This window comes from Pinus tabuliformis, chromosome 9 (assembly GCF_031772625.1).
Source record: "Pinus tabuliformis cultivar Carrire ecotype Pingquan chromosome 9, CPIR1, whole genome shotgun sequence".
NCBI lineage: Eukaryota > Viridiplantae > Streptophyta > Pinopsida > Pinales > Pinaceae > Pinus > Pinus tabuliformis.
The window spans coordinates 66,938,584-67,010,672 of record NC_142307.1 but is presented as its reverse complement, the minus strand read 5'-3'; positions in this window follow the sequence as shown (position 1 = coordinate 67,010,672).

The following is a 72,089-nucleotide window of genomic DNA, read 5'->3' as shown; positions in this document are numbered from 1 at the left end:
ACACCAGAGGTGGTAAGTCATCACGTGATTGGACGGATCCTCTCCAGACTTACCTTCGAACTTGGGTATATCACTGGGCAACTTATTTGGCATTGGCGGCCAGAACGGAAGATATTGAATTGGATTGTTCGTTAGGCACGTCAAATCGGGTAAATCCAAAGTTGCGATAAACGGTAATTGCCGATTAGGATCTCTAAAACTCTGGGTCACAAGACCAGTCCCAGGAGGAGGATATCCAGGATAACTTGGAACAGGAATCGCATTCGGGATATTATATCCTCCTGGAAAACCAGGATTAACCGGACCGTACTGGGGTTGTTGAGGTTGTTGATAAGTGTACCCAGGATACGGTTGATACTAGTAAACCGGTTGTTGGACAGCAGGACCGAATTGGTACTGTCCCTGGTACTGTTGGTAGGTAAACTGAGGTTGACTTGTTACAACAGTACTTAAACCAGGCTGCCCTACAGGCATCTGGACCGTAGTTTGAATCGTAGATCCGGACAACGGTAAAGATGTCTGAGGAGTGGTTGCAGAGACAGTAGAAACCGGAGCTGTCGATACTCCAGAAGTAAGTGCAGTAGATGTCGCGGTAGTTGCAGCAGACGTTTGAGATGGAGTACTAGGTGCAATTGGCGGCTGAGTAACTACCGAAGTTACAGAAGTTTGAACATTTGACTGGACAGGTTGCGGTTGCTGGGGTGAACCAGAAACTACGGGTTGTCCAGTTTGAGGTAACAACTGTATACTTGGCTGCAACACCTGTTGACCTTGTGATGGATCCCACACTATCATTCCGGGGTATTGACCCGTAACAGGTTGAGGATACTGAGATCCATAACCGGATTGAGGATAGGATTGATAACTGAAAGGCATAGTTCCCATACCTTGAACATATGACTGACCTTGAGGTGGTTGATAACCTTGACTCGAGTATTGACCTTGAGGTTGATAACCTTGGGGTAAATACTGATACTGGGGTTGACCTTGACCTTGAGGTTGATACCCTTGAGGTTGATACCCTTGGGGTTGATACCCTTGAGGTAAATATTGATACTGAGGTTGACCCTGGGGTACATATTGAGGCTGGGGTTGACCTTGAGGCATGTATTGTACCATAGGTACATACTGACCTTGAGGCTGCCCCCCAGACACAATTTGTGTACCTTGAGGTTGCCCCCCAGGCGTTAATTGAGGCTACCCCCCAGGTGGTAACTGACCACCTTGAGGTTGAGAAACAGGAACTGAACCTGACATCATGTAAATGTCCCCTACACCCAATGGTTTATTACCATTGTTTCCAGCTAATAACCCATGATCAATGGGTTGAGGAGATGCCCCCGCAAAGGTACCAGAAAGTGACTGATACCCGGTGGGAACAGAAGGACGGCCGTGTAAGAAAGATTCAGGAGATTGAGTGAACACGGACAATTGACCAGACATATTTACAGGAGTATAAATACCTCCAGGTGGAAAAGGAGTACGAGGTGGAGAAAAACCTACCCCTGAGTTGTCTAAATAATTGGTTAACGAAAGGTACCAAGTAGTATTTCTAGGAGGACTGTAAAAGATAGATTCATGCTCCCTTAGATCAATAGTAGGTTGATCTTCAAGGATAGATACGCCTAGTTCTTCCTCTGGAGCAAGTTCTTCAATAGCTATCAAACCAGTAGGAAGATTTTCGGTGATGACTCTTTCTACCCTAGGTGAATCTGGTACACTAGAAGTTGGAGTAACAGGTTCAGATATTTCAGGTTCTTCACCTATATCACTAGTAGATGAAAAAATACCAGCAAGCTCAGAAACTTCAACTGCTTCAGGATTATAACCTGTTTCTAGACTTTGGTAATCTTGATGGACTACCAACGAAGACTCTCCTTCTTCTGGTGAACCTACTCTACTGCCGCTAGGAGGAGTTACAAGGACCTTTAAACCTTCGTAATGACTTGGGACGTCTTGAGGAGGTTCACCCCGAAGTCTGCGGGATTTCCTCAACAATTCGGCCACAGAAACAACCTCAGGAGACTTGCCCCGAAGTCTACGGGACTGTCTCGGTAATTCCACCACAGTTAAAAACTTTTAACTACTGCACACGCAAACAAAGTAAAATCTCAAAGCAAACCACCTAAAGTCTCTAAAGAACCAAACAAATTTGAAACATATGCCTAAAGAATCTAGGGCGTCAAACCAAGCACAAACAGTAGCCTTCCAGACCGAAAACGCTAGTTGGAGATGAAACCCAACATCGCTGGATTCAGTACAGAAGTGGCGGGTGGAACAGTTACCCCGGCAACCTGCTTAATGAATAGACTGGCACAAGTTCCTCCACTTTAACCGTCTCGAGTGAAGTGAACCCCCCGGAAAATCCAAGTGAGTCTAGTCGACGTCTGCTCCAGGTACAGTGGGATCTTCCCTCCACTGTCACCTCGGTAGAATCCTAAAGATAATGGTCACTAAGGTTATCAACCGCAACAAATGCACCTGGGGGAACAGTCTACACTCCGACAGCACGCAAGGGCAGAGTATCAAGCTCAATCCCCTTGCCGGTTCCTTGACAATAATCCAAGGTTTACCGACAAGTGACCCCTGGCTCCTCGACAATGGTTAATCTGAGGTTTACCATTTGTAATACGTGCGTGTCTGGCGTCGTTCCCAACGAGGGAGGATTGATCCCCTCACTGGTTCGGACACGAGCTCGTGCTTCTCTTTTAAGAGGAGCTTTCCCAGAGTACAAATGAGACAATTGGATTTATTCTATCACAAGATAAGCTACTTGTTTGGTTTTGTTGTCTTGGAGAGTTAATTACTCTCCTACTCCAAGACACTAGCCTGATCTAAATTGGTGTTTCAGAGCCCTAGTTAATAAAAGTTACTAAGTTAATTTTACTTTAAGCGTTAATTTTATGGTTTTTCTTAAAGACAAAAGGTAGTGGAGATGAAACTGGTGGTGTGTAGACTCGACTCGCAACCACTACAAAGATGCACCTAAGATGATTTACACTACTTTTCTTTTCAATGAATCTCCTAACTAAGAGAGTTGGAAAATGCAAATTTTATAGAAAACAACTTTCTTAGTAAAGACAATCAAAGAAACAATTCTCTTTATCTTTTCAAAACATACAACTCATGACCACTAATCACTCTACGAAATTTCCTTTTTCTCCCAAAAGTCTACAAATGCTACCAAAGCGAACTTTTTCCAAAAGAATTTTTGTGTTTTTTCTATGTTAATAAAGCATGTAAAATTATTTTATCAAATCGAATTTAACAAATCTAAGACAATCAAATCAAATTCACTCAAAAGCAAATTAAAAGGAATTTTACCTAAAAGCAAAAAATAATGAGGACAAAAGCCTACAAGGATGATTCCCGGATGTTTTACTTAGTCAAAACGCAACTAAGGATCAGTTCATGCAGAATCATAAACTAACCAAAAAACAAAATCGAAATCTTTTTGTTCTTTTTTCTCAAGAATGGAATTCAAGGCTTTAACAAACAAACTTTTCGAGATTCGCAAAGAGAAGACACAAAGGTAGGTCTCTCATGAGGGTGACTTCTATGACAGGCCCGACTCCTAAGAGGACTGATCAAAACCAGGGAGATCCATAGTTTGACAACCTCTAACGCCAAAGTCACTACAAGACCAGTTAAAAATCAAACCCTAAGGCAAAATCCCTATGAATTCCACCAAAACCCTCGACACTAACGGGACAAGTTCAGGTGAAGATCTTTGACAGTAAACTGATGGATCTGGGTAGTAAAAACAAATTGAAAACAAAATCTAAAGAGCAAAAAGCAAAAATTGAAATTTTCTCAAAATTGACAGGGGTACGCAGGTCATCTGTTCACACAGGCGCGGGTACGCACTGTGCACAAAGACGCAGTGCGTACAAGTACGCACTGTGTCAAACCTAGAGACTGCGTACTGCTGGCAAGGCTAAGAAAAATAAAAAACTAAATTGACTCTAAGCTAACCCATCCAAATACACAGCTAGACAAGCAAAAATCAGAAAACAAGCAATTTTTCTCAGACCAAAATATCAAATCAAAAAGAACTCAAACACATTCATGGAGTCCCCAATGGAGTCGCCATTTTGTCACGCGGAAAGAGTCGTTAGTGCGGACACAACCGACCTTCCTAGAAAGCCTAAGACTTTCTAATGACAAACAAGACAAATAAGAGCAATCCTTCCCTAAATATGCTTTTACAATATGAGAAATCAAGTGTTTAGATCCTACCTGTAATCCAACGCTGTTGCAGTAGTCCAGCTTCGTTGATCCGGATGAGCTCCTCCTTCCCTTCGAAACCTGCATTCACCAACAATCAAACGATTAAATAGCACCTGAATATCACATAAAATAAAACATATTTAACATATAGACCAAGGAGTATATGAAACAACTCATAAATAAAAAATTGTTGAGAAGAATGGACTAATTTGTATTAAAAGGTAACAAAAGGAACCATTACAACTTGAGCCTTGGTGTTGTGCAAGCTCCTCCCAGGGTCCGCAAGAGTTCTCCCTTACTCTGATCAGCTCACCCACCTCCCAATGGAAACAAGTAAAGATGGTAATCTCTTCTCACAAGCTTCTACAAGGAAGTCCTAATTCCAGCAGCATCTACCCTTAGGAATGTTCAGCTTTCAACCTCCCCTCCCTTTGGCCCAATGCCTATATTTATAGTGCTCTAGAGGAAGTTATTCAGGTCCACCATCAATGGGATAATCCCCTCTTTGGATGGGATAGCTCCCCTATTGATGGGATAAGTTCCTCTTTGGTAGGGATACATGAACCATCTGGAGGCGCTTCATACACGTCAAACATGCTTCTAGAAGACTCTAGAAATGACCACAAGTAACTTTTTTGGAGTGAAATTTGCGCCTTTTGACCTTTACAGGAGTACGCACCCACCCCTTTACATACAGAGCGTACAAGTACGCAGGTATTATGAACTTGGATTGCGTACTCGTAGGTGAGGCTAAGAGAAACTGCGTACCAGAGATAATTGACTTTAAATGACTTTTCTCTCTTTCTTGAAGTTTGACATGGAGAGCAGAGGCATGAGACTTGCTGTCAGGCGAAAAGAGTCAATAGTGCGGACACAACCAACCTCCCTAGGATCCTAAGACTCTCTAGTGACAAACAAGACAAACAAGAGCAATCCTTCTCTAAACATGCATTTATTATACGAGAAATCAAGTGTTTAGATCCTACCTGTAGTCCAACGCTGTTGTAGTAGTCCAGCCTCGTCGATCCGGATGAGCTCCTCCTTCACTTCGAAACCTGCATTCACTAACAATCAAAACGATTAAATAGCACATGATAATCTCATAAAATAAAGCATATTTAACATATAGACCAAGGAGTACATGAAACAACTCATAAATAACAAGTTATTGAGAAGAATGGACTCATTTGCATTAATAGGAAACAAAAGGAACAATTACAACCTGAGCCTTGGTGTTGTACAAGTCCCTCCCAGGGTCCATCAAGAGTTCTCCTTTACTTTGACAAAGCTCACCCACTTCCAAATGAAACAAGAAAGGATGGGAATCTCTCCTCACAAGCTTCTAAATGGGAGTCTTAATTCCAGCAGCATCTACCCTTAGAAATGTTTAGCTTTCAACCTCCCCTCCTTCTGGCCCAATGCCTGTATTTATAGTGCTCAAGAGGAAGTTAATCAGGTCCACCATCAATGGGATAATCCCCTCTTTGGATGGGATAGCTCCTCTCTTGATGGGATAAGTTCCTCTTTCATAGGGGTACATGAACCATCTGGAGGCGCTCAATACACGTCAAACAACCTTCTAGAATGCTCTAGAAATGACCACAAGTAACGTTTTAAAGATGAAACTCGCACCTTTTGACCTTTACAGGGGTACGCACCTGCCCCTTTACATACAGAGCGTACAAGTACGCAGTTTTTGTGAACATTAGGTGTGTATACGCAGGTAAGGCTGAGAGAATCTGCGTACCCAGAGATAAACACATTTACAAAGACTTTCTCTCTTTTTTGGAGTTTGACATGGAGAGCAGAGGCATAAGACTTGCCCAGGAGGATAGCATGACTGTTGATAGAGCTATACTAACTGTAAATAGCCATGGTGACATTTTTTAGTGTAACAGATTGCCCCCTAAAGTGCGAAGCCTGTAGTAGATTAGGGTTTTGTATTATCTAGGAAGGGTGAAGCGCTTTATCATTTCAAGGATATCTCGTGGAGAGCTTGGTCAGAACCTGCAATTTTCAACACAAAATACATGTATAAGATTATATCATCGCTGAGGAAGGCATTCCCATACTCAGATCAAAACTTTAACTAACAGACTAACTACTCTGATACAGGAATGATCTTGCAGTACATCATAATCATAGACTTTTGTAGACACAGTATAGACGCAGCCATCTGTTTATGATTAGTCTACTAGATAATGAATACAAAACTCCTCGCAGCCTGGATGGTGGGAACTAGATCCAGGGTCTTCATTTCTACTTCCCGAATTGGTACGATTCTAGCCATGCGAATAAATGAGTTGATGTCGAACATGGTAGAAACCACTTGATTACCAGTCAATGATGTAAACTGTTAACAAGTGTGAGAGAAACCACCAGTGATGTCAATGGTTCTCAAAGTACCCAGTACAATCCATGAAATGTGAATAAATGAGTTGATGTCGAACACGTCACGGAATCCTCTGATCGAAAGTCAATGATGTAAACTGTCGTCAAAGGCGAGAAACCTGCCATTGATGCATGCAGACTTCAAGGTACTGACGATTTCTAAGTCATCTCTCTAGATAATGTGCTGGTGTCGATAGAAAGCGACCTGTTGCAGGCAAGCCCACAACACGAAATCATTGTTCAAGTTGAAGAAATGTTGCTGTAAGGACTGACTCAGGGATGGTCAAAATGGATGACAAGTATTTTTGTAGATGAAAGTTTTGTTTGCAAACCTCTTGAACACATAACGACACAACAGATGGCTTGGTAACAAATAACTCAAAGTTAATCCCCGGAACCCGGCTGAAGACTTTCAATGTGGTTTGATCGACTGTGAGGTAAAGGATTTCCCAACCCAGGTGAATGAAAAGTGTCGTGTTCAAGAGAGGTAATAAGGTTTCTTCTGAGACAAAGGATAACAAATAGGCTCATTCTTCTCTCTTTTCCCCCACCATTTCTGGCAAGTACCTCTTTATTTTTTACAAGCTTGAGGAGGATAACATATGCTTGATTATAAGCTCATCCTTCGGATGAGTCCAACCTAGTTTTGATTCGAACCCTAGGAAGGAGTGGTTCGTTCCTGTTTGTAATTGAACATGCCCTTTACTGTAAAATTTTAACGAGCCCAGTATAGGAGAAACTCTGCGTTTTTCAATTTTAGAGAGTCTGAAAAACTTAAGAAGACTCCAGGTTGAACTTTTTCATAAATTTGTGTCCCCCAAGCCCGAAAAAGTATAAAATAATACCTGGGAGAACCGCTTGATCTTGCAACCAAGGAGTACTTTCATGATTAGTGTCTCTGACCTGAAAAGTAAAAAGCGATCAAGGACACGTCATTTTATTTCCAGTATCGAGTTTGAAACGACAAAAACCCGGCAATCTTTTCCTTTTTTTTACGGTCAGAAAAGAGCTATAAGGGGACCGTCTTTTAATTCCATTTTAACGAGTGTAAAAGAAATGCTCGGCAATCTTTTCATGTTTTAGGAGTCAGAAAAGGGCTTAAAAGATGACTCTGACGTGAAAAATGATAATTTACCCTAAAGTCCCTTTGTCCTGCACAAAAACAACACATTACTCATACCTGTTTAAGATGAGCAAAAATACATTGAAAAACATCTTTCCATGGTGAAAAATAAACAAACTTAGCATTCATTTATCCAAAAAACCTATAAAAAGACTTTTTACCATGTCATTTTTACCATTTTACTGTTGAGGTTGAGAAAAGGGCTTTTGACAAGAAAACTTCCCGTGGACATTGCGGAGAATACGACCGTCAGAATCGAACGTCGTCTCTTTCAGGTATTCCACAACATCCTCTTCTTGAATTTCATCCGTTTAGAATTTCATTTCAAGTTTTAGTTTGATTTTTTAGGGGGTTTAGGGTTTTAGGATATGTTTCTCGGGGTACGCAGGTGCCCCATGGGCGACCCGCGTACCCCGACCTTTTTTGTATATAGGAAAAAGGTCGTGGTACGCAGCCCGCCTTTAGACTAGCCACGTATCGCCGCTCTGTGTTTTGAACGCGGGGTGCGTACCCCGTGAAACACGCATTTTGAAACCCCAAACTCTAATTTCAACCAACCAAATTTTATTTTATGAATTCTAACTATTGTTTTTTGGTGTGTAGGGCATTCACCATGCTAGATTGGAGAGAAAGAGAACACGAGGATGTTGATTTGGCCGCAATTGGTCATCAACCTTCTATTGATGCGTTAAAAGCATGCGGTCTGTACAAATACTGGGCCATACCTGGCATGAGGGGCCAGGTGCCATTCCTTGAGTGGCTGGTTCAAAGGTGGAACATTCAGGATCAATGCTTCTACATCGGAGAGAACCAGCTCGAGATAGAGCCCTCCGACATATATTTTCTCTCTGGCTTACCTAATAGGTGCGAGCAGTTGACTCTGTTCGGGACTAGGCCGGGTGGCCAATCCCTTGCTAGCCTCCGGCTAGAGTGTTGCAACAATCAAAACCAGGAGAGAGGGATAGAAATCAAGTACATATCCCTGCCCGAACTTATGGTGATAGCCTTTACTGTTACCAGACTCTGCGGCGCAGCCGCCTTGCACATTGCCACCGGGTCCCAAATGCAGATGGCGATAGATTGCTACCGAGGCACCATTTTCAACTGGTGCGATGCTGTGTTGGCCAATATGAAGGGCCAACTAACCAGGGCAAAGAACGAACAACTGAAGACCTTTGGATATGGGCCTTTAGTTGTGAGCTTTGCCCTAGAGAGAGTTCCGATGCTGATCCCCCAGCAACTTACTGTTCCAGTTGGGGCTCCTCAGGAGCCTAAGTTGACGAGATGGGTTGCGGTAATGGCCCGGCATCCTGATGAGGGCGCGACAGTTGTTTGATTTCCTGATGGTTGCTTTCACTGGCTAGAGAGCCAGGTCTTTGCTATTCAGGATTTTCCTTATGCCGGAATGGATTTTTGGAATGATCCGGACATGGTTCTTCCACAGGGAGAACAATGGGATGATAGAGGTATTTCATTTTTCACAAGTTTTTTTAAATTATGTATATTTTTTTTTGTTTTTTATATATCGCCTCAAAACTGACAGCACAAATTTTCAAAATGCAGATGTAGGTCCACGGTGTCTGGCCAACCTCCGGGCTATTGAGAGGAGAGTACCAGCTGTACCAGCACCAGGCCCACAGGATGCGGCCGCAGAGACCTTAGCCGAGCTGGAACAGAATCTAGAGCGTCTGACGGCGGGTATACCAGAGACCACCATAGATGACATTCCTATTCGACTTCAGCGCTATGTGGTCGCAGTCCCAGGACCTTTTAGGAGGTTCCTGTGTAGGGTAGCGCGGGCAGTGGTCTCGTATAAGGAGCACCACCAGTGATTGGCTAGTCACTTTTGTAGACACATATGACAGTTTGGTTTTTTGTACTTATCATTTTTGCCGATCATAAGGTGTTTTTCAACCTATGATCGAAGACGATGTATATTTTTGACACACTCCTATCTATATATATATCATTATTACCGGCTTATCTTGTTTAACATATGTGATGAAATGTTTTTAAATTTAATTGCATGATTATCGCAAATGTCTGTCCAACATTCGAGAAGCAATTGCATCTGCTAATGTATTTAAAGACCTTGGAATATGCTGATATTCAATGTAATCAAATTCATGTTCCAAGAGACGCACTCTTAAAAACAACCTTAATAACACAGGATTTCTAATGGCATATACTCTATTAAGCTGTAATACAACGAGTTCAGAATCTAACCTCACTATCAAACGTCGAATTCCAAATGAAATAGATTCAGACAATAATTCAACCACTGCACTGTATTCTGCAATGTTGTTCGTTGTTTGACGGAGGCTCACCCCATGCATAGAAACTAACTCGTCAGAGGGCAAATAGATAACCCAAACTGCGGAGGAGATATTCCGTGTACTACGACAAGCACCATCGGCAAATCCAATGTACGTTTGGAGAGGCGTCGATATCTGCAATATCAAGAGTAAAACCAAGATAAGCCAGAATAACGACGAAAAAACACACTTTCTAAGCTAAGCACACTATCTAAACTAACAAACATACTAGCTAGAAAGAAAACCTAACATAACTAAAAATTTCTCCATACCCACCATTTAAGCATAATACCTCTTTAGGTAAAGTCCATTTCTGGGTTTACCCAAAGAGTCCCCATCAAAATCTACCAGCTCATAGGCCCCTTTTGCTAGCTTTCGCTTTACAATGTAGGGTCCATGCCACATAGGAATGAATTTTCCAGCACCTAGCTTATCGTTAGCTTGATCATATAATAGCACTAGGTCTCCCTCTGAAAAACTTCGAGGGGTCACATTTCTATCATACTGAGCTTTCATTCGCTTCACGTGAGTCTCGATTGCCAGTGCAGCGTCACGTCGAGTCTCATCTAATTGAGCTAAGTATAATAAACGTTTCTCCTCTTCGGAAGTAGATGGGAGTAATTCGACAGCCATTTGGAGTGATGGGATTTCGCATTCAATGGGTAACACGGCTTCCAAGCCATAGACTAGCTGGAAAGGAGTGAACCCTGTTGAAGTTTTCACTGAAGTTCGGTATGCCCATAGCGCTGAAAATAACATGTTGTGCCAATTCGACCGATGAATACCAATGATTCGTCGGATCATGATAACTAGAACTTTGTTGATAGACTCAACCAAACCGTTGGCTTGCGGATAATAAGGAGTAGAGCTATCGTGGCACAAACCAAGCTGGCTTGTAAGCTCAGTCATCATGATGTTTCGAAAATGGCTCCCATGGTCAGTGATGATCGCTTGCGGGACACCAAACCTAGTTATAATGTGATTGAATACGAAAACTGCCGCTATTTTGCCGCTTGCGTCGAATGTAGGCATCGCCTCAGCCCATTTAGTAAAATAATCAACCGTGAGGATGATATATGCATGCCCCCCGGCCGAGTGAGGGTTACAAGTAATAAAATCAATACCCCATTTGGCAAAAGACCAACAACAATTATAGGATGGAGAGGAGCAGGTGGTGCGCGCATCTTGCGATCAAACACTTGACAGTTGTGGCATTTTCGGACCGCAATGATACAATCTTTAAACATGGACGGCCAGAAATACCCAGCACGCAACACCTTCTGAGCTGTGGCATACCCAGACATATGACCGCCACACGCTCCAGAGTGACAATCATTCAAAACTCTCTCAGCCTCTTCGTGAGTTAAACAACGTCGAAAAACTAAGTCTGCCCCCCGGCGATAAAGTGTATCTCCAATAATTCTGTATTGCTGGGATTGAAACCGAATTTTTCGACGCTCCGACTTTGAAGCTTCAGGCCGAAAGGTTTGGGTTTGGAGATAGATGATGATATCCCCATACCACGGATCTACAGTACTGATAAGAAACAAAGATTCGTCCGCAATGGACTCTTCTACCACAGTCTCTGTGTCAGTACGCGGGAAATCACACATCAATTCCGCAAAAACTAAGGATTTCTTAGACTTGGACTTCTCGAACTCCAAGTCGAACTCTTGCAAGATAACGATCCATTTAGAGTACTTGCCCCCTAGCAGTTGTTTAGTCAAAATATAAATCATAGGGTTGCAATCCGAAATAACTATAGTTTTACGGAGAAGAATGTAGTGACGAAAACGCTGGACAGCTTGAACGGCTGCCAGGGCCAATTTCTCCACATGCGAATATTTTAGCTCAGTGGGGTTTAATGTCCTACTAAGATAATATATCACATGTTCCATTCCGAATTCATCTTCTTGGACTAAAACCATTCCAATAGTGGAATGCGAAGCTGCGAGGTATAAGAAGTAGTCCTGGTTGTAGTTGGGTATCCGTTCTGAGGTTGATGTGAAAAATGATTCCTCACTGACCACATTCATTTGGTCGATTGGGGTTGAACGCGAGTCGGTAAAAGATACGACGGCTTCATAAGCAATTTCATATGGACTCAAAGGCATAGCATCACCGAATGAGTTTATCTTAGATTCAGATGGGACAATCCAAGGATCGTCGTAAATAACGGTGTCTGATATAATCATATGAATTGATGCAAATGAAGGGTCTGCGTTGATTGGAGGGAAAGGAAAAGTTCCCAGTAAACCGGAATCTTTAACTAAACCTACGCCAACGTCCCTATAAGGGATTGTCATCTTACCGACATGCTGGATACTCTCTGAAGAGGTTGGGTCAGATGAAAAGTATGTCAGCTGATCAATTGTCACGATCTTGCCGTTATGTGGAAACTTTATTACTCTGAAGACCGATGAAACGACCGCTGTCATAGCATATGACCAATTTCGACCCAAAAGAAGGTTGTAGTCTAGAGGGGCATCAACCACCTCCACATCTAGACTAATGGTTTTACCTTCTACCCCTATAGGCAATTCCTGTAGAATACCAAACGGACGGAACCCACGGCCATCAAAGGCCTTAAGGATGGTCGGGGATTGGTTCAGTGAAGGGGAACCAAGCGATCTCCAACACTGAATCGACATAATACACGTAGAAGCTCCTTCATCAATTACAGTCCGATGAATAGGCCTGTTTTTGACTATCACTGGAATCTGGAAAGCCATTTGATGAGGGAGACGCGGTGTACTATTTTCTAGATTGAAGATTATCAGGTTCGGGTCCTGAACATCAACAGCTCCGATAGCCGACAAAAGTAATTTTCGTTGTGCTGGGCATGATTGCAGCACTTCTAAAGCCGACATTGCTGAGGGTGAAACAACTAAGTCCTCAACAATGTTGTAATTCTGGGCCGCTCTCGCATGTGGATTGAAAGTAGACCTTCGAAGAACACCCTTGGTGGGCGGTTTGATTACTAAGTCCGGGTTAGGTTTTTCGATCTGTAGTGGATCGGAACCAGGAGCTGAGGTTGATGGATTAGAATGCTTCCTTACCATCAACAGGATTCTTACTACCATAATCTTGTGACCGAGTCGCAATCCTCACATGAGACATCATCAAAATGGGTTCTTCACTGGCAGTCGAGGAAGAACCTATCATCTTACTCTCCTGCTTTGGAAATGGATCTTTTAACACAGCAGGAGTGGGAGAACCTTTGACTATTTTCACAACCTCGGCCCGATGAGGGCAATCTCTTGTAAAATGATCCTCTTCACAAATAAGACAAGGATATCGAGGTTTGCGCTTTTCGTCATTAGTTTCCGACTTTTCTGTTTTCTCCTTCGGAGCCTTGTCTGCTTTAGCCTTCTTCTTTCCTTTCTTCTTACCACCGTTTTTTGATTTGGCCGTAGATGACTCTACAGCATGAATATCGGCGGAAAGTTCAGGAGAAGACTCTCCTGTCGGGGAATCAGGCAAGGTGATTATAGGAGTAGTAGAATTCTTGGAAGACTTCTTCTTGCTCTTTGTGTTCACCGTACCAATCATACCATCAGCGGCATGAGATCCCGAAGGAGCAGCAACGATTTGATTCGATTTTGGAAGATCTGGGATCTTCTCGTGTAACGTACCCGACTGAGTATAAACTAAGTCAAGGTACTGCGCCTGAGCAATGACTTGCTCCTCAGTAACTACTCCGGCCTTAGCTACATCTTCAGTAATCTTCGGTAATAATGATTTAACAAACCATTCAGCTAAGATTTGGTCCGGAATAAAAACTTTCACTAACCTTCTTCGACGTCTCCACTCATGAATGTGATTGGAAATATACGTGGACGTCGATTGTTTTAGTGAAGTTAATAACTCCGTGCCTTTATCGTATCTGACCGGCAACTGAAAGTGAGTTAAGAACGAGGTAGCTAACTGGCTAAAATTGTAAAAAGAGGCCCGTGGTAACTCAATGTACCACTTGGCCGCGAGACCAATGAGTGTACGCTGGAAAAGACGTAAGCGGATCGAATCATCCGAGATAGAATTTGAAGCACACCACAGGTGGTAAGTCATCATGTGATTGGACGGATCCTCTCCAGACTTACCTTCGAACTTGGGTATATCACTGGGCAACTTATTTGGCATTGGCGGCCAGAACGGAAGATATTAAATTGGATCGTTCGTTAGGCGCGTCAAGTCTGGTAAATCCAAAGTTGCGATAAACGGTAACTGCCGATTAGGATCTCTGAAACTCTGGGTCACAAGACCAGTCCCAGGAGGAGGATATCCAGGATAACTTGGAACAGGAATCGCATTCGGGATATTATATCCTCCTGGAAAACCAGGATTAACCGGACCGTACTGGGGTTGTTGAGGTTGTTGATAAGTATACCCAGGATACGGTTGATACTGGTAAACCGGCTGCTGGACAACTTGCCCATATTGGTACTGTCCCTGGTACGGTTGATGAACAAATTGCGGTTGAGTAGTGACAACCGTACTTATACCAGGCTGACCTACAGGCATCTGAACCGTAGTTTGAATCGTAGATCCAGATAAGGGTAAAGATGTCTGAGGAGTGGTTACAGAGACAGTAGAAACATGAGCTGTCGATACTCCAGAAGTAAGTGCGGCAGATGTTGCGGTAGTTGCTGCAACCATTTGAGATGGAGTACTAGGTGCAATTGGCGGCTGAGTAACTACCGAAGTTACAGAAGTTTAAACATTTGACTGGACAGGTTGCGGTTGCTGGGGTGAACCAGAAACCACGGGTTGTCCAGTTTGAGGTACCAACTGTATACTTGGCTGCAACACCTGTTGACCCTGTGATGGATCCCACACTATCATCCCGGGGTATTGACCCGTAACAGGTTGAGGATACTGAGATCCATAACCGGATTGAGGATAGGATTGATAACTGAAAGGCATAGTTCCCATACCTTGAACATATGACTGACCTTGAGGTGGTTGATAACCTTGACTCGAGTATTGACCTTGAGGTTGATAACCTTGGGGTAAATACTGATACTGGGGTTGACCTTGACCTTGAGGTTGATACCCTTGGGGTTGATATCCTTGAGGTAAATATTGATACTGAGGTTGACCTTGGGGTACATATTGAGGCTGGGGTTGACCTTGAGGCATGTATTGCACCATAGGTACATACCGACCTTGAGGCTGCCCCCCAGACACAATTTGTGTACCTTGAGGTTGCCCCCCAGGCGTTAATTGAGGCTGCCCCCCAGGCGGTAATTGGCCACCCTGAGGTTGAGAAACGGGAATTGATCCTGACATCATATAAATGTCTCCTACACCCAACGGTTTATTACCATTGTTTCCAGCTAATAACCCATGATCAATGGGTTGAGGAAATGCCCCCGCAAAGGTACCAGAAAGTGACTGATACCCGGTGGGAACAGAAGGACCGCCGTGTAAGAAAGATTCAGGAGATTGAGTGAACACAGACGACTGACCAGACATATTTACAGGAGTATAAATACCTCCAGGTGGAAAAGGAGTACGAGGTGGAGAAAAACCTACCCCTGAGTTGTCTAAATAATTGGTTAACGAAAGGTACCAAGTAGTACTTCTAGGAGGACTGTAAAAGATAGATTCACGCTCTCTTAGATCAAGAGTAGGTTGATCTTCAAGGGTAGATACGCCTAATTCTTCCTCTGGAGCAAGTTCTTCAATAGCTATCAAACCAGTAGGAAGATTTTCGGTGATGACTCTTTCTACCCTTGGTGAATCTGGTACACTAGAAGTTGGAGTAACAAGTTCAGATATTTCAGGTTCTTCGCCTATATCACTAGTAGATGAAAAACTACCACCAAGCTCAGAAACTGTAACAGCTTCAGGATTATAACCTATTTCTAAACTTTGGTAATCTGGATGGACTACCAAGAAGACTCTCCTTCTTCAGGTGAACCTACTCTACTGCCACTAGGAGGAGTTACAAGGACCTTCAATCCTTCGTACTGACCCGGGACGTCTTCAGGAGGTCCACCCCGCGATCTACGGAGTTTCCTCAACAAATCAGTTCCGGTAACAATCTCAGGTGACTTGCCCCGAAGTCTACGGGACTGTCTCGGTAATTCCGCCACAGCTAAAAACTTTTAACTACTACACACGAAAACAAAGTAAAATCTCAAATCAAACCACCTAAAGTCGCTAAAGAACCAAACAAATTTGAATCACACGCCTAAAGAATCTAGGGCGTCAAACCAAGCACAAACAGTAGCCTTCCAGACCGAAAACGCTAGTTGGAGATGAAACCCAACATCGCTGGATTCAGTACAGAAGTGGCGGGTGGAACAGTTACCCCGGCAACCTGCTTAATGAATAGACCGGCACAAGTTCCTCCACTTTAACCGTCTCGAGTGAAGTGAACCCCCCGGAAAATCCAAGTGAGTCTAGCCGACGTCTGCTCCAGGTACAGTGGGATCTTCCCTCCACCGTCACCTCGGTAGAATCCTAAAGATAATGGTCACTAAGGTTACCAACCGCAACAAATGCACCTGGGGGAACAGTCTACACTCCGACAGCACGCAAGGGCAGAGTATCAAGCTCAATCCCCTTGCCGGCTCCTTGACAATAATCCAAGGTTTACCGACAAGTGACCCCTGGCTCCTCGACAATGGTTAATCCGAGGTTTACTGTTTGTAATACGTGCATGTCTGACATCGTTCCCAACGAGGGAGGATTGATCCCCTCACTGGTTCGGACAAGAGCTCGTGCTTCTCCTTTAAGAGGAGCTTTCCCAGAGTACAAATGAGACAATTGGATTTATTCTATCACAAGATAAGCTACTTGTTTGGTTCTGTTGTCTTGGAGAGTTAATTACTCTCCTACTCCAAGACACTAGCCTGATCTAAATTGGTGTTTCAGAGCCCTAGTAAAAGAAAAAGTTACTATGTTGATTTTACTTTAATCGTTAATTTTTATGGTTTTCTTTAAAGACAAAAGGTAGCGGAAATGAAACCAATGGTGTGTAGACTCGACTCGCAACCACTACAAAGATGCACCTAAGATGATTGACGCTACTTTTCTTTTTCAATGAAATTCTTAGCTAAGAAAGTTTAGAGAATGCAAATTTATATAAAAACAACTCTCTTGGCAACGAAAATCAAAGAAATAAAACTCTTTATCTTTCCAAGCATACAAACATGACCACTCATTACGTGCACGGAAAATTCTTTCTCTTTCAAAATACTCCAAAAGCTACTTGAAATAAAACTTTTCAAAGGAGATGTTTTTGTATTTTTTGTTTAACAAAGCATATAAATCTATTTTAACGAAAATCAATCTCAAAAATCTATAAAATCTATGAAAAATTGACTCATAAGCAAATCAAAAGGAAATTTACTCTAAAGCAAACCTAACGAGGCAAAAGCCTACAAGGATGATTCTAGGTTGTTTTATTTGACCACAATCAAGCCAAAGACCAGCTAATGCAGAATCAAAAAACCAGTCAAAACAAAACTCAAATCTTTTTGTTCTTTTTGTAAAATGGAATTCAATACTCAATCAACAAGCACTTCGAAATTTGCCAAAGAGACAACTCAAAGATAAGTTGCTCTCACAGGTAGATTTTATGATAGGTCCGACTCCTAAGAAGGCTGACAAAACCAGAGAGATCTAAGGCTTGACAACTTCTACTGCCAAAGTCACTACAGGACCTACTCAAAAATCAAACCCTAGGGCTTAAACTTCTATGAAATCCACTAAAACACTCAATGCTATCAAAACAAGTTCAGGTGAGGATCTTTGACAGGAGACTAATGGATCTGGGCAGTAAAAACTAAGAAAAAGCAAAATCTAAGAGGAAAAATGTAAAAAATGGAAATTTCTTAATTTTTAGCAGGGTATGCAGGCAACCTGTTAAGACAGGTGCGGGCCCGCTCTGTGCACACAGCAACAGTGCGTACAGGTACGCACTGTGCAATACTCAGAGGGTGCGTACTACTGGAAAAACCAAGAAAAACTAAATTTAATCTAACCTTAAACTAGCCCACCCAAATACAAAGTCACACAGGCAAAAACCAGAAAATAAATGACTTTTCTCAGATCAAAGTTGCATACAAAGGAAAAAACTTTCACATCAATGGATTCCCCAGTGGAGTCGCCATTTTGTCAGGCGGAAAGAGTCGATAGTGCGGACACAACCAACCTCCCTAGGAGCCTAAGACTCTCTAGTGACAAACAAGACAAACAAGAGCAATCCTTTTCTAAACATGCATTTATTATACGAGAAATCAAGTGTTTAGATCCTACCTGTAGTCCAACGCTGTTGTAGTAGTCCAGCCTCACCGATCCGGATGAGCTCCTCCTTCACTTCGAAACCTGCATTCACTAACAATCAAACGATTAAATAGCACATGATAATCTCATAAAATAAAGCATATTTAACATATAGACCAAGGAGTACATGAAACAACTCATAAATAACAAGTTATTGAGAAGAATGGACTCATTTGCATTAATAGGAAACAAAAGGAACAATTACAACCTGAGCCTTGGTGTTGTGCAATTCCCTCCCAGGGTCCATCAAGAGTTCTCCTTTACTTTGACAAAGCTCACCCACTTCCAAATGAAACAAGAAAGGATGGGAATCTCTCCTCACAAGCTTCTAAATGGGAGTCCTAATTCCAGCAGCATCTACCCTTAGAAATGTTTAGCTTTCAACCTCCCCTTCTTCTGGCCCAATGCCTGTATTTATAGTGCTCAAGAGGAAGTTAATCAGGTCCACCATCAATGGGATAATCCCCTCTTTGGATGGGATAGCTCCTCTCTTGATGAGATAAGTTCCTCTTTCATAGGGGTACATGAACCATCTGGAGGCGCTCAATACACGTCAAACAACCTTCTAGAATGCTCTAGAAATGACCACAAGTAACTTTTTAAAGATGAAATTCGCGCCTTTTGACCTTTACAGGGGTACGCACCTGCCCCTTTACATACAGAGCGTAAAAGTACGCAGTTTTTGTGAACATTAGGTGCGTATACACAGGTAAGGCCGAGAGAATCTGCGTACCCAGAGATAAACACATTTACAAAGACTTTCTCTCTTTTTTGGAGTTTGACATGGAGAGCAGAGGCATAAGACTTGCCCAGGAGGATAGCATGACTGTTGATAGAGCCATACTAACTGTAAATAGCCATGGTGACATTTTTTAGTGTAACACTTGCCCAGGAGGATAGTATGACAGTGGATGGAGCCATACTAACTGCAAATAGTCATGGTGACATTTTTTAGTGTAACACAACCAACGGAAGCTAATAGATTGATGAAAACAATATGAACAAGAAGAAGATAAATCAATGTCACATAACACAAGATGTATCTAAGGAAATCCAATGCTCAAAACCCCACTATTTGTATTGCATATATCAGAAATATGATTGAAGATACAAAGCTTTTTCTCACTAGAACAATCCCGCACAAGTATGCTCAACTCTCTTCCCTCACAAGCTATCTCTTAGCCAACCCTTAGCTAATTCTGTAGCTCTCCAAGCCCTTGATCGCTTGCGTAATTCCTAGGATGAATAGCTCATATTTAAAGGGAATTCATGCTTCCAAAACTACACAATCCAAACATAGGATCAATCTCTGATGCATGCATGGTATTTACACTCTAGTAAATAATACCACTGATAGTATATTGTCCTTGCACTCTAGTCTCAACTAGGTCTTTCTTAGAATCAACATGCATGAGTTTCTCATGAGGGAATATTTTATTAATGGGAGTAGCACTAGTAGATGTATTAGTGCACTAATTGGCTGTTATTCCTCTATTAGTTCCAAAAACATTTCGGAAATAATTTAACTGAACTTAATAAAATGAGTGATCTAATTTCCAACTCAATTTAAACTCATACTGGACCCCTAAAGAGAACATATACATGACTTCGGAAATACTCCCAACTCGAAATGCCTAAGATAATTAAGTTAATTAAAGTTAATTAACTATTTACAAGTTGCTATGAGAGTAGAATTCGATTTTTAATTCTCAGTTTAAATCAAGGACAAATTAAACTGGAATTTCTTGTTGCCATTTCTCAATATTTTGCTATGTTTCTTCAATCATATTTGAAATTCTTGGTTTACTATCATTCCTTGCTAGTTTTTATTTTAATTAGGGTTTATTTTTTTTACCTTTGCATATCATTTCTTTCTTATACATTGAGCTAGATCACTACTTGATTTGCATCACCTTTTTTCTATTAATTTGCTTTATTTTGATTGCATTTGAGCTATATTGATTGCAGAATCCAAAGTATTGAGATTTTGAGTGTCTTGTGTTCTTTCTTGGGGGTGTTATTTTCACTATATTTTAAGTGATTTTGTTTAGATTGTTTCCTTGGGTCCTTTTTACTATAAATTTAATGAATTTCATAGAGGTCATTGAGAGTGTTTGAATTTGTTTTCACTATAAAAGGAAAAAGACTTTACCCTCATGTAGTTATTTTTCATCTAACTGAAAAGAAAATTGTGCGTTGTCATATACCCACATTAGGGTGTTTCTAACAAGTGTCTATTCACACCATTTGAGCTTCATGCCATTTCCCTATTGAGTAACAACAACCTTGTAAAATTAATGCTTTAATAAAATTAACTAGACTTGTCTTTTCTTTTCACTGGTAGCACACCAACATTATTCTAGGCTAGGGTCTTGGAATAGGAGTTTCAACTTAACTGCTCCAAGACCTGGAAACAAACTTAGCATCTTGTAGTAGGGAGGATAAATTCATTTTTAGTGATGCAGTCTAGGAAGCCCTTCTTACACAAAGGTTAGTCACAAGGCCACACTTGAGGCTAGAGGAGTGACATAACCCTTTTCATTAGTCTTGGTGGCGTAAATTGCAGAATTTTCACGTATTATAAACAATGTTATTAAAATTTTTGTTTTAGCACTTGGGGATCACTTGGGAGGAGTACACATTGATTTGAGGAATCTCTATAGGGAGTTTTAGAATGTTTTTTCCTACCCTTGCATGTGGATTTCACTGACAACTCGCCCCACATGATGTGTTATTGTTGATGGTAACCATAGTGGCATTTATTTAGGAGATTTTACATAGGGTGACAGGGAGGGGTTGATCTGAAAATCACTCGTGAGTGATCTCAGTTAATTAATTAATGAATGAAGGTATTACAGACTCATGTGTTGGTGTGTGTCTATGTTATCTTAGGCAACAAATCAATCAGATTGCAAAATACACAAACACTGGAAAATGGAAAACAGTAAGAGAAACAAAGCAAAGACAAGAACACAAAAAATTAATAAGGAGTTCACCGTATCCTCCAGGGCTACGTCTCTGGTCCAGCTTTCAGTGGTGGTATTTTCTTATTGTGTCTTTAAAGTAGAGTTTTTACAATGTGGAGCTCAATTTGAGTCTCCTGAAACAGATAATGCTTAGTAGGGTAGTTCTTGGATTCCCCGAGCCACTAAAGTGCACAGACTCTTCCTTACCAAGTCTCGACCTCAACTGGTCTTGAATGGGGTGAGTCAAATATTGTACTCAGTTTACGGCAGATATCCTCTCAGGGATTGCTCAAATCTCTCAAGCCTTCTGTCTGCTCGATGCTACCTTACTCTACAGGTTAGCTCGACTCTCTGTTTTCCGCTTCTTGCTTATTCTCTGTTCTGCATCTCTATCTCACTGTCTCCTTCTTTCTTACAGTGCTCACTAGCTTTTGTTCTCTGTCTGTTCATGGCTTAAAGCCAAGACATCCTTGACTGTTCACTTCCTCTTCCACCTCTTCGGATTGCCTACTGCTGTTCGCTTGGAGTTCCCTGCCTCTGTGTCATTGCCACTGTGTAACATCTCATAGGGAAGTGGCCACTTGTCCTCTCATGAACTACGCCATCTCCTCCTCAAACGGTTTGGTATTTTGGTTACGTTGGGAAATTATTCATTCGCCAACTCAGCGTCAAATCGGACTTCAAAATTTTATATGCCACAGCTTAATTCTCCCTCCATATCTGCTTTCTAATTGGGCACAATCTCTGCCGTTAGATCTGGAGCCCCCAGATCCTACGATGTTCGCTCTTATCGTGTGGTTGACTTGCTCGACCGTTAGCCCACGATGAGAGGCGGTTTTCTCTCTCATCTGCTGCAGATGCATCGTGCAATGTGTGGAATTGCTCTTTCTCCTACCAAATCCGCTTACCACCCAAAGTGCCTCTGATATTCCGCTAGTTTGGAGCACAGGACCTACCTTTCACTTTAGCGCTTTCCCTACAGTTTCCTAGCTTCCCATGCGACCAAGCGCTTGGGGCTTTTCCTTCTCGAGGGGTTTTTCCCAGTGATTAGAAACAGCCTCCATTTTCCTATCTGGACTTCCCAACTACTAGTTTGCATCCTACGCGGTCTCCATGGGCCTCGGTCAGCGCGCCTTGACCGAGGTCCTCGTCGTTCCTTACTGGCTACAAATTGCCACTGTTCAGAGATCCTTCCTGATAGCTCTTTGTTCACAAGTTTTTGAAGTTTGTCCTAATTTGATACAGTTAAAGCACTTTGATAATTTTCATGGATCCAATTCAGATCACAACCTTCCCACTGAAAAATATTTTGGACCACCAAAAGTTGGTTTTCAAGCATCGACTAAGTGAGGGTACGATTGTGTCACTTGTCCAATCTCTATCCACTTTGCACTGCTCAGCTTTGAACCCTTGAGCCCAACTTTGAGGTACTCAACATCTCCCCTGTGCGTCGTTCTCACCTTCCTATCCAAAATTGTGTCTTCCTACAATTAATTAAGATATTCAGGTAACAGGTCATCAATAAAAGTTAATTGACTCTGCTCTTCGGGATCTTCAATTAGTGAAGGTTCAAAAAATCTCAAGCAATTTGCATTCACGACTGAGTGGATGTGCATGTAAGCTAGTAGATCAAGGCGAAAGCATTCTCACCAATTTTCTCAAGTATCTTAAAAGGTCCATACCTGATAGGCTTTAGCTTTTTAACTTCACCTTGCATCTTGTCCTTGCTGATATATAGCCAGACTTGGTTACCAACTTGCAAACTATGCTCCATCCAATGCTTGTCATGCCTTGCCTTGTATTTGGCCTGGCTGTTTTCCAGCTGTTCCTATACTGTCTGGTGGATCTCTTGGATCTATTCAATGAACCTAGTTTCTTTGTCCACATCACTGTGTCCCTCAACTGTGGTGTCTTTGCCAAAGACAAAATCCAAAGGAGACCTTTGTATGAAACCAAAGCAGGTCTCAAAAGGAGATCTCTGTGTAGAAAAATGTTTTTCTCTATCGTAAGCATGTTGCACATAACATAAATTTTCATCCCAAAACATAGGATGTTTGCTGCAATATCCCCTGAGCAACTGGATCACTATCCTATTGACTACTTCGGTCTGGCCATCGTTTTGTGGATAGAAACTGTGCTTTTCTTCAGTTTTATGTCCATCAGTTCCCATATACTTGACCAAAACTTTCCCACAAATCGGGTGTCTCGATCATATATAATGGAAGTGGGTAATCCAAAATGAACCCATACATGTTGAAAGAATAGTTTTGAAGTTTGTTCAACTGTAATCTGTTTATTACAAGGTATCAAAATACACATTTTGCTGAACCTATCCACAACAACATATAGATAATCATGACCTTTCCTAGATTTAGGTAGTCCTCCAACAAAATCCATGGAAACACTTTCCCAAGGGTGAGAAGGAACTGGTAATGGAGTGTACAAGCGTAGTTTTCTATTGCTGGGCTTGCTTTTAGCACACATAGTACACCCTCTTACATATCTAGAAACTGTCTCATTCATTTTGGGCCAATAACAAAATCTTTGCAGTTGTGCAACTATTTTACTTACCCCAAAGTGACATAATATTAGAGAAGTGTGTGCTTCTCGAATTATCTTTACTCTTTTAGTTTGTGGAATGCATAGCTTCCCACAATGATATAGGAGTCGGTCCTTTACATGATAATCCAATTCTTCTACTTGTTTTCCTTGACTTAAAGTTGCATATACATCTTTGAAATCTATATCTTGAGCATACTATTCAATGTAGCTCTCATGTAACACAGAATTATGCTTAAGTATAGCAGATGCATTTATAATGGGTCTAGATAACATATCTGCAACTTTATTGTGTATTCCCTTTTTATATCTAATGACTAAATGAAACTGTTGTAGAAAACCCATCCACCTATAGTGTCTTGATTTCTGCAACTTAGTTTGATAGTGTAGATATTGAAGTGGTTGATGATCAGTATGTATTGCTATCTCTTTGCCCATTAAGTAATGTTTCCACTCTTTCACACTTTGTACTAATGCATACAATTCTTTATCATATGTAGGATAGTTAACTACTGCAAAATTAAATGTCTCAAAATGATAACATATGGGTTTATCGTGCTGTGTCAACACTACTCCCATGGCATAGTCACTGGCATCCGTTTGGATCTCAAATGGTCTTTGAAGATCAAGCAGTGCTAGTACAGGTGCTGTACTAATCTTTTCTTTCAAGGTGTCGAAGGCTTTCTGTTGTTTTCCTCCCCATTGAAACACCTTTTTTAATCCTATTAAAACATGTAAGGGAGCGACAATTAAGGAAAATTTAGAAATGAACTTTCTCCAATATTGTGTTGCTCCTAAGAAGCTCCTAAATTCTGTAGCAGATTTGGGTTTAGGCCAGTTTACAACGACTACCACCTTAGATGGATCTATCTTCAATTCACCACCCCCTACTATGTGTCCCAAATAATTCAAAGATGTTTGCCAAATTCACATTTTGAGAGTTTAACAGAAAGTTTTTCTCTTTTAAAAACATCTAATGTATGCTTAACATGCTTTAAATGTTCTTCCCATGTTTTGCTAAATATCAAAGTGTCATCCAGATACACAATAAAAAAATCATCAAGAAAAGGTCTGAGTACATCATTCATTAATCTCATGAAAGTAGCAGGAGCATTGGTTAAGCCAAAAGGCATAACCAGCCACTCATACAATCCCTGCTTTGTTTTGAAAGCAGTCTTCCATGCATCTTTTTCTGCAAATATGACCTGGTGATATCCACTATGCAAGTCTAGCTTGGAAAAACAAATAGCTTCTTTTAATTGATCCAATAGATCATCTATGTGAGGAAGGGGATAACGATTTTCGATTGTTATCTTATTCAGTGCTCAATAATTAATGCACATTCTCCATGAGCCATCTTTCTTTCTCACCAAAACGATTGGTGACCCACATGGTGATGTGCTAGGTCTGATGAACCCTTTCTTGAGCAACTCCTACACCTGCTTCTTGATTTTTGCATTCTCTAAAGCAGACAACCTGTACATCTCAATGTTAGGCAATGGAACATCTTGCTGCAAAATAATATCATGCACTATTCCATTTTTTGGTGGCAGACCTTTAAGTTCTTGAAAGAAGATATCATACTCTGAAACATCCTTTTCTAAATAATCTTGCTATTCACCATTACAACCCTCAAATACATTGGTTTTTTCAGGTTTCCTTTCCTTTACAACCATCAGTAAGAATTGTTTAAATGAATTTATCATTCGTTTCATCTGCCCTGAGTTTATGAGAGTATAAATATTTTTGAGCTTATGAGCTCTTACAAAGTATTCAATTCCATCTTTAACAAGTAGATACTTGTTCTTAGCTCTATAGAAAATAGCTTTTCTGTCATACAAGTAAGGACTTCCTAAAACAATTCCACATATATCCGAAGGAATTATGTCTAACTCAACCTCATCTACAAATGTTGACCCTAAAGAAAACTTGAGTTTGCATTGCCTAGTCACTTGTAGTTGTGCTTTATCATTCAACCATCCTAATGGGTATGGTTTGTTGTGAGGTGTAGTTTCTAATCCCAACTTCTTTACAATTGCTTTAGAAATCAAATTTACTTGGGAGCCACTATCAGACAAAGTATCAATCTTTTGATGTTTGGAAATAACTCGAATATGGAAAAGCTCATGTATTTTTCTCTCATTTTCTTCATCAATAATAGATTGTGCGGAATTATTAGTGGATGCTTCAGAATTCTTACCTCTTATACCTGTGGTTGCAATAGTTGTTTCATCTCCTGAGTCTGACCCCAAATCTTTCTAAATAGCGGCAGCAATCTTCTTCTTCTTTTTGCCCTCGAACTTCTTAGGTCTCAGCTCTGGATGCAGAATCCAATAGTGCTCATCATTATTCCCATCCTTTTTACAATGAGTGCACGAAGCCTTACTTTTCTGTGCAGTGTTAGCCTTCCTTGCTTTCCATTTCTGCTTTCTTTTCTCCTTATTCTTGCTTACAGTGGGTTGGGATGATCCCCCAACTTCTGGATTTCCATTCCTCTAGATTCTAGATGAGTAGCTTGTACAAATACCTCATCTATACTAGTGGGATTAAACATGAGGATAGTGTGCCTCATGTAGCTGTGTAGACCACCAATGTACTTCAACAGAGTCTTAGGTGAGTCTAATGAGATTCCTAGAATCAATGCTCTATTTCTAAATTCTTGAGTGTATCCCTGTACACTTTTCTCTTTCATCTATCGAAGAGTTTGCCAGCACATCATGGCTTGCTGCATGTACGCCAATGGATAGAATTTCTTTTTGATTGTAGACACAAATTCACTCCAGACAGAGATAGTCTTACCATGTCTCTTCATGTCAGCTTGGGTTCTGCCTTCCCACCAAACCAAGGCAGTGCCTGCAAGACATAGGCTTGCTAGCTAAATCTTGCTCTTGTCTGAGTCGATACTCTGCACTCTGCAATAGACATCAATTTGTCTAATCTAACTGTCCAGCTTTTCTGCTTTCAACTCTCCATCATATATAGGTAAATCAAATTTAACATCTAGTTTAATCAAAGATGTCTTCTTTTTATGTTCAGGGCTATTAGGAGGTGTGAGAAATCTTTCTTCTCCTTTTGCCTTTTGAGTGGTCATAGAAGTGAGACTCGTCTTCTCCTTTGTCTTGTTTGGAGCCTGATGAATCTTCATCCTTGTGTTTTCTAAAGTCCCTATACATTTCCTCTACCATGGACTTTATGGCTAGGAAACTATCTATGAATTGAGGGTCTGGCCCCATAGAACCTTCTTTTGACATTGTCTTCTGATCATAGACTCTTCCAATCTTAGGATTAGTTTCAACCAACTCTCCTTCTCCTAATTTGAGCTTTGATCTAGTTAACATTCAACAGCTAAATCCAACACAAGCTTGTCTAACCTTAACAACCAATGGCTCTGATACCACTTGATTTTAAAATCACTCGTGAGTGATCTCAGTTAATTAATTAATGAATGAAGGTATTACAGACTCATGTGTTGGTGTGTGTCTATGTTATCTTAGGCAACAGATCGATTAGATTGCAAAATACAAAGACACTGGAAAATGGAAAACAGTAAGAGAAACATAGTAAGCAAATACAAGAACACAACAAATTAATAAGGAGTTCACCCTATCCTCTAGGACTACATCTCCGGTCCAGCTTTCAATGGTGGCCTTTTCTTATTGTGTCTTTAAAGCAGACTTTTTACAATGCGGAGCTCAATTTGAGTCTCCCGAAACAGATAATGCTTAGTAGGGTGGTTCTTGGATTCCCCAAGCCACTAGAGTGCACAAACTCTTCCTTACCAAGTCTCGACCTCAACTGGTCTTGAATGGGGTGAGTCCAATTTGGTACTCAATTCTTGGCAGATATCCTCTCAGGGATTGCTCGAATCTCTCAAGCCCTCTGTCTGCTTGATGCTACCTTACTCTATAGGTTAGTTTCTCTTTGCTTTCTGCTTCTTTCTTATTCTCTGTTCTGCCTCTCTGTCTCACTGTCTCCTTCTTTCTTACAGTGCTCGCTTGCTTTTGTTCTCTGTCTATTCATGGCTTAAAGCCAAGACGCCCTTGACTGTTCGCTTCCTCTTCCACCTCTTCGGATTTCCTGCTGCTATTCGCTTGGAGTTCCCTACCTCTACGTCATCGCCACTGTGTAACATCTCACAGGGAAGTGGCCACTTGTCCTCTCACGAACTGCGCCATCTCTTCCTCAAATGGTTCAATATTTCGGTTACATTGGGAAATGATTCATCTGCCAACTCAGTGGTCAAATCAGACTTCAAAATTTTATATGCCACAACTTAATTCTCCCTCCAGATCCGATTTCTAATCGGGTGCAATCTCCACCATTAGATCTGGAGCCCCTAGATCCTACAGTGTTTGCTCTTGTCATGTGGTTGACTTGCTCGATCGTTAGCCCGCGATGAGAGGCAGTTTTCTCTCTCATTTGCTGGACACACGTTGTGTTAAGAAATTTACTGCATAACATAAATAATTACTAAGAGGAATATATATAAGAAAATAACCAGCAACAACCATAAACACATAGACACAAATGTTTATCCTGGAAAACCCCAAATTCGGGGAAAAACCCAACCTAATAAGATCTCATTAACATTGGCCAAAACCCTGGCCAATCCGACCAAGTGAGCCTTCACTGCTCACCTCCAGGTCTTACATTACAATGAAGTCTTTGCACTCTTTTATAAGCTCCATTACATATAATACCATGGGCAAAATACTATGGGTGCACAATATCATGTGCCGCAAAACCATCACTGTTTAACCTGGTCAAATTTGACTCTATCCTGAGTCAAGTTTACCTAACAATTCCCCCCTTAAACTTGACTTGGGGTTCTTTGACTAACTCCAGCCAAACTTGCTAAGTGAGACAATCCCGCTCACTTTAGCTCTTACCCCCCTCAGAGTTTTTAACCAGGGTATTGTTAACCCAACATCCCCCGTATCACCTAGGTCTAACCTAGTATTTACCGGTGATCACTGAGGGGTACACATGCCTTCTCAGGGCTTACAGTAGTATGCCCATTTACATGCAATAATTTTGACTTCATTAATTTTTTTGTTTATTGCTGCTAGGATTCTAATCCATTCTCTCTCAATTTGATTTGCTCAGAAACTTCTATCAAACCACTCCAACTGCAAGCCTGATGAGAACCTCGTAGATTCCAGCACTCGTGGCCTCACGTAGTAGAAAACGAACAATTTTTGAAGCTGCATGAACAATTTTCTTCTGCTGACCTTCTTTAAATAGTAGAATGAATCCTGAACAATTCGTCAGCATGTTCCAATCCGGTAAATATCGCAAATGCACTGCGATCTCTGGCAGTTACGACACTATCTTCCACACATTCTCCTCAAGGTTCTTCCGTGTATGATTGTTCCACCATCCACCATTATTTTCCAGACCTAGATCTGTAAAAAGGCTGCATTGGTCTCATCAGGCACTATAAACCGCTGGCATCAAAGAATCCCTTTGAAGCCAATATCTGGCTCGGATACCAGTTGTTAAGAAATTTACTACATAACATAAATAATTACTGAGAGCAATATATATAAGAAAATAACCAGAAACAACCATAAACACATAAACACAAATTTTTATCCGGGAAAACCCCAAATTCGGGGAAAAACCCAACCTAATAAGATCTCATTAACATTGGCCAAAACCCTCGCCAATCTGACCAAGTGAGCCTTCACTGCTCACCTCCAGCTCTTACATTACAATATAATACCACGGGCAAAATACTATGGGTTCACAATACCATGTGCCCCAAAACCATTACTTTTTAACCTGGTCAACTTTAACTCTATCCTGAGTCAAGTTTACTTAACACGTCATGCAATGTGTGGAATCGCTCGTTCTCCTGCCAAATCCGCTTACCGCCCAAAGTGCCTCTGATATTCCTTTGGCTTGGAGCGTGGTACCTGCCTTTCGCTTTAGCGCTTTCCCTATGGTTTCCTGGCTTCCCATGCAACCGAGAACTCAGGGCTTTTCCTTCTCTATGGGTTTTGCCCAGCAATGTGGGATTAGTGCTTGCAAAAGAAACGACCTCCATTTTCCGATCCGGACTTCCCAACTGCTAGATTACGTCCTACGTGTTCTCCATGGGCCTTGGTTAGCACGCTTTGACCGAGGTCCTTGTTGTTCCTTGCTGGCTACAAACTGCCACTATTCAGAGGTCCTTCCTGGTAGCTCTTTTTCACAAGTTTTTAAAGTTTGTCCTGATTTGATACAGTCATATCACTTTGATAATTTTCATGGATCCAATTCGGATCAGGGGTTCATCCTCTCTGTACCTAGGGTAGATTTCAGACATAATGTAACAACTCTTGGTTGATTTTCCATGTAAATATATAAGACCAAGATCATGGGACACATATTCCAAGTTCAATGGTGGGAAAATATTATAGTGGGGAGAACTTTTGGTTAATTAATGGCTAAGGAAATTGGAAAATGCATTGGCAAAGGCAAAGAGGCAATAATTGACATTTTATTTATGAAATAAATGAAAGTAGGAGAAAATTAAGGTGAAGAGACATAATTTTTCATGCTAAGGAAATAGAGGAAAAATGAAGGAAAATGAAGAAAATAGAGACCTCAATGATAAAAAGGCTTTTGAGGATTAGTTGCTAGATTTTTTTGGTTGAACCATTTTTCCAATTTATTTTTGGAGCTCTCTTATATTTTCTCATACTCTTGCACACTTAGATCATTCTTGGAGCATGATTAGAGAGCTTTAGCATTCATTATATTTGGTGAAAGAAGGAAAATGAAAGCAGGAAAGCATAGGGGAACATGTGGATCAACAACTACTACTTTGCAGGTAACAGGTTGCATGTTTGATTTCCTTGCTGATGTATGGATGCCTGATATATGCATGTCATTATCTAGGTATGTGTTATCATTGACATGGATATTTTCCTAGATTGACAATGGTTTTAGCCTTGCCTTGCCATTTCCTAGATAACGATGGTGTTGTGGGTTTTCCCACTTGATTGTTTTCTAGTTGGTGCTCATAATTCCTTATGGCTTTGGGTTGGAACAAACACTTTAGAATCCCTGAAACAATTTGGGTGGCGTTGTTAGCCTCACTCTCACATTAAAAACAATTATAAGTCCAAAAGTATTACATTTACTAAAATCATGAAAGTTGGATTTAATTCCTAACTTTCTAGATTGGTTTTGTTCCTCAAAGTTAAGAGTTAGTTTAGGTCTAGTTGGTTGACAGATTCTCTCCAACTAGTTAGGATCCTAGATTAGTGTATGGTTAAGATATTTGCTCAAACAAAATGTCCAAGATAGACACACTATCTTGAGACAAATATCCTCTTGTATTTATATTTTTATTATACACATTATTTTATAATGATAATTTGAGAGGAATACAGTGAGGCTCTCAGGCCTTTTCCGCCATGTTTATGTCTTTGATAATTTAGTGTGTTTATTTTATTTAAATCCTTCATTTGGTATCGGAGCAAGTTTCTTTGGGTTAAATCCCTTAAGGGAGGGCCTAGGATTTGTGAGAGATTGAGGGCAGACTACGGTTGTGTGTGTTATCACTCAGGTTGTCCCAAAGCTCCTTAAGGGATAAGGCCGAGGTAACCACAAACCAATCTTTGGACTGCAGGTTCTAGCCCACCTACAATCAAAGAGGGCTCTCTCTTAATGATTTAGCTTTGTTGATGATGATTTTAGGCTAGTTATTGAGTACAAGGGGTTTTGTTTAAGTTTTGGTGTGAAGGATGATGTTTCCAAGTAGAGAGGTAAGTATAATATGATAATTTCAAACCATTGGGCATGGAGTCAAGGAGTAGGACTGCTGGTGCATTTTCTTGGTCACAACAGAGAAATATGGAGCAAGCTAGCTGCACATGAAACAATGATTCAAGCTAAAAGGATGGAATGAGGGCTAAGGAATGAGAAGCAATTAAGGATTTCTCATTCAGCTTAACAGAGAGAAGGTGAATGAGCTCTATCTAGGAGCAGTAAAGAATCCCTAGATAACTGTCAAACATGGGTGAATTAGAGGAAATATGAGCCAAAGGGAATTCATATTCATTACCAATTCAGATGAAAACATAAAGAAACAACAGAAATTGAGCATAGAGTGCAGCCAAGCAAGTTCTAATCTAATCTTTCTTTCTGCTATTTAGATGGTGATATATGTATAATATGAGCATATATCAATGAAAACAGAGTTAAGAGGCACTTATTGAGTCATGTTGCAGCACAAGAATTCCATAATTCACTCTTCAAACATTAATACACAACACACAGTCCATTCTCCAAGCTTTCAGCAGTCTTTGATTAAGGAAAACATATCAGATATATAGAGCAAGTCTCTCTTGGAGTGCATTAACCAACCAACCCTTTAAACAGTAAATTAGGGTGGCTTTATAAGCAAAATATCTACAAAACAGATCATAAAAGATTTGAGGAAATAACTGCGATTAACCTAACATCTATTTGAAATAAATGCAACAAATATCTATCTAATGCGCTGGGGGCAACCGCCTCAAAAATGAGCTGAAATCTGTCCTGGTGGCTCTGTGCTGTTCATTTAGCCATAACTGCGCATTGGTCTCTGATCCATTGCTGTTCGGTGGCTTTAAATGCTTTAACTGTGATCGGAGAGCCTTGATGGGCTTTCACCGCTTTCTTTGACTTTGTTGGAGGCCATTCAATGTTCACCTGCTTTGGGAAATAAAGATTTCCATTAAAGACATTTAACTGATACTCTTTGCCACTTCCTTGATATGCTTTGGCACTGAATGTGCGCCTTTTCTCACCGCTGATACTCTTTAAACTGTCCCATCGACCTTTTATGGCTGCTGTTCGGCCCTCTGTTGCTTTAAGAACTATTTTTCCCCTTTTCTGAATCCTGCGTGAAGAAATTCTTGTCATTTTGCGACTTTCGGGCCTGCTGGTAGCCGAGCCATGAGAGGGCTTCCATTTTGGCCTATTTTTCTTAGCGATGCGCGATTAGCGCTAAGTGCTAATCACACATCAAAAAATGCCTCGGTTTTTCATTCCAGGCATCCATTGCTGCAGATTTCGTGCCCTTGTCGGCGATGACGTCAGCGGTGGGTCCCAGTACGGCGGTGACGTGGCAAGGTGACATCAACAGGGTGACGTCAGCAGTACGGCTGGGTGACGTGGCAATACGGTAGGGGTGATGACGTGGTAGTACGATGGCAGCGACGTGGCAATGACATGGCAAGGACACGGTGGCAGGAGGCCGACGCAGGATGATGACATCATGATGACATGGTGCTGACGTAGGAGGGTGGAAGGCGGTATCCGGTTTTCCCCCGCACCACTTTTTCGTGCAGGCGGTATTGGGGGAGGGGCCTCCAAACACATTGGGAGGCTGACACGTGGCAGGGGTACAACAGGGAAACCGCCCATCCCCCGGACGTTAAACTCCGGCAGATCGGGGCGCAGGAATTACCGCCCACTGTTGATCTCGGGCGCTAGGCATCGGACGACTGGCGATAAAGGTGAGGTGATAGGAGGTTTGGGACGTGACCCGCCCGACATAATTAAATAAAAATGTGCTGAGGGGGTCAAAAAACTTGGTTAATGTGGGTCGCGGGTTAATTTTAATGTTTAACCAAAACTATTAAACATTAGACATTGGGGAAATGACTGCGGAGGTAGAATTATAAGGCTTTGAGGATAAAGGGGTGGGTATAGGTTATTAGCCTAACCAGAGGTTAGACCAATCCCAGGGTTATGACACGGATGGGTTCATAATAGCCCTAGGTGAACTATTATATCCCAGAACTGTATGTACATAGCTATAGTGCTATAGGGTGGAATATGTAATATTTTTGGGATTTTATATAGTTTTTGTATAATAGGGGATAAGGAAATGATCTAAGGAGCTAGATAGTAGAGTTAGGAGTTAATATGAATTTGTGAGGTGAAGTGTAGGGGGGAGGCTAAGTTTGTGAGCTGAAACTTAGACATAGGAAGTGAATGAACTGTGGAGACATGATTTTTACACACAAGAAATGTGGCTTCTTTTCATAGAAGAAAGTCAAAGCTTGACTTGGTGCTTTACAAAAATGAAGTGATGACAGGACTGGTTGGGTAGATCCCAAGGTCCTCAAGGGGATGTTAGTAAGTGATTTGGGGAATGAGAAGAAGGGGGAGTTAGACATGCCTTACTTGAGCTCCTCCAAATGAAAAACTACATCATAACTGTGATCTGAAAAGATATAACACTTGAAAACATAAATGGATTACACAGCTTGATTCTACAACCACAAAACTACTTACCCAGTCTACTTACCTAACATTTTTTCTTCTTTTTGCATGGGTGCACTTGGACTTGCAGACCCTGATTATCTTTTTTTATTTTTGTTGTCCTCCTATCCAAATCTACACTTATTTCTTCCAAGGGCCTAGATTAAGTAGTTGAGCTCCTTTGTTTCTCTACCTATCTACAAATCTGCCAAGATTAAACTGTTTGGACAGATTTTCATTCTCTATATTCTAAAACAAGAAATTGAAACCTAGGGAAGCCAAGATTAAGCTGTTTGGCCTTCCCTTAATAGAAAATTCTTCAAAAATGGTTAACTCATCAAAATTTGGAATATAGCAGTGGCATTTAGACTGGCACACTTTCATGGCCTCTTCTTTGGCCTCTTTTGGAAATATGGAGCATTGCAGTATCCAAAGTATGACATATTTGGCATGTAAAAATGTCAATAATGAAAGATGAACACCTGTTGCAATAGGAGGCTAACAGTGGCTCCACTTGGGGATGGCTTTTCCTTGTGAAAAGCCAAGAACAGCAGGTCAGACTGCCTTGATCTTCTTTTGTTGCTGTAAGCTGAAACTTCCCTTGTGGTGGCTTTCAAATGATTGAAACTTTGAAACCTAAACACAACATTCTCATCAACTGAATTTTTATACCATAGCAGCATCGCTTGCTTTCTTCTGCATGCTCTATCATTATATGCATCTCTGCCTGAGAACCTGCCTTTGAAATAAACACAACATAGGGGAACAAAACTGGAGAACTTTCCTTGATTCTGTCTTGAAAAGGGTGCTGATGTGAACTGAAAATCCTCCTTTCTTTTAATACAATTGTCAGAAAAAACTGCCTACTTTTTTGTTGGGATTAATGCAATGATAACAGAGATCTGAATGGCGGACTTGCTTTGGTTCTGCCTTTAAAGAACTTTGCTGCGCTGTTCCATTATTCGGCCTTATAAAATCAAAACAAAGTGCTGAAAATACAAGTATTTATGTACAAATATAATACAGTTGCGTTGTGTTCAACAACAGGGATCATGATAATGCTTTAACATCCGGCCATTAACAGGGCCTTCTTCAGCTGGGCCGCCCTCTACAGATTTGAGGAAATAAGTGTTATTGCCCTACACAGCGCTGATAACAAATGGACCTTTCCATAGAAAATCAAATTTTGCATGTTTGCCCTTGTCTTCTCTTTGTGAGTCCCACCTTAGAACTTTGTTGCCAACACAGAAATCTTCAGCCTTAGCTCTCTTATCAAACATCTTTTTGAGCTTCTCTTGCAAAATTTGAGCTCTGTTATAGACCTGTTCTCTTGTTTGCTGAAGATGAATGGTCTGGTTTATTCTTCGTTGAATATCATTTGGTTCTGCCTGAACCTCTTGTAACAGCTTCATAATGGAAATGCCCAAAGAAGATGGAAACCTGGCCTCCATGCCATACACCAGCTCATAAGGGCTCATCCCAATGGATTTCTTTGTTGAAAGTCTATTTGCCCATAGGGCATTTGTGAGCTTTCTATGCCAGTTCTTCTTGTTTTCTTCTAACACTTTTTTTATGATGTTGAGGAGGATTTTGTTAGATGATTCGGCCAAGTCATTACCTTGAGGGTAATAGGCTGTGGAGTGGCCCAAGGTTATGTGAAATTTATGGCAAAAATTGATCATCTTTTTGGATTTGAAGGCAGCGGCGTTGTCAGTAATGATCTTCTCAGGGCATCCAAATCTAGAAAGGATATTGCACTCAAGGAATTGGATAATGGTGGAGTCATTGGCTTGCCTACATGGGATGGCCTCAATCCACTTGGTGAAATAGTTGGTGGCTGTTAAAATCCACTTATGCTAGCCTGAGGAAGAGGGGTGGATTTCTCCAATGAAGTCAAGACCCCATTGTTGAAAGGGATTCTCGGTTGAGATGGGCTTAAGAGGAAAAGGTAACAGCTTTCTTTTGCCCTCAATGATTTGGCATTTATGACATGAGATAGCAAACTTATTTACATCTGCAAACAAAGAGGGCCAATAGAAACTAGCCCTTAAAATTTTATCAGCAGTGGACTTCCAATATAGATGTCCTCCACAGTCCCCTGCATGGAATTCTCATGAAATTGTTAGTTTCATTCATGTTTAAACAATTAAGCAGTATGCCTTCATGATTTTTCCAAAATAAAGCACCATCTATGACACAAAACTTTGAAGCGTTCATCTTTAAAAATCTTTTCTTGGTTCTGGACAATCCTGGGGGAGCAAACAGGTTTAACAATACAAATCATATATCAGCATACCATGGGGATTGCAAAAAGGTTTCACTGATCCGTGGAGTCGTGTTAGGCCCCTATACTACTAGTGTAACCCCTTATTGTTATTAGTACAACCCACTTATTATATTGATGTACCCATGTAGTGCCCATATTGTTACTATTGTGCCCCATAGAAGCCCACTATTATTATTATTGTGCCCTTACATTATTATTGTTGTGTAGGCTCTGATTATGTTATGACCCCTTAGACTCCTATATATAGAGAGGAGGTATTTTCATTTGTATCATCCAAGAATTGTTCATTTATGTAATGTAAAGGAGGTTGCCCCCTTGAAGAGGCTGAATTCTAAGGCGTTGATCTATCTTTTCTATCTTTTCTTGAGCTGGTTTCATAACATTTGGTATCAGAGCTTTGGATTCTAGGGTTTCGCTGCTCCAAACAGGTCATCGTGGCATTTTCGCTATAACTTTTTTTCTGTGATGTTTCAGAAGTCGCAAAAAAAAACCCATTTGAGAAGAAATCGCGCTAAACCTTGGGTCCAAATTTCAGAGCTTTTCGCATGATATTTGCGGAGATATGATCTGAGGAAGTTGGTCTTTTTGCAGACTCCTGAATTACATTCAAAACAGGTGACCTGGGGAAAATCGTCATAACTTTCTTTCTGAGCATCGGGTTGAAATTTTGTAAGAAGGTACAGAAAGAGGACGGATTGTAGTTTTCTTGTATATATTTTTTAGAGTCAAAGGTCGAAACAATAACATGTGGCATTTCATACAAGTTTGCTCTACTGAACTAGTCTATAATCAAGTCACTATGGGAGATTGTGCATAACTCTTTCTTGGAGAATCCAATTTGGATCAAACTGGTGGCATTAGAAAGAGGACACAGAGAGCTACTATAGGTTGCAATTTCAGAACTTAAAGATCCAAAAGTACAAAGTTACATTCATTTCAAGATCGAGCTCCTAAAATCAAGAAAAAACAAGATGAGGAAGTTTGATGGCAAGGATCCGGTAAATTGGATACTTCAGATGGAGCAATATTTTGATCTACATGGTGTACCACTATTACAAAAGGTATGTATTGCATCTTCATATTTAGAACCAGATCAATTTTTATGGTATAAAGGGCTTTGTTCTCGTAAAAAACTTGTTACGTGGTCAATTTTCACGGAGGAAATGATCGCTCATTATGAGGATACAAAGAGCAACACCTTCTTTAGAGCAACACCACAACAATTGGAAATAGTAAAAGGGCTTTGTTATATATTGGAAAGTAAAATTATGGCAATAAAGAAGTCTACCCCTCACAACTATAAAGATGGAAGTGTTGCTTCTCCTAGCCTTCCACAACCTACAAGGGTTACACCACAACAATTGGAAGAAAAAAGAGAAAAAGGGCTTTGTTACAATTGTGATACCAAATGCACTAAAGGTCATAAGTGTGCTGAGAAGAAATTATTTTACATATATTATGAAGACGAGGAAGAAAAGGATCAAGAAACATCAAAAGAAGAGGATATACGCCAGGACGCCACCCCAGAGAAAGAAGAAATGAATCAGACCATATCTTGTAAAGCATTGGCAAGAATTACCACTCCTCAAACTCTCAAGATAGAAGGACATATCAAGAAGAAAAAGGTGCAAGAAGTGAAAGATCACATCGAGAAAGAAGAAATGAATCCAACCATATCCTGTAATTCATTTGTCGAAATTACCACTCCTCAAACTATCAAGATAGAAGGACATATCAAGAAGAAAAATGTTCAAGAAGTGAAAGATCACATCGAGCGTCAAGAAATGAATCTGACCATATCTTGTAAAGGATTGGAAGAAATTACCACTCCCCAAACTCTAGAGATAGAAGTACATATCAAGAAGAAAAAGGTTCAAGCATTGAAATATCACATCGAGCATCAACAACAAGTTCTCCAACTTTTAAAGGATAAAGCCACTTCGGTGCAAATTCAAATGAAACAACAGGTAGATCAACATCATAGTGAAAAATGTTTTGATGTAGGTGATTGGGTATTTTTACTGCTACATCTCAAGCAAGCTATTTATGAGAAGGAAATGTTGGCAATACTACATGCACTTAAAAAATGGCGACCTTACCGAATGGGAAGACTCTTCAAGGACGAGGATGTGGAAGCATTGTTTTGTGCTATTTCTATTATCCAACCAGATTGGATAAACGAACCAAGGGATGAAAGGAAGAAGGACGAAGAAGTATGGCCACTTATTCAAAAGTTTCAAAATATCCCAATTCAAACAATATTGCCAGAAATTGAAGAGGAAGGAAAAATCATACTGGAACCTAGAGCAGTCACAGAAACAAGAACCCGACAGCTACGAAATCAATCAATTTCAGAGTATCTCATCAAGTGGAAGAATTTACCCACTGAATATTCCACATGGGAGGACAATAATTTTATATAGAAGCATCAAGAACTACTCAAGCGTTGAGGACAACGCTTTTTGAAGGAGAGGGGCATGTTAGACCCCTATACTACTAGTGTAACCCCTTATTGTTATTAGTACAACCCACTTATTATATTGATGTACCCATGTAGTGCCCATATTGTTACTATTGTGCCCCATAGAAGCCCATTATTATTATTATTGTGCCCTTACATTATTATTGTTGTGTAGGCTCTGATTATATTATGACCCCTTAGACTCCTATATATAGAGAGGAGGTATTTTCATTTGTATCATCCAAGAATTGTTCATTTATGTAATGTAAAGGAGGTTGCCCCCTCGAAGAGGCTGAATTCTAAGGCGTTGATCTATCTTTTCTATCTTTTCTTGAGTTGGTTTCATAACAAGTCGCCAGCTCCTGTTCATTGTCCAGTTGGTTAATGTCTAAAGCTTGAAAGTTTGTTTCGGACATCAGTTTGGCTAAACCTTGTCCCTTTATGAGCTTGGTTGGTTTTATTTCTATGTCATACTCAAGGATGTTAGCAATCCACTTGCCTTTTTTGCCTTCTAACCCCTCTTGGGTTAATATGTCTTTTACAACAGAATTTGGGACATAGGCAATCACATGTGAATATAAAATGTAAACTCAGAAATATTTGATTGCTTTAACAAGGGCATAGGCCTGCTTCTCCATGATTTGGTACTTCAAAGGAGCATCTCTTAAGGCTCGGCTGAAAAATGAAATTGGTCTTTCAACTCCTTGATCATCCTTTTGCAAAACGACAGTAGCTATGGTGTGTTCAGATGCAAAAGAAAAAATGATAAAATCTTTGTCAAATTGTGGACTTGTGAGGACAGGGGCTTGGGTTAAGGCAACTTTGATACTCTCAAAGGCTTGCTTGGTTTCAAGAAACCATTTTACCTTGGCATCCTTTTTTAACATGTTGTTTAACAGTCTTATTAGCTCAGCTAGATTTGGGATAAATCTCCTTAGGAAATTGATCTTTCCAAGGAATGCTTGCAACTCTTTTATGTTCCTTGGATATGGGATTTGGAGGATGGCTTGGATCCTTTCCGAATCTATTCTAATCTCGTCCTTTGATATGATATGGCCAAGAATTTTTCCTTCTTCAAGGCCAAAGAGAGACTTCTTGGGGTTCAAGGAAATGCCGTATTTCCTACATGTCATGAATATTTGCCTTAGGTGTTTGAGGTGCTCTTGATCGGATTTGGAGAAAGGAGTAAGGTCATCAAGATAGACAACTAGGAAATCATGTATTTCCTAGGCAAATGCAATATCCATTTCCCTTTGAAAGGTATCACCAGTGTTTTTAAGTCCGAAAGGCATCTTCACATACTTAAATGTTCCCCACGGTGTGGTAAAGGCTATCTTGTCTTGGTCATCTGGGTGAACCAGTATTTGATTGAAACCTAAAAAGCCATCTAGCAAAGAGATTCTAGATGACCCCACTACTCTTTGTAGAATGTGATCCATTTTGGGCAATGGGTAGTGGTCTTTTAAGGAGACTTGGTTTAAATTTCTCAGATCTACACATAGCCTAATCTCACCTGTTTTCTTTCTTGTGGGAACAAGATTGGATACCCATTCAGAAAATCTGATGGGTGCTATGATACCTGCTTCAAACATTCTTTGTACTTCCTTTTCAATCAAAGGGAGAAGCACAGGATTGATTCTCCTTAATTTTTGTTTGAAGGGCTTTTGATTTGGTTTTAAGGGAATGGTGTGTTGGATCACTGAGGTGTCATAGGACTTCAAGTCCTCATAACTCCAAGCAAATACATCTTGGAATTCTTTGAACAAATCAACATATTTGGGCTTTTGATCGGGTGGCAAGGATTGATATAGTTTGATCATTTTGGGCTTCTCTGCTGTCCCAATGTTGTGTTCTTCTATAGCAGCGTTTAGGGGCTGCATTTTTGGCTTTTTGGGAACATCATTTGCATCAAACATATCTTCTAACAGAGTGAGGCCAGCAGGGAGAAAGTTATCTTTTAGATCAACGATCTCGGCCTCTGTTTCGGCTATTTCCTCCAAATGCATCTGTTTCAGCTCTTCTATGTTTGTATTGTCAAAAACAGTTGGGTTTAACATTTGTTTGGCTGTTACGACTGTTACAGCCTGCTGATTTTCATTTGTTTGTTGTTGTTCATCCGTCATAGCATCCATGTCAATGTTAATATTTGAAAACTCATGCTCAAGAGTGAGGAAATTGTTAATCTGGGCATCATTTTCGAACACTTTCCAATCTTTAACATTATTTGGGATAGCAGGCCTATGTTTTATCTCAGCAATGAAATGGTGATTTGGCTCAAAGGGAAGCTTGCATGTACTAGCAAAAGTGGCTAGGCTGTGTGCATGAATGTTATGATTTCTTGAGATCTTGGCAAGCTTGGATTCAGTGAATGCATTGAGTATATTAGTGGCGGCAGTCCTATAAGCCCTCATTCTATTGTCATTGGTAACAAAGTTGCCTTTCATTTGTTGTATGATTAAATCAGAATCACCTAGAATGGACACTTTTGCAGCTCCTAGAGCTTTGAGCAGTTTAAGGCCTAAAAGGAGAGCCTCATACTCTGCCATGTTATTGGTGCATTTGATTCAATCTATAGGCATGGCCTTCTGCATGATTATTATGTGTATTGTGAATCCATACACCTGCCCCTGCTCCTAACTTGTTAACGGAGCCATCAAACTCTAAATACCATGTGATTTCTTGCTTGTGGTTAGTATCAAGAGTTTCAGTCATTCTTGTAGTGCGCAGATTTGAATTTTCTATTTGGGGAGGTTCTTTTTGTATGTTGGTTGCCTTGATTGTTTTGATAGTTTCATCAGTATGGGCAACTGATTCTTCATTGATGTGTGTGTCCAGTTCTAAAGCCAACGGCTTATCATCAGTGGGAGGACTTGTTTCCTCATTAAATAAAATAAAAGAATACATATCAGAATGGATTGAATAAATAGGAAAATTTTGGGGCTTGTCCTCACTAGTTAGCACATATTTCATCAGTGTTTCTCTATACAGTCTCTTTGGTTGCCCAAAGACAGATATAGTAGCATAAGAGAGGTCTAGTTGGAGAGATCCTTGGAGTTTTTCTCCCCACGATCTTGACAGTAGCATGCCATACTTTGGTGGAATGTCAGCAACCACCACATCCATGAGGATTGTCTTGTTGGGATATTGGACTAAGGAGACACACAAGTCTTTGATGAGGCCTAAACACTTGACTTGAATTGAGTCAAAGGAGAATAGATCCTTGTATGGCCTAGTGACATCAAGGTTTAGCTTCTCCATTACAACTTTGGGCATAAGATTGTGTGAGGCACCTGAGTCAAACATAGCATTGTGCAAGACTTTGTCATGTATATGTAAACTGACATAAAAGGGTAAAACAGATCCATATGTTGATTTTCCATTAACTTCTGGACCGAATAGCAGTTCAGGGGTATCATCTAGAACATTCACATCATCCTTGACCTCTGGCATTTGAAGTGATCTTTGAATTTGTTGCCTATACACATCATGTTTGGCAAGTTCCGAGAGAGGGACAGATATCTTCAATTTACCTATTTCTGCCTCTAAATCAAATGATTTTTCAGATTGGGTTTTAGTATTGTGAGAGGCAGGCTTCCCTTTTTCCATTGGAGTATCAGCAATTTGCTCTTGTTTATCAGCGTTATGGGAAGTGATTGCTTGCGGTTTCTCAGTTTTAGGAGGACTTTTTGGAACGTTGTTCGAGTTCTCTTTCGAGGAAGAAGGTGGCAGAGGCTGATCATTAGAGGAATGCATGTCTGTGCCATCCTCTATGCTGACATCCTTTGGATTAGGGATTGTTTTATTAGCAGTTTCTATGAGGGCAACCTTTTCTTTGATCTTCTTCGGCTGCTTGGTATCATTTGGTTTAACCTTTTCAGGCACATCTATGGTTCTTGTCCTTAGCTTATACTGTTTGTGGACCTCATAAATAGCTAAATCATAACCCTGTTTAAAGTCAAAAGACTCACCAGATTTAGTTTGAAATCGATTAAAGCCATGCTCATCTTGGTCTTGTTGGGTTAGGAAAATTTGTTGCTCAGCCTTCAAATCCACCAAGTTCATGTGAGTGTCCTCTGTGGGCTCACTAGATGTAGATGCTTCAGCATAATTTTCATGAAAAGGAGGCCTTACATCATGGTATGGACTAGACCTATCAGCATTTGTGTTCTGAGTTTTCTGGAAATTTGGGTTCCTTATGGTATTAGGTTGTTGTCCTTCCCATGATTGATCAGGAGCTCAGTACCAAGTGTCGTAAAATGGTCAAAAATGAAAGTTCTTAGAACTAGTTCAAAGTTAAATGAATAGAAATTTCTCGTCTTCCCGATTCCGGCGCCGCAAACGGTTCAAAAAACGGTTGCCGTATGAGGAAGTTATGGCAAAAAGAAGAATTTGTCCATAACATTAGAAATTTTAATTTTTCAAAAAAAATTAAAAAAGGAATATTCCGCCTAGCACGAAATCCGAGGCAACCACCAAACATTAAATGTAACTGCAGTTAAGTTGGCGGAATTTTGGCAGGAGCGCCAAATTTGGCGGACCCGCCATAATTGGCGGAGCTAACTGGAGTTAACTAAAGTTAGCTGGAGTTTTTCTAGGGAAAAATTGGAGAAACTTTAAATGGCCATAACTTTGGCTAGGAAAGTCGGTTTTGGATGATTTTTTTATTTTATTTTGGGTATTTTCGACCTGCTGAAGCCATTGGCACAGGTTTCACAGCCATCTGAGGTCATTTGCAGGTGTTTTTGCTTCGTGGAAGTTCCAGGAGCCACCAGGGCCAAATCAGTTTGGGAGCTGCATTGGGAATTGTGCAGCTAGTGAATGTGGAACGAAGGTCATTCCTGAAGTTTTCCAGCCTTCTGAATCCATTTCTGCAGCTCGTTTTTCCTTTTGAGGCATTCTTTTCACTGTTTAGCTTCAGGGAAGCTTTCAGGGCCACTAGGGCCATTTCAGTGTTGGAGCTGTTTGGGGGCTATATTCATCCATTTTCGGTGATTCAAAAGCCTATGTCTACTATTTTTGACCTTCTGAGTCTAATGGTAGAGGTTTCAGAACCAATTGAGGTCATCTTCACCTCAAAATTCTCCATGCAAGTTTAAAGGGCCACTAGGGCCAATTGGGGAAAGTACTGTGTAAGGTACAAAATTCACTGTTTAGTGTTTGGGAAAGAGCATGTTTGGCTAATTCCTATCTTCTGATTCTGTATTTACAGTCAGATCTGTCCTTTGAGACACCATATTCTTGTATTAGCCTTTGTAGCAATTTTAATACAAGAGGACAAGCCTAGTTGGAGAGGCTTGGTCCAGCAGATGTAGCCCAGAAGGGGTGAACTGCTTTATCATTTTGATGTCTTTATTTGCTGAAGATGAGATGCTAAACAAAACTGATATAAAGTTTTAAATAGCAAATAAATATAACTTGCATACACACATAATCACCTGTTCAGCTGCAGAAAGTTATTTGTCTTATTCCGCAAGCCAGCAAATTTCAAGTATGTGTATGTCAAAGACTTCTAAGTGTTTACTTTGTTATTTCTTTAGGCAGAGCCTGTAGAGGGCCAGGTAGCCTCTGGAACTCATCCTCTTTTTAGAGGTGACATGTCTGGTGAATGCCCCTACAATCTATCTCTGTATAAGAAATAAGAAGTTTATACATTTTTAGAGGTCATTTGGAGTGTCTAGCTCACAGTTGAAATTATTAGAAATGGATACCTTGCACCCTTAAACAAGTACAATCCATTTTCAGATCAATGATGATTTCCTCTCAACACTCTCTACTCTGTCTCCCAGCCTATGCATGCCACTGATAATAGCATCCAGCTTTTGGTCTAAGGCTGAGGGTTCTTCCTTAAAGGTGGTTCTTCTCTCAGTTCTAGCTTTGTTTCTTTTGGCAATTAGATTTGCATCTACGCTAACAACAACATTTTGCATGTCTGCAAGGGTTTGAGGGGCTCTTTCCCTTAACTGATAATCCATGTCAGTATCAAAACCATCAGAGAATTTATACATAGCAAGATCAGGTGGAGGTCTTAAGTTCTGTGGTATTGCATTATAAACATTATTAAATATTGCACAATAGTCCAATACAAACTCTTGAGGGCCTCTTTTGATGGTGTCATATTCAAATAATATGTGCAAGGGGTCTTTCTTTTTCTCCCATCTGTTGATAAATGACTGATATAAGGCTTCTGGGTCTGCTATGGAATTGGCTGTGAGTGATCTAAACCAAGTCCTGACATCACCTGTCAAACTTTGGATGAAAATCTTCATTCTCACGCTATCATCATCTATCTCGTAGTTCTCAAAATAGTCTTGCATCTTATTTGTATGTTGAAGGGCTGTGCAAGAACCAGTTCCATCAAAATATGTGATTTTAGTTTGATAATCCTGAGGCATAGCCCCAGGATTTGCAGGTAATTGCAGGGGTGCATATCTATTAGCCATGTTCACAGGGATAAGTGGAACAACATGAACAGTTGGAACAGCTGTAACAACAGTGGTGGTAGTGGTAGTATGTGCAGTGAATGAAGGTGTGGAAGGAGTGCTTTGAGAGGTGGATGATGAACAAGGGGAAGTAGGGGTTGAATGAAATAAAACTTTGACATGGGTTGGAACACAGCTTGGCTGAACTGTTTCAGGGCTAGAATCAACAAAATCTTCTCTTCGCTCTAGCTTCCTGAGGTTCCTTGGGATTAAATTCAGATTTTCAAAAGCAGCTGGGGGATTTGGGTCTGGATTTGACCTTGTATAACGTGAGTTCCTTTTGGGAGCCAGCTTCTAGCTTGTTTTTGGTATTTTCTGTGAACGTTTTTAGAATTAGCAAGGAACTGATCAAATTTTGGAATAGCTATCTACAGCTTAAAACTAGCATGAAGATTGACTGAAGCAGCTTTTATTTACCCCTGTGAATGCAAAGAAAGAACAGTTTCAAAGGCTCCCTAGTTGACATTCAGGCTTCATCTGTAGTTTTAAGGAATATACAGCAATTGGAAAATTCGTTCGTCCCCAGTGGAGCTTTCCAACTTGATTTGTGAAATTAACTGAGGATTTTCCCCAGTGGAGTCGCCATTATGTTATCACTCAGGTTGTCCCAAAGCGCCTTAAGGGATACGGGCGAGGTAACCACAAACCAATTTTTGGACTGCAAGTTCTAGCCCACCTACAATCAGAGAGGGCTCTCTCTTAATGATTTAGCTTTGTCGATGATGATTTTAGGTTAGTTATTGAGTACAAGGGGTTTTGTTTAAGTTTTGGTGTGAAGGATGATGTTTCCAAGTAGAGAGGTAAGTATAATATGATAATTTCAAACCATTGGGCATGGAGTCAAGGAGTAGGACTGCTGGTGCATTTTCTTGGTCACAATAGAGAAATATGGAGCAAGCTAGCTGCACATGAAACAATGATTCAAGCTAAAAGGATGGAATGAGGGCTAAGGAATGAGAAGCAATTAAGGATTTCTCATTCAGCTTAACAGAGAGAAGGTGAATGAGCTCTATCTGGGAACAGTAAAAAATAGCTAGACAACTGTCAAACATGGGTGAATTAGAGGAAATATGAGCCAAAGGGAATTCATATTCATTACCAATTCAGATGAAAACATAAAGAAACAACAGAAATTGAGCATAGAGTGCAGCCAAGCAAGTTCTAAGCTAATCTTTATTTATGCTATTTAGATGGTGATATATGTATAATATGAGCATATATCAATGAAAACAGAGTTAAGAGGCACTTATTGAGTCATGTTGCAGCACAAGAATTCCATAATTCACTCTTCAAACATTAATACACAGCACACAGTCCATTCTCCAAGCTTTCAGCAGTCTTTGATTAAGGAAAACATATCAGATATACAGAGCGAGTCTTTCTTGGAGTGCATTAACCAACCAACCATTTAAACAGTAAATTAGGGTGGTTTTATAAGCAAAATATCTACAAAACAGATCATAAAAGATATGAGGAAATAACTGCGATTAACCTAACATCTATTTGAAATAAATGCAACAAATATCTATCTAATGCGCTGGGGGCAACTGTTACAGGGAAAAGTGTCTACTCAGAACTGCTTATCCCACTAAGGTGTGATAGCTGCCTTAGAAACAAACAAGGTAAAGCTACTTTCGTTTTTCCTTTATGAAGTATAGATAGAGAAGAACAAAGAAGACCAACCTTTTTCTTGCGCGAATCTCCTGGTTCGATTCCTCTCTTTCTTGATAGTCTTTCGCTACTTGTTCCCTTGCACACCCAGCTTCACAGAGCACCTGTAAGATCACAGTAGCATAGAATTATAGAAGAACATGGATCTATAATCATAAACAATCTCGGATTAGATGTAAATTGACCATACAAATGCAACAAACGTAAATGACACAAGAGTATGGAGGAAAACTTGAATAGCTTTTATTGATAAACAAGAATGAGCCAAGGAGAGTTACAACCAGTTGTTCTAACCCAGCATCATCCTCTCAGCAAGGAATCCCCTCTTCACCTCATACAAAGCTTAGATCACCCAACAATCTGATGTTTGTCTCAAGAAACCAACAACAATTCCTTACAATATGCAAAATTCCAGCCTCTGGATCTCTGGGATGAGGGATCCATATATAGATATCTGTAAGGGAGATGAGTCAGCTTGTGATTTGATTAGTGTCTTCCCTCTGATAGTTCTTGCTTCCACTTGGAGATTGATGATCTCTTACTCATCCTTGGTCAAATTCAGAGAGGCAAGTGTCACAGGAGAAGTTTCTGGAAGTTTCCATGCCTCTCCACCTCGCGGAATGACACTGCCATTTGTCATTTCTCGCCCATTGCACCCCATAGAAGGGCTTTTTGAAATGAAACACACCCACACAGTGTGTTTAGGTGAGATGCAATGCACTTTGCCTATGGAGCAGCTGAAATGATCCTCTTTTGACCAATTTTGAGCAATTTTTCATGGAGAACTTCTGGGAGAAGCTGTAATCAGTTGACCTTGCTCCTTTAGGGGTTAGAACAACACTTTTAGGGACTTAGGAGCCCTTGGTTTATGGACATTTTATGCTTGGGGTTGCAGTGCCCAAAAATGTCTATAACAGTTTCCCCCTAAAGCATGAGGTCATTAATCTTTTGATGTTGGGTGAAATGCTTTATTATGAGGATCCGAAGTTCTTTCAAGCTGGGAGGAGACCTGTAATAAGATACAATACAATACATTATCTTCATAATATTTTCATGATCTAGCTGAGGTGGGCATTCCCATGCTCAGCTTTATACATTCATTTTCATGTACATAGGACAGACAATCGTCTGAGTGTAGACTGATGATTCTGATAGAGCCATCATCCCTTTGATTAGATGATTATCTGTGCAGCAATGATGTACATTTGATGTCTTTATTCCCTGAATATATATCGTAGCCCAGATGGATGAAACTAGATCTGAGGTCTTCAATCTCGTTCAATCTTCACTCAAAGTACAAGTCGATCCATGTGAGAGATTTTCTGGAGTCGAACATGGAAAGACATCGCCTGATTACCAGCCAGTGATGTAAGCTGTTAACAGGCGCGAGAGGAATCACCGATAATGATAATGACCCTCAAGGTACTGCAGTACAATTCATGTGGTGTGAATAAAGGACTTGGCGTCGAACACCACGCAAAATCTTTTGGTCGAAGGTCATTGATGTAAACCTGTCGCCGGAAGTGAGAAACTTGCCATTGAGGCATGCAAGCTTCAAAGTACTGAATGGGGTGTTCCTAGATCGACTTCTTGGATAATGAGCTGATGTCGACAAGAAGTGATCCGTCATAGGAGGGCCTTAATGAATCCCACATCAATGACACAGAATGGAGCAAATTATTTTAATGGAGGTGAAAACGATCTGGTGATATAAGGTTCAGGGTGGTGGTCATGAAAGAATGGAGTGTAAATGTATTGTAGCGGGTGAGACACAGGTGAATTATCTGAATGACTTCTCTTGAACATATCGGTGACACTGACATGATGGATTGGTAGCATTAACCCCAAATGTGGATGGTGTGATGGGACCATGGTGATGTGACTGGGGAATGAAAAAACCCAACCCGACTTGGATGTGGAGTGAAAGTGTCATGTTCAAGAGCGACTTGCTACCAACAAAGTTTCTTCAAGTTTTCTTCCCAAATTTTCCCCAGTCATTGCTGACCAGTACCTCTTTATTTTTGTCAAGCTTGAGGAGGATAACATATGCTTGTTCTATAATTTTCCCTTCAGGCAAACCCATCGCTATGTTTTAATGAGCCTAGCGATAGTGAAACGCGTTCTCGTCTATAGACAAGTTTGTCGCTATTAAATTTTAATGAGTTTAACGACAAAGATAACTTAGTCCTTTTCAATTTTAGAGAGTCTGAAAAGGAACGTAAAGGAAACTCCAAAATTCCTTTTTCGTCATCTAATCCCTTAAGTCTGAAAAAGTATAAAACAATACAGAAGGGATGAATTTTCCATCCTTTTAACGAGCCGAACAAAACAAGCGCTCGATCTTTTTGTGTAATAATCCCTCAGGTCAAAAAAGATTAAAATTTAGAGGAGGGATAGCACTTCCGGTCCCTTTAACGAGCTGGAGAGGCCAATGGCTCGGCAATCTTTTCATATTTTACGAGTCAGTTGAAAAGAGCTTAAAGGAGACTCGTCTATTGAGGAACGAGTGATAAAATTGGGTAGCAGCTGATTCCAGGTAAGGTTTGGAATTTTCCAATCACGGTAGTGTTACAAGGATGGCTAGTGAGATCACTCTTCGTAGTTGTTCCTCAAAAAGGGGTAAAAAATCAAATGGAGGTGAATGATCGGCCAATACAGAGTGGAGGTGAGAATGAGAACATGACCAAGGCTTTTAAAGGCTGAAATACTACATTCACGATGGTTATTTACCAGGAAATCGGTTCATTTTTTTTTTATTGAGCTTAAACACTGGGGGGAAACATTTGCTCATGACTTATGTTTATTTTTTAATGAGCTTGAACTATGTCCTAAAACTGCTCGATTAATCCAGTCGTATAATAAGAATGTCTCATATATAAAAACCGACAACTTTTAGAGTTTTGCCCCACATCCTTTCTTTATGCAAGTTAGGAAATGACCAATCCTACGAGTTTAAAGGGTTAGAGGACCTACAAATTTAAAAAATAAATAATCGCTCTTCACTTGCATGCCAAAAGGTTTGCATGCCCCCAGGTATAAAACAGAATTTCAAGGTTACCCCTTCTTCCTTCCGTTAAAACATTTGTTTTACTGAGAGAGGTCTACCTCTTACAGGTTACCAAAGATTGTTCTATTCACGGCGTAAACAAAACATTTCTTCGGCGATGTTTATCGAAATAAACAAAGGTGAGTGGCAATGCCTGCCAACCCACATAACTTTGACAAGAGAATCTTATTCCAGTCCAACTCCCTTTTCCAATCACGGACGGGAGTACGGAGGTCATATACTTCTTGCGGAAACCTATCCTATACCCGAAGTTTTCCTGCCGAAGCATACCAGGGTGCATGCCCCCTGGGTTTCAGTCATGTCTCCCGAATCACTCGTGCTCATCAGGCGGATGGACTGGAGATTGATGAGACATTCCTTGTGTGAAAAGACCATTCAGGAATGGTATATGACTATTTGCTCTGTGTGATCCAGGAAATGAAAGCTGGTCTACGAGCTTGACCACTCTTCCTTCGTGCGGAAAACACATTACTCTAAAGAGTGAGGAGACAATCGCTCCCATGCAATAAATATAGTCTCGTCTAAGGAGTAGATTATAATCCAGGGGTCCTTGAACTACCATTACGTTCATTTGAACGGTTTTCCTTCTCAATGTTATGGGAACATTGGGAAGGATCCCTAATGGTTGACTAGTTCCTTTGTCAAAGCCTATTAGATTTCTCATCTCAGGCAAAAGCGATGGTGAATCAAGCGCTTTCCAAGCAGTCGAGGAAAGGATACTCACAGAACCCCCTTCATCTATGATGGTACCAGCCATAACCATTCTATATATTTGAACAATAATTCGGAATGGTACACTAGCCGGTAAATGGGCTCTGCTTAGTTGATTCCAATCGAAGGAGACAACTAGGTTGCTTGGAGGTGGGACCGAATAGATGGCCAGGTACGACTCTGACGAAATTCCCTCCTGCGGTAAAGGAATGGGTAAATTGCCCCCATGTTCATCAGAGTCTGTGTTTACGAAAAGAATTTGGACGGTGTCATCCTTATTCTCTTCTGTGATTGTATCATCTGAAGACGGAACCTCTGAAGGCAAGACTGGGTCAACTGCCACCTCGACCTTTTGACTTTCGTCTGGTATGGGTTTAGATGGTTTGTCTTCAATGATAGATGCTTCAGTCGACCATTTGGGCGGGTCAGCCGGTTTTTCAACTAGTGACGGACTTGGCAAGAGTTTTTTATATCCAGGAGGAAGTGGTAACGGTGAAACCGGACGATCATCCAAAACTCTTTTAGCCTCGTCTAAGAAGGGACAACGGTGGATGGCATGGTCGCCTTCGCACAGCTTACAAGGAAATCTATATTTTCCTTTTTGTCATGGGGCTTCACTTTCACTAGTCGACGATGTGTTTTCAACATGATCATCAGAGGTTGATGACACCAGGTTGTGCAAACGAGGAGACCAGTCCCTTAAGATCCGAGGGATGCAAGGACAATCTCTATGATAGTGGTCTCCTTTGCAAATGACACATGGTGATTTAGGCCTGGTTGGTGCAGTGTGTGGATTTTTGCTAGACGACGCTTGGTTGCCCCCTTTCACTTTTGGCTCCTTCTTCTTCTTCTCTTTCTTCTTCTTTTCCTTCTTCTTCTCAAGTACTTGATTTTTGGCTTTACCAACCCCATCAAGCGAAGAAGAAGGAGGAGAGGAAGAATTGGAGGAAGTAGAAGGTTGGTGGGTAACTCTGGACTCGTCTAGTTGCTGACTCGATTGTTCAGGAATTGCGGTGTTCTGAACGACAGAGGTCGAGAAGAGCCATACAAGCAAGTCGATTGTCAATCCTGGAAGTGACAATGTGGCCATATGGGGTGCACCAACATCTCCCCAAGAGGAGAAGGGACTAGGATTTCCTCCAAGGGGAATTCCTTGGTTGGTGGGTTCCATTTTCTCAAACTAAGATCAACGTAGGAAAGGGTGATGATTATTCTGTTTAAAATAAATTTTAGACGCTTTGACACAACTTGTTTTTTCAATTTTTAAGAGTCGAGAAAAAACAAAAGATGACTCTAGTCGCCTTCGATTTTTAATGAGCCTGAAGTGACAAGTGCTCAGATGGACCTTTTCCGTTAAGGAGTCTGAAAAGGAATGAAAGGGACTGCTCTGGAAATCTAGGTAGAGGGATTACCAAACCAATCGCAAAACTGCAGAATACTTTTTACGGTACGATAGTCAATCTTCCCGAATGCTGTGTTCAGTGCATTGCGATCGATAGGGTGGCAGACATGGCTTCCTATGGATAAAGGATTAAGCCTATTGTGGTCTCCCAAAATATACTCGACGATACGTGGGAGCACAAGTCCATACTGGCACTTATCATCTCAAAGTGGAGGAATCACCCAACCATTAGTGAGAACAACAGTTACCAGGCTTTACGACGCCAGAATACGTCTCTAGCCTAGACTTCTAAATGTTGTGCGTAAGGTTCCAAAGCGTTGTTAGATTCATTGAATTTATTTTATAGTTGATCTTGTTTATGAAGTTTTCCTTTCAGGTTCACCGCGAGATGTAGTATAATTCCTAAAATGCAATCTAAGATGATAAACAATCTTTTTATCTTCTTTGTGCAATGAAAATCCTAGCTACTAAGGAAAGAAAGACAAAATTATTTCACAAAGAGCAAAGAGCACACTCTAAATGCACTTTCCTAAATCAAACCAATCAGACAGTCTAAATGCAAATGCACATGCATGTATTTGTTTTCGACTTTCTTAGTATGTAAATGGTAAAAAGAAAGTTGATGCACAAATCTGAATTTCTTTTCAAGCGACAGTTACCAACAAGTTTCTTTTCGAAATAAAAAATGGAGGCAATCACAACACCTTACGATTTGGAAATGAATACTTGTTTTCGACACTAGAAAAATTACAAATTCAGACCAAATACAATAGTAACAGGATAATCGACTATCTACAGCAATCAAACTCTTTCCTATGCCTGCAAATGACACTTGCGATGCTTTCAAATCAAAGGACGACAGTAAGATTACATTACTTTTGCAAAGGAGAACTGAAAATGACTCAACAAACACACAAAAACATTTACAGTTCTTTTGTACAAAGGAGGCAGAATACCAGCAAGGAAAAGGGGTTTCAAACAGAGATATACTGATCACAGGCAGCAAAATTCATGAATAGAACTGGAAAGAATGAATCACAGAAATCAAAACTGCACAATGCCTAGTCTAATCAGTGCACCTGTTACACAAGGAATTTGAAATGCAGTGCACCTACTACACTCGAGAAGTGCGCTGAATTTCAGATTCTCAGAACAGTACCTACGCTGGGCCAGAGACGAGACTTTGCTTGGGTTTCGGGTCACAGTTTGCAGTTCAGTTCATGGGTTTTGGCCGAGCAAATGGTGATCAATAATGCAACAATCAGGAGTAGACCTAAGGAGGTTCTAAGAGCTATCACAAAGGGCAATCAGAGAGTTCGTAAATAAGTTGTTTAATTTATAAACAAATCTCGGAGATTGACTGAAGCGACATTTATCTACTTTGCATTTGCATAACAAATGCAGTTCAAAAGCTACCTGGCTCGACTTCAGGCTCCGTCTGTAAGTTTATAAAATAGACAACAAGGAAGATAAACAAACAAACTAATTCGTCCCCAGCAGAGTCGCCATTTTGTTACAGGGAAAAGTGTCTACTCAGAACTGCTTATCCCACTAAGGTGTGATAGCTGCCTTAGAAACAAACAAAGTAAAGCTACTTTTGTTTTTCCTTTATGAAGTATAGATAGAGAAGAACAAAGAAGACCAACTTCTGTCTTGCGCAAATCTCCTGGTTGGATTCCTCTCTTTCTTGATAGTCTTTCGCTACTTGTTCCCTTGCATGCCCAGCTTCACAGAGCACCTGTAAGATCACAGTAGCATAGAACTATACAAGAACATGGATCTATAATCATAAACAATCTAGGATCAGATGTAAATTGACCATACAAATGCAGCAAACGTAAATGACACAAGAGTATGGAGGAAAACTTGAATAGCTTTTATTGATAAACAAGAAAGAGCCAAGGGGAGTTACAACCAGTTGTTCTGACCCAGCATCATCCTCTCAGCAAGGAAGCCCCTCTTCACCTCATACAAAGCTTAGATCACCCAACAATCTGATGTTTGTCTCAAGAAACCAACAACAATTCCTTACAATATGCAAAATTCCAGCCTCTGGATCTCTGGGATGAGGGATCCATATATAGATATCTGTAAGGGAGATGAGTCAACTTGTGATTTGATTAGTGTCTTCTCTCTGACAGTTCTTGCTTCCACTTGGAGATTGATGATCTCTTACTCATCCTTGGTTGAATTTAGAGAGGCAAGTGTCACAGGAGAAGTTTCTGGAAGTTTCCATGCCTCTCCACCTCGCGGAATGACAATGCCATTTGTCATTTCTCGCCCATCGCACCCCATAGAAGGGATTTTTGAAATGCAACGCACCCACACAGTGTGTTTAGGTGAGATGCAATGCACTTTGCCTATGGAGCAGCTGAAATGATCCTATTTTGACCAATTTAGAGTAGTTTTTCATGGAGAACTTATGGGAGAAGCTATAATCAGTTGACCTTGCACCTTTAGGGGTTAGAAAAACACTTTTAGGGACTTAGGAGCCCTTGGTTTATGGACATTTTATGCTTGGGGTTGCAGTGCCCAAAAATGTCTATAATAGCAACCACCTCAAAAATGAGCTGAAATCTGTCCTGGTGGCTCTGTGCTGTTCATTTAGCCATAACTGCGCATTGGTCTCTGATCCATTGCTGTTCGGTGGCTTTAAATGCTTTAATTGTGATCGGAGAGCCTTGATGGGCTTTCACCGCTTTCTTTGACTTTGTTGGAGGCCATTCAATGTTCACCTGCTTTGGGAAATAAAGATTTCCATTAAAGACATTTAACTGATACTCTTTGTCGCTTCCTTCATATGCTTTGGCACTGAATGTGTGCCTTTTCTCACCGCTAATACTCTTTAAACTGTCCCATCGACCTTTTATGGCTGTTGTTTGGCCCTCTGTTGCTTTAAGAACTGTTTTTCCCCTTTTCTGAATCCTGCATGAATAAATTCTTGTCATTTTGCGACTTTCGGGCCTGCTGGTAGCCGAGCCATGAGAGGGCTTCCATTTTGGCCTATTTTTCGCATCAAAAAATGCCTCGGTTTTTCATTCCGGGCATCCTTTGCTCTAGATTTCATGCTTCGCGCCCTTTTCGGTGATGACGTCAGCATGACGTTAGCGGTGGGTCCCAGTAGGGTGGTGAGATGGCAGGGTGACATCAGCAGTACGGCCGGGTGATGTGGCGGTACGGTAGGGGTGATGACGTGGTAGTACGATGGCAGCGACATGGCAATGACATGGCAAGGACACGGTGGCAAGAGGCTGACGCAGGATGATGACGTCATGATGACATGTGCTGACGTAGGAGGGCAGAAGGTGGTATCCGGTTTTCTCCCGCACCGCTTTTCTGGGCATGCGGTATTGGGGGAGGGGCCTCCGAACACATCGGGAGGCTAACACGTGGCGGGGGTATGACGGGGAAACCGCCCATCCCCCGGACGTTAAACTCCGGTAGATCGGGGCGCAGGAATTACCGCCCACCGTTGATCTCAGGTGCTGGGCATCGGACGGCTGGCGATAAAGGTGAGGTGATAGGGGGTTAGGGATGGGACCCTCCAGACATATTTAAATAAAAACGTGTCGAGGGGGTCAAAAAACTTAGTTAATGTGGGTCGTGGGTTAATTTTAATGTTTAACCAAAACTATTAAACATTAGACATTGGGGAAATGACTGTGGAGGTAGAATTATAAGGTTTTGAGGATAAAGGGGTGGGTATAAGTTATTAGCCTAACCAGAGGTTAGACCAATCCCAGGGTTATGACACGGATGGGTTCATAATAGCCCCAGGTGAACTATTATATCCCAGAACTATATGTACATAGCTATAGTGCTATAGGGTGGGATATGTAATATTTTTGGGATTTTATATAGTTTTTGTATAATAGGGGATAAAGAAATGATCTAGGGAGCTAGATAGTAGAGTTAGGAGTTAATATGAATTTGTGAGGTGAAGTGTAGGGGGGAGGATAAGTTTGTGAGCTGAAACTTAGACATAGTAAGTGAATGAACTATGGAGACATGATTTTTACACACAAGAAATGTGGCTTCTTTTCACAGAAGAAAGTCAAAGCTTGACTTGGTGCTTTACAAAAATGAAGTGATAACAGGGCTGGTTGGGCAGATCCCAAGGTCCTCAAGGGGATGTTAGTAAGTGATTTGGGGAATGAGAAGAAGGGGGAGTTAGACATGCCTCGCTTGAGCTCCTCCAAATGAAAAACTGCATCATAACTGTGATCTGAAAAGATATAACACTTGAAAACATAAATGGATTACACACCTTGATTCGGGAACCGCAAAACTACTTACCCAGCCTACTTACCTAACATTTTTTATTCCTTTTGCATGGGTGCACTTGGACTTGCAGACCCTGATTATCCTTTTTTCTTTTTGCTGTCCTCCTATCTAAATCTACACTTATTTCTTCCAAGGGCCCAGATTAAGCAGTTGGGCTCCTTTGTTTCTCTACCTATCTACAAATCTACCAAGATTAAACTGTTTGGACAAATTTTCATTCTCTATATTCTAAAACAAGAAATTGAAACCTAGGGAAGCCAAGATTAAGCTGTTTGGCCTTCCCTTAACAGAAAATTCTTCAAAAATGGTTAACTCATCAAAATTTGGAATACAGCAGTGGCATTTAGACTGGCACACTTTCATGGCCTCTTCTTTGGCCTCTTTTGGAAATATGGAGCATTGCAGTATGCAAAGTATGACATATTTGGCATGTAAAAATGTCAATCATGAAAGATGAACACCTGTTGCAATAGGAGGCTAACAGTGTGTATCAATATAGGCTAGTGCAAATTCCTATGTATAAGAAGCAGCCGAGTTGTGTATTGTAAGAAACCACCTCGTAATGGAATGCCTAAGAGAATGATATTGTGTAGAAAAGTCTATATTTTGCCTAAAACAAGCAGTGAGAACACGATGATGCCTTTTGTCTGCAAGTAGGAATTATTCCACAAAAATGATCTCATGTGGACCAACCTCATGGAAATTGTTTGGTTGTTGAAGCATCGTGTGAATTCAAATTCTTCCTACTGTAATAGAAGAGTGGAGTGTATATGTCACCTTGAAGGATATGCGTAGGAGTTACAAGAATGTTGGAGAGCGGTGTGAAAGGGATCTACATGTATACAAGGAAAAAAGGTTTGGTTGTCACTGCATGTATACCCAGAACGAGTTTTGAGATAAATATTGAGTTTAGAGGTTGAATATCAGTTGATTAAAAAGGCCATGTTCGCTGGAGTCTCCAAGGACGAGTTCTTTGATGATGTGTATTGGAAATCATGAGGATTGTTTGAGGAACAATGAAGAAAGATCGTGAAGTGGAGCCAACCAGCACATTCGTCATAATAGCCGTAACCCTTTAGATCCCTTGCAGCCCATAAGTATGAACAGATGTGCTGACAGAATGAAGTGCTCAAGAGGATGATGCTTTTAGTTTGTTCATGAAGTGGAAAACCAACGTTTGAGTGTTAGCGGAACATATGGCGTTGTGATCACCAGAGCAGACAAGCGCTTTAATATGGAAAGGTTGATGTTGAATGAACCTTGCTCTGAACCTTCACTATGTTGTTGCTGAAGTGGGATTGGCATCAGCATCAATTTGGACCTGTAGCATTCATCCCAGGAGAACGACCACCAGATTTATCCTGGAATGAGAATTCGTGGAGTCATCCAGAATCTGGACAAAAGTGGAGTCATTGACTATAAAATGAAACTCACCAAGTGGAGCCATCGAGTGCATCGATGCAAGAGAATCTTGAATGCTTCATTTGACATAATATGCTAGCAGAGAGTGCTAATTCCATTTTTAAAATTTAAGATCATTTGGTATACAATTATTACATTAAATAATGCATTGAAGTGATGGCGATCATTTTCCCAACAAATTGAAGATGATCCCATGATGCAATAGTTGGAATGAATCTAAAAAATTATATGAGGGCCATTAGAGATAATTCTATTAGGTATGTTTTAATCTGAGTCAAAATATGTATTTATCTTGTATTGAGAAGTATGAATCCATGTTCTCTCATAGAAGCACTTGAATGGTCTGGTTGAGTGCGTGAAGCTTGCAACTATTTGTTTGCTACTTGTGGAGATCTGGAAAGGTATGTTTTTGACCAACAATTTAGTGACTTTTCGGTAGCAATTGTAACCCTTTCTGCATAATGAACTTAAAGAGATAAAGCATTTTTAGTAGAATATGTGAGAATTAGTATGAAAAGCTTAATCACTGATAATTGCTATTTTTCCATGCAGAAAGGGGTGGAAACGAAGGATTACTGTTTAAGAGGAAAAGACAAAGGAAGAGTAACTGCTGTCCCTTTGGAAGGGAACCGGATGCGTACGAGATCAAGCGGATCAAAGCAGAACGACCCAGGAAAGAAAGAAGAATTATCGATTCGGCGGAGCAGGGAAAGGAAAATCAAGGATTAACGGCTTGGTGAATCCCTCAGGGTCTTTGATCCTGAGGGATCGCTGTCTTGCTTATTTTTGCTACCTAGATACCTCCACCATTACTCTTATAAAAAGGGGCAACAGTGTTAAGCACGGGAGACCTTTTTTCATATATGTAAATTTAAGTCTCAGTTTGAACTTTGATCATCGAGTCTCGTTAAGACTTGTTTTGCTGTACTTTTGTTGATGCATTAATACCAAAGACTTGGTGCTTTATTTCATCTCTGCGTCTGGAGTAATCTAAGGCGGTGTATCCTTGGAAGCTAAGGGCCCGGCTCCGAAGGACACTTGCTTTTGTATCATTATAATTTGGTTTCTGTGTGGGTTGTTTATATAGTTTGGTAATCTGATGTGTTTGTCATATGCTGTTCCATGCTCTGTTACGACTAATTCATCAATGGTTTCATTCGGGAAATTTATGTAAGTGACTTTGTATTGTGTGAATGAATCTTTTCAGAGTTGATTGCATGTTCACTATTTAAGCCAACTGTTTCTGTTACAGAGCCTTCATATTGAATATTGTTGTATTGGATTCATTTGAACTCTTATTTGTGGGAATCCGGAAGTAATATTATTTTATCTGGAAACATAGTCATATTCTCTTGAATCATCAGATTGCTATAGTAAGTGTGTTGTGTATATATGATAAATGCTGTTCCATAATTCATTTGTGAATATCACCTCATAAAGTAAAGGTCATTGGAATTGCTTTTGAAGATTGTTATTTGATTGCAGAATGGGAGTTTAGTTCAATAGAGCAAGTTCAGTTCTAACTCGCGAGATCTAGTTTATTGAGTTGCTGTTCCATTTATTGCCGTTCCATTTACTGCTGTTCCATTTCAGATTTGCTGTTCCATTTTCCGTTTGCTGTTCCATTTTACTTTCTGCTGTTCCATTTCCTTGCATTTACTGTTTTGGTGTGAGAGAAGGTCTAAAGCTGTAGTGAGTCAGCAAGTCGCTGCTTAGCTCCCAGATCTTTGGTCCATACTCTATTTTCCTTCCATCAGTTTCTAGAGGGATGGGTTATCGCTTCCGCACCCTTGACTGATAAATTGCCTGGTGTGATTCCTTTCTTTTAAAAGCAAATTAGTTATAGTTTAGCATCCATTTACTCTTGTATTTTCTAGACACTGTACTACGAAGCATTACTCTAACGAATAGCCTCGGATTGAGCTACTCTTTGCAATAACAAAGCATTCCCGGATTGACTTATTAATGTAGCATAACTAGAGGTGAAAGAGACCCTTGTTACAGCTCTACATTTTGGCGCCGTTGCCGGGGAAAGAGTATAGCCATTTGTCTTTTACAGAGTAGTGTACGAGTCTGCTAGGGGAGAGTTGGATTTTAAAAATGGAAGGTAAGAACCTGCGTACGGAGCATGTAAAATCCCTGCTCCACCGTTCGCTTTCCTGGCAGAATTGTGGGTTGAATAGAATTTGGTAGTTTATAGAATGCATGACTAAGCAGAAAAAGCTAGAAAAAATTATCAAACCTCCATTCAAACCCAAAAAAGCCAAAGGGCCGGTAACCCTTGGCCGAACGACCTTCATAGGCGAAATCTATAAGAAAACTGAATCTCAGCCATCAGTAGGTCTCAGAAAAACCAATTCCAAACAACCTACTGGTTCCCTTCAGGACACAGGATCACCATCTGTAGCCTTCGCTGAGGTGCATAGTCAGACTGATGAACAGGACTTTCAATAAATTGAAAATTCTATTCCAGAACGACTGCAGGAAGGGAATCTAAGCAATCTTTGTGAAGGAGAAGGGGAAACAGGAGAAGTTGAAGAGCCAAGATCTCCTAGGATAATCCATCCATTAGAAAGCCCAGATAAAGGAAGCGCTGTAAAAATCATTGAAGGGATTCAATCTCCTCAAGTAACAGGAGCTCTCATTATTCCGGACAAAGGAAGTGCTATTAAGACAACCAAAACCGTACCTTCTCAGCCTAAGAATACCCTTTTAGAAATCCCGGAAGGTTATTGGCACATATTCGATCCTATGGCACAGAATCAGCCCAATACTCAAACTTCTACATTACAATATCCTATAGTGGATTCCGCAACAAATGCTCCTATGAAAGCAATTCCCCTTCAACACATTCCTACATTTCATGGACTTACATCAGAAGACCCGGATGCATTCTTATTTGAATTTGATGTATTATGAAGGGGATATGATTACACCACTGACCCCCAGAAATTAAAGTTGTTCCCCTCCACTTTGAAAGGAGCAGCCTTAAGATGGTTTATGGGTTTAGGTGGTGGGGTTATAAATAACTGGGAGCAGATGAAGGAATCTTTTCTAAAGAAATATCAAGACTACTGTAGGTCTAGAGAATTGAAAGACGAAATATTCCAAATGATAGCTAGACCGAATGAAACATTAGAAGAATATGTAGAACGTTTTCAGTATAATTTACAAAGGTCGCCTTATGCATCATTACCACTGCCTGATAATGTGTTAAAAACTGCATTAATCAGAGGCATGAAAGAGCAGTGGATCGAAACATTAAATATCATGGGAAAAGGGGATATTTATCAAGAAAATTTTGCTGACATCATTGATCTATGTATCAGAAGTTCGAGAGGAAGCACAAGGATAAAACCAGCAGAATATGATCGGTTTGTCAGAGATAACAAAGCACCAACAGAAGGAGTAACACGTGTAGAACTTGGCAATTTATTAGAAAATTTTAAAACTAATATTCTGGGGACATTAACTACATAACTTGATATTGTGCAGGCTAAACAGAAGCAGATTGAGGCAGAACAGAATTTGGCGATCTTCTGCCCCCGATGTAGAAGAAAGCATAGCCACAAGGAATGTCCGCTGGATACAGTTCAAACATGTGCCATCTGTACAAAAGATAACCTTACTGAAAGTTGCCCCTCACTTCCTGGATTGAAAGCAGTGTATAAGGAAGCAGAAGAAGAACCAGAATCAACATACTTTGTTAACCAGCGTCGCCAATGGCAACCAAGGCAATCAGGTATGTTTTCAGATCCGACTTCTTCTTTTCAGCCTCCACAATATAGTATGTGGCAAAATCAATCTCAACCCCCATTTCCGAACTGGTCATCACAACCATTTCCTTCTCCAAATCCATGGATGAATCAGCTAAGCCAATTTGGTTGGCCGAATTTTCCTTACACTCCACCATATTGGCAGAATAACTCATACCCTCCGCAATGGACCCCCCTACTTCACAAAGTTCACCCTGGCAGACAAATTGGCCAAGATCAACATATCAGCCAACAGGAACTATTCCGCTCCCTCAACCGACTCTGTCAGCTTTGCAACAAAATCCCCAGTCTAATCTGAGACTGCAACTCCCAGCCCAACCTAATCCTAATCCTAATAATAGGCCGGTCCAGTCTCTCCAAATCATAGAATTAGCAGAAATCGGACCTGAACTGAGGGAGTGCAATGATCTTCAGTTAAGATCTGGATGAATAATAGGAACAGAGGGAGATAAAACAATGCACATTGAAGATCAGTTACCAATAGAATAACCGTTACAACAAGAGAGCGTAAATAAGGAGCAGACTCATCATCAAATAAATGCACCCGCTCCTCCCTTCCCAGAACGATTAGTCATACCACGACCTGTATAGCATCCAGACTTTGACATTCTGGGGGAATTACAAAATCTGTACATAAGAATTCCATTCCTCCAAGCCATTGAAGACATCCCTATATATGCAAAAACTATAAAAGAATTGTGCATAAAGAAATCAAGGAGGAATCCAACTACTAACCCAAGAGTCCAAGTAGTCGGTACTTTATCTGACTTGTTATCAGGAATACCCATTAAATATGAAGATCCGGGAAACCCAATAGTAACTGTTCAAATCTATGGACAGACTTTGACTAATGCTTTAGTTGATTTAGGAGCTGCAATTAATATTTTGACAACTTCTACATGCCAAAAGCTTGGGATTACATCGGTAGAACCCACTTCTACTTTGTTAGAATTGGCTGACCGATCTGTAGTGCGACCAGAAGGAACTCTATACGATGTCATGGTCTCTGTAGATTCTTGGGAATACCCGACTGACTTCCTGGTAATTAATCCAAAAACCCGACTGGATGGACACCCTCTAATTTTAGGTAGACCCTGGCTGGCCACTGCCGATGCGTACATTGGTTGTCGGCAGGGGAATATGATAATAACCAGAGGACCAAATATAAAAAATCTAGTCCTATATCCTCCAGCATAGCCAAGTCTTACAACGATAAAAACTAACTAGCACCCTGTATCATACCTTATTGACAATATCAGATCACCATTGACTATACAGAAGGCTCTAGACTTTAAAGATCAAACAGAAGATGATGCCATCAATAACTTCGTTAGTCAAACTGAATCTAGACCTCATGCACAATGTTTTATGATAGAAGCTTCATTCGAGAACGAACTGGAAGAAGACCCCTTGAAAGATACACATGACCAAACGATACCTGTGACTTCTGTTGCTAATAGTAATGTAGTGGAAATTGAACCGGGAAAAACACTAAACATCAATGCCAACCTTACACCGGACCAAGAAATAAAACTCATCCATCTGTTACGAAAATATCAAGAAGCATTTGCATGGGACTACCCTGATATGAAAGGGATTGATCCCCAATTGTGCACCCACCATATTTACATAGAAAAAGATGCAAGACCCGTCCGTCAACCACAAAGAAGACTCAACCCCCATCTGAAAGATGTTGTGAAAGCAGAACTTCAGAAGCTTTTAGATGTTAATTTTATTTATCCTATTTCTGATAGTAAGTGGGTCTCTCCACTTGTGGTTGTACCCAAGAAGAATGGGAAATGGAGGATTTGTGTGGATTATAGAGAGCTAAACAAAGCCACACAAAAAGACCATTTTCCCCTCCCATTCATAGACCAAGTACTGGACACGTTAGCAGGAAAGGAATTCTTTTCTTTCCTAGATGGCTTCAGTGGATACAATCAGATTCAGATTGCCCCTGAAGACCAAGACAAAACTACCTTTACTTGTCCTTGGGGAACATTCGCCTATAGAGTTCTACCCTTTGGCCTATGTAATGCCCCTGCCACATTCCAAAGGGCCATTCTTAGCATCTTTGCAGACTTAATAAATGATGGGCTTGAAGTCTACATGGATGACTTTACACCATATGGAGATGATTTTGATCCAGCTCTAGACACTCTAGAAAAAGTCCTACAGCGCTGCATTGCTACCAGGATTTGCTTAAGCCACGAAAAGTGTTATATGATGATGACAGAAGGGCTTATTCTAGGGCACTACGTCTCAGCAGCCGGCATTCAGGTAGATCCGGCTAAAATTCAGATTCTTTTGCTTATTCCCACCCCCACTACTCAGACGGAGGTACGTAGCTTTCTTCGATTTTCTGGGTATTACAGATGATTTATAGAACATTATTCACACATTGCTGCACCTTTATATGCACTAACAGGTAATGTTGATTTCATGTGGACAGAAAAATGTGACCGCGCTTTCCAGGATTTAAAGAAGCTTGTATCAACAGCTCCAGTCCTTCGAGGACCAAACTGGAATTTACCATTCCAAATCTCATCTGATGCCTCAGACACAGCAATCGGTGCAGTCCTTGGATAGGAGGAGGATAAAAAACCTTATGCTATTTATTATATCAGCAAAAATTTAACCCCTGCTGAATTAAATTACACTGTCACCGAAAAAGAATTCCTCGCTGTAATACATGCTGTCAATAAATTTAGACATTATATCACAGGCTATCCCGTTGTTTTATATACAGATCATTATGCTATTAAATATTTATCAAATAAGCCTGTTACAAATGCTAGAGTAACAAGATGGTTGATCTTATTGCAGGAATTTGATATCACAATCAAAGATAGACCCGGCAAGGAAAACCCTGTAGCTGATTTTCTCTCACGGATACCAAAACCAATTGAAGCAGCAGCAGTAGAAGACCAATTTCCGAATGAACACCTGTTTGCTGTTGCTGCCTAAACACCCTGGTATGCTGATGTTGCCAATTACCTTGCAGCAGGTAAACTACCAAAGCACTTAACCCCTAATGAACGTAAGCAGATTGTTCAGAAGAGCACTCGATTTTCGTGGATTGGGGGCTATTTGTTCCACACAGGGGCAGACATGCAAATCAGGAGATGTATTCGAGAAGATGAAATTTTTGACATCTTAAAAGCCTGTCATGACGGACCTTGCAGGGGACACTTTGCAGAAAAAAGAACAGCACATAAAGTACTGCAGACAGGATACTACTGGCCTACAATTTTTAAGGATGCGAAGAAATTCGTTCAAGCCTGTGACAGTTGCCAGCGAGCAGGACGACCTGGTCAAGCCGACGAGATGCCTCTGAGGCCACAATTGGTCATTGAACCATTTGAACGGTGGGCTCTTGACTTCGTTGGACCCATCAACCCATCATCAAATCAGAGAACATATATCTTGGTAGCCACAGAATATGTTACCAAATGGGTTGAAGCCGAAGCGTTACCTAGAGCTACAGAAGATTCGGTAGTTCAGTTCCTATTCCATTTGTTTGTACGATATGGCCTTCCGAGAGAAGTAATTACAGATGGAGGACCTTAATTTGCCGGAAAAAAATTAGCTGCAACACTTAACAACTATCACGACCAGCACAAAATTACTACCCCATATCACCCGCAGGCGAATGGGCAAGTAGAGAGCAGTAATAAGGTAATAGAATCAATTTTAACAAAAACCATTGCTTCACATAGGCGTGATTGGGCCGCCCGACTACCTGAAGCACTCTGGGCCTATAGAACCACCTGGAGAAGTACCACTGGTTATTCACCCTATCAATTAGTGTTTGGGAAACAACCTATTTTCTCCATAGAATTCGAAATCCAAACCCTACGAACCGCACAGGAAGTTGGCCTAGATTTAAGTGAGGCACAAATCAATCGACTACAGCAGATTAATGAATTGGATGAAATAAGGCTCTCTGCATTACAGAATACAGCACTTATTCAACAGGAGCGAGCTAAATGGCATGATGCACTTATCAAGAACAAAGTCTTTCACGAAGGGGACTGGGCTCTGTTATATGACTCTCGGTTTCAGGATTTCCCGGGGAAACTGCAGACTCGATGGCTGGGGCCATATGAAATCCAGAAAGTACATGATAATGGGGCCCTTACTCTCATTACAATCGATGGTTCTGGATATGCAATCAAGGTAAATGGCCATCGAGTTCGTCTCTATCGCAGGCCACTCACTCGGGAATCCTTCTGTGAGCAGCTACATCAAGATACTGACATGAAAATTTTAGGAGAGGAAGTAAAATCTTCCTCACCTACAATTCAGTAAGGAACTCATTCTTTTGACGTGTACATAAGTTCTTGTATATATGTTTTTTTTAATATTTCTTTGATCTCTCTTTCTTAAGATTGCTCTTTACAGTCAGTGTGTTTTTGCTGTTCCTTTTTTTTCAAACGGAACAACATTTTTGAGTTTTTTGCTATTCCTTTTCTAGAAGGAACAACAATGGTTTGTTTTTGTGTCTTTGCTGTTCCTTTTTTCCAAAAGGAACAGCAGGTGTGAATTTTTGCTGTTCCTTTTCAGAAGGAACAACATTTTTGGGGTTTTTGCTGTTCCTTTTCAAAAGGAACAGCAGTTGCGAAGTCTTGCCGTTCCTTTTTCAAAAGGAACAACAGTTGCTTGTTTTCGTGTTTTTGGCATTGTTGTGTTTTTGCTGTTCCTTTTTCCAAAAGGAACAACATTCCGTGTTTTTGTTGTTCCTTTTTCAAAAGGAACAACACTTCGTGTTTTTGTTGTTCCTTTTTCCAAAAGGAACAACATTCCGTGTTTTTGCTGTTCCTTTTCCAAAAGGAACAGCACTTCGTATTTTTGCTGTTCCTTTTTCAAAAGGAACAACAGTTCGTGTTTTTGCTGTTCCTTTTTCAAAAGGAACAGCAGTTCGTGTTTTTGTTGTTCCTTTTCCAAAAGGAACAACACTTCGTGTTTTTGCAAAAGGAACAGCAATTCGTGTTTTTGCTGTTCCTTTTTCAAAAGGAACAGCAGTTCATCTTTTTGTTGTTCCTTTTTCAAAAGGAACAGCAGTTCGTGTTTTTGCTGTTCCTTTTTCAAAAGGAACAGCAGTTCGTGTTTTTGCTGTTCCTTTTTCAAAAGGAACAGCAGTTCGTGTTTTTGTTGTTCCTTTTTCAAAAGGAACAAGCAGTTCGTGTTTTTCGTGTTTTTGCTGTTCCTTTTTCAAAAGGAACAGCAGTTCGTGTTTTTGTTGTTCCTTTTTCAAAAGGAACAAGCAGTTCGTGTTTTTGCTGTTCCTTTTTCAAAAGGAACAACAGTTCGCAGTTTGTGTTTTTGTTGTTCCTTTTTCAAAAGGAACAACATTTTGGGTTTGCTGTTTTGAGTTTTGCTGTTCCTTCTCAAAGGAACAGCAGTTGTGAGTTTTTGCTGTTCCTTTTCAAAAAGGGACAGCATCTGCGAGTTTTTGCTGTTCCTTTCCAAAAGGAACAACAGTTGACAATTTTTAGACAGCACTCATGATCTTAGGAGAACGGCATCCCAACTATTTTCTTGCATGGATTCTTCTCTTTCAAAAGAAACACCATAGTCATATCTTTGTCTCAGTGATGATTCATATTGAGGATGCTTTTTCACCCATCATCTTTCCAGTCTTTAAGATACAGCTATACACTTATGCAATGAACATCAATTACAACACGCCGAAGTCAGAATATCATAAAATCGCTATCTTTATAGAGCCTAGTATTGATAAGAGGACAAGAGGGGGGACATACTTACTTCTCATTCCCGTTGTCATTGACTTATTCCCATTGCCCCGGTTGGTTATCTTTATCATAGCGATTCCCTTAAAAATTTTCTTTGATTATTACATAAGAATAAGAACAAAGGATTTATATCTTCTTGTTGGGATGATAAGACTTCTTCCGCCATTCCCACTCTTAAGGAGTGCTGAACCACCCTTATGTGTAAATATATAAGAAAAAGCACTGAAAAAAACAAGAGAAAAAAAGAGAAAAATGATGACGAATGTGAATTATTGTCAAATGCAGGATAGGGGGTCTCATCAAGAGCCAGCCTACCATGATCATCAGGTTGGAAGCGAAGTGGCATTCCCAGCATGGCCACCATACCAGGGATATGATCCAAAGGTACACTAACTAAGAAGACCTTGGAACAGGGGGTCTCATCACGAGCCGGCCTGCCCATGTTTCACGCCTTCCTGGTGAATGGCATTATGGCTACCTGGTTACCAAGCCAGCATAATGGCCTGTATTTTGACAAAATATTTTTATACACATACAAGATCATGGTTCCAGGGGTGAAAGAAACAACTCTGCCAAGGTTATGGACACCTGTTGGCAGCAGAGCTCTGTTAATGGTATCGAAGTCATAAATGGTTACACCAACAGGGATAATATTAATACCTCTTTGTTTCTTCTATCTTATGAATAATTCATATTTTATTCCCCGATTAACATATCGCATGAATACTCATTACTACCAATCATGGCAAAGGAACTGACAATGACCCCTCGGGACTTCGTACGAGTGACAGACGTCCCATCCCCCGGTCTCACATCATATTATGAAAGCTCTTATGTAAAACGCGATCCACCTTTTTGCCTCGATTTCGGTATTTAGTTGTCTATCCAAAACATGGCGTAATTTTATATGCTGTTCTTTATGACTGGTAACACGATGGCTGCTGCTCCTCTATTTGATGGCTGGGGCAGCCTATCACATCGTGGGGGGGGAAGGTAATCTCATTACTCCACGGGGTATGTGTCACCACACCATTCGGGGTAGATAGTGTACGAAGGAATGGCATGGTTTAATGGTATGATAAGTCTATTTTACGCAAAGTTGTCATCCGCAATCCATTTTTGCTGCATGCTCTGTTTTTTTTTCGCGACGATCACCTTCTCTGCATCCCAAAACAGCTCAGGCAGTTGCTGTTCCATTAAAAATCCTTAGTAGAACCATGGGAGGCAAGGCAGTCCGAAGCGAGCCCCAGGAATTGAAAGCTTCTGCTGCTGCTCGGGAGATCCTGGAAAAGGCTGGATGGCTGAACTATTTCAATCGCCTACAAGAACCAAACGAGGCAGTGGCGTTGGAATTTCTGCAAAACTTGCAGGAAGACTACTCCACAGTAAGAGAAAGACGGATACTGGTCACTGACGATGTAATTGCAGAAGTTTCAGGCCTACCAGCCACCGGACCTGTATGGACACTGAAGAAAGAAAGACTGCAGAAGATTATGGAGATTTTTCAGGATGAAGGCCAAAGCTTGACAGTGAAAGGGAAGGGAGTTCTGCCAGCTACGTTAGGAGAACCCTGGACCGAACTAGCAAAGATAGTACAGAGCTACATTACTTGCGAAGGAAGAAAGGACGTGGTAAGACCTCGCCATCTTAAACTATTAGCTGTTTTAAAAGAAAAATGTTCTGTAAATATGCCTGCACTTTTAAATTCGTTATTGCATGATGCGGCCCGAAGCCTGAAAACGGCCCAGCACATAGACGCAGTTGTTAGCCACCATGGATTGATTCGATTGATAGTAAGCCATAGTCTCACTCAACAGCAGAGCAGCTGGGAGGAGCTCATTGCATTGATTGAGGGGGGATTGACTGCACCACCCCCAAAACCTAAAACTTCCTCCAGCACGCCAGAATAATCAGAGAAACGCAGAGAAGTGGCAGCTGGAAAACGTGTCGCTTCGAAACGAAAGCATTCTTCAGATACACTGGAGCGACCAGAAAAACGCAGAGAAGTGATAGCAGAAAAACTTGTTGCCTGTACACCTGAACAGCCAGAAAAACCAAGGAAATCAGTTCGGCTAGCTCGAATACGAGGGAGGCTGGAAAAGATTCGGAACACCAGCCAACCAATTAAGATTACAGACGAACCTCCAGAACCAGAAGAAATACCTTCTGATGAAAATGCTGGACAATCTGGGGATGAGGCTGAACAAGCCAGAGAAGGAGGTAAGGAAGGAGAAATGCACTCCGAAGCTGAACACTCTAAGGCAGTCACTGAACAGGACAATCGGGAGGAGGAAGTAATACAGCCAGAAAGCAGCCCGCTGCGAGACCCTGTGGGCGAAGAAGAATTGGCCGCAATCCTGGCCAGTTTGGGGGAATATGGCCAACCCTCCAGCCCAGCAGGTCCTCCCGATGGACCGCCAGAGGAAGAGATACCCGAGAATTCACATGCAGAGAACCAAGGAGAAGAAAATCCACCCGTTCATGAGGAAGAAATAAGGGATACCAACCGGGAACAATCTGTTCCCGAAGCACCAGAAGAAATGCTAGACATAGGGGCAGATTTAAGGGCCAGGCCCAAACCCTCTGCCGAGACAAGGGAAATCAAGAAATTGAGGACTAAACAGCAGAGGCTGCTGAGCACTATAGCCCGGCTCCGACAGAAAATTCGCATTCTGAAAGCTAGTCTGAGGATACAAAGGACCACACAGAAGAGGAAGAGGACCGCTACAGCAGAATCCCGTCGAACAAGAAGTCGAGGGACTTACACTCGCACTGTTGGTCAAAACCCGATTAGAAGACCTGCAGCTGTTCCAAATGACGCTGAGGAACAAACTGTTGTTCCAATGGCCACTGAGGGACAGACTGCTGTTCCAATTAATAATGAGGAACAAACTGCTGTTCCAATTGCCACTGAAGAACAGATTGCCGTTCCATTAGCAGAGGAACCACAACAACCTTTTGTTCATGTCAAGAAAGAAAAGGAGAATAAGGAGATCCAAATAGAGGCACCGCCCTCAGGGGTGATCCGGGTTCGGAACTCTAAGCAGCATAACAAAAAGGTTCAGGTAAAACTCTCGGCCTCTACAACCTTATGAAAAAAGGATCCAAAAACAAGAACCTTGCATAAAATGATGAAGGAAGCTCAACAGGAAACTGAACAATTGAAGGAACAAACAGTCCCCCGGGAGAAATATGAAGAGTTGCAGCAGCAACCTCGGAATATTAGTCAGTCCGAGAGCCAAGCCTTTGAAGGCTGGCAAAAGGAGCAGGAAAAGGTTGCAAAGGTAACTCGTCGATTAGATATTGTTGTTAGGCAGATGGACACTGTGTGTTCCTTGTATAATGACGTTCTAGCCTGTAGGGCCCCTGCTAAAAACTATGCTTTATTTTTGCTTGAACGATATTTACGATTAAAGATAAAAGCTGTCAGGGCAGGTGCCCCTATACAAATCAATACTCTTAATGATTTCATAGATTGTTGCAAGCATTATGGAATTAAGGTCCAAAGATTATTATGTGAATTTTACTTGCATAACCTCGTGCTAGACCAGGAAACTGATTTAAATCCTGGCCCTTTTGTTGGGGACATATAATTGCAAGCCTTTGTTTCCTTCGGGGTTAATCAGCTAAAATGGCTCAGGGCTTATACCACTTTTTAGAGACAGGAGAATAGCCTAGACTTGTGGGTGAGAGCCGAGCCTAGAGACCCAGTACTGTTATGGAGAGCACATAGGAACCTTATGAGAACCCCAGGTGTTATGGAGACATTAGGACCCATGCATGAGGACTTAATCAGACAAAATTTGGAATATTTTTTGACTATTAAAGACCTTGCTACCGATGCTGCAAAATTCCAATATCAGATTTCGAACCCCAACATCCAGCTCAGGGAACCATTCAGATATGAAAATTTTGAGTTGGCAGCCAGCTGATTGAACCTTTATGGCGAGCGAATTTTGCAAGCAGGGCCATCCTGGTTAGGGTATCGATTTCGTAGTCCAATCATTTGTCACCCTGCACCCGGATACCAGGCCTTGTATGAAATGCCTGAAGGTCAAACAAATCAGTTTTTTTATGATTTGGTTGCTCATCACGGTTGTAGGCCTCCACACGAGATTCCCTCTCCGGCCTACTCTCTTACTGCTCTGCATATCAACTATAATGTTTTCATGAGGGCATGAAACAGGGTAAGCAGGGGGGTGTGTGGAGCTCTGGAAAGGTATGTTTTTGACCAACAATTTAGTGACTTTTCGGTAGCAATTGTAACCCTTTCTGTATAATGAACTTAAAGAGATAAAGCATTTTTAGTAGAATATGTGAGAATTAGTATGAAAAGCTTAATCACTGATAATTGCTATTTTTCCATGCAGAAAAGGGTGGAAACGAAGGATTACTGTTTAAGAGGAAAAGACAAAGGAAGAGTAACTGTTGTCCCTTTGGAAGGGAACCGGATGCGTACGAGATCAAGCGGATCAAAGCAGAACGACCCAGGAAAGAAAGAAGAATTATCGATTCGGCGGAGCAGGGAAAGGAAAATCAAGGATTAACGGCTTGGCAAATCCCTCAGGGTATTTGATCCTGAGGGATCGCTGTCTTACTTATTTTTGCTACCTAGATACCTCCGCCATTACTCTTATAAAAAGGGGCAG